Source organism: Gambusia affinis, linkage group LG11 (assembly GCF_019740435.1).
Source record: "Gambusia affinis linkage group LG11, SWU_Gaff_1.0, whole genome shotgun sequence".
Taxonomy (NCBI): Eukaryota; Metazoa; Chordata; class Actinopteri; order Cyprinodontiformes; family Poeciliidae; genus Gambusia; species Gambusia affinis.
In genome coordinates, this window is record NC_057878.1 from 14023309 (window position 1) to 14095397 (window position 72089).

General features: G+C 37.2%; 5 protein-coding genes and 1 long non-coding RNA gene across 9 annotated transcripts in view; 2 read left to right on the forward strand and 4 right to left on the reverse strand.

The window, feature by feature from the left end:
* Nucleotides 1–959: 959 nt before the first annotated feature.
* On the reverse strand, nucleotides 960–2205 carry LOC122839930 (thymosin beta-12-like). The gene is made up of 3 exons (XM_044131960.1): nucleotides 1793–2205; nucleotides 1387–1499; nucleotides 960–1310 (listed from the first exon to the last, which is right to left on the reverse strand). The coding sequence occupies exons 2-3, from the start codon at nucleotides 1484–1486 to the stop codon at nucleotides 1279–1281; spliced, it is 132 nt and encodes a 43-aa protein (XP_043987895.1). The 5' UTR covers nucleotides 1487–1499; nucleotides 1793–2205; the 3' UTR covers nucleotides 960–1278.
* Nucleotides 2206–2763: 558 nt separating this feature from the next.
* On the reverse strand, nucleotides 2764–9022 carry LOC122839959 (toll-like receptor 8). Its single transcript, XM_044132012.1, has 2 exons — nucleotides 8748–9022; nucleotides 2764–6538 (listed from the first exon to the last, which is right to left on the reverse strand). The coding sequence occupies exons 1-2, from the start codon at nucleotides 8748–8750 to the stop codon at nucleotides 3461–3463; spliced, it is 3081 nt and encodes a 1026-aa protein (XP_043987947.1). The 5' UTR covers nucleotides 8751–9022; the 3' UTR covers nucleotides 2764–3460.
* LOC122839961 lies at nucleotides 7026–32340 on the forward strand. 3 transcript variants are annotated; one of them, XR_006372148.1, is made up of 3 exons: nucleotides 7026–7134; nucleotides 29120–29229; nucleotides 31886–32340. It is a non-coding gene; the product is annotated as an uncharacterized LOC122839961 (long non-coding RNA). The 3 variants fall into 3 exon arrangements; XR_006372149.1 differs by lacking the exon at nucleotides 7026–7134 and adding an exon at nucleotides 19139–19208; XR_006372150.1 differs by lacking the exon at nucleotides 7026–7134 and adding an exon at nucleotides 19145–19208 and having other exon boundaries at nucleotides 29123–29229.
* Nucleotides 9184–15468, reverse strand: tlr7 (toll-like receptor 7). The gene is made up of 2 exons (XM_044132011.1): nucleotides 15288–15468; nucleotides 9184–14363 (listed from the first exon to the last, which is right to left on the reverse strand). The coding sequence occupies exons 1-2, from the start codon at nucleotides 15300–15302 to the stop codon at nucleotides 11220–11222; spliced, it is 3159 nt and encodes a 1052-aa protein (XP_043987946.1). The 5' UTR covers nucleotides 15303–15468; the 3' UTR covers nucleotides 9184–11219.
* On the reverse strand, nucleotides 16198–53965 carry frmpd4 (FERM and PDZ domain containing 4). Of its 2 annotated transcripts, XM_044132009.1 has the most exons (17): nucleotides 53594–53965; nucleotides 41760–41876; nucleotides 35270–35430; nucleotides 34902–35004; nucleotides 33321–33366; nucleotides 32351–32455; nucleotides 31057–31164; nucleotides 30549–30680; nucleotides 29078–29197; nucleotides 28737–28873; nucleotides 28387–28513; nucleotides 27349–27438; nucleotides 27072–27254; nucleotides 26833–26956; nucleotides 25769–26740; nucleotides 23051–24214; nucleotides 16198–20015 (listed from the first exon to the last, which is right to left on the reverse strand). In XM_044132009.1, exons 1-17 carry the CDS (start codon nucleotides 53632–53634, stop codon nucleotides 18796–18798), a joined length of 4950 nt encoding a protein of 1649 aa, XP_043987944.1. In that variant the 5' UTR covers nucleotides 53635–53965; the 3' UTR covers nucleotides 16198–18795. The 2 variants fall into 2 exon arrangements, with proteins under 2 accessions (XP_043987944.1, XP_043987945.1); XM_044132010.1 differs by lacking the exons at nucleotides 41760–41876; nucleotides 53594–53965 and adding an exon at nucleotides 41303–41458.
* Nucleotides 53966–69566: 15601 nt separating this feature from the next.
* Nucleotides 69567–72089, forward strand: part of LOC122840101 (rho GTPase-activating protein 6-like) — a 23780-nt gene continuing 21257 nt past the window's right edge. The window contains exon 1 of the mRNA XM_044132266.1: nucleotides 69567–69835. Coding sequence (XP_043988201.1) covers nucleotides 69689–69835 — 147 coding nt within the window. The 5' untranslated portion in view covers nucleotides 69567–69688. The remainder of the gene's footprint in view (nucleotides 69836–72089) is intronic.

Genomic DNA, 72089 nt, shown 5'->3' on the forward strand with positions numbered 1-72089 from the left:
GTTCTTTGTGTTGAGGTTCATTCTGTTACAGAAGCTGCACAGTGTGCTTGTTTGAATGACAGCAGATGGAATCTTGGCACACACTGCCAATTTCATCTCAATCAATGCATCGCGCTGTTTCAGAGTCATTTGCATTTTGTTGCATTGGTGTTAGCATACATGATCATTGGATGCAGCGTTGCACATGCAACATTGGCATAAACACGATGATTGACTTGTGTACCAATGAAGTCATTAATCAACAAATTAAATTGTTGGATAGAGGTATCATTGTCTGACCAAACTACACTTAAGCAGCATGATGTTCCTGTGTTAACTATACATTATTCCAGTTTTACAGATAAATGTTATTTTCCCAGATTAAAATTGACCTACGTTCCATTTTCTTAGAGCATATTCTTACACAGCTGTTAGTGAATACACAAAGAGCATGATGCAATTTCCTTATGTATTGATTCTTCAGTATGGAAAATGAGGCAAAGTAGTGTTTTCACAGCCTTCAGTGGTAGATCCGATGAATGCCAGTTAAGGACCCAAGAACATCTTTGGTTACATGTCTACAGTTTAATTTAACCCTAGAGCAATTTTCACTTAAATGCATAGTGAAAAATTCAGAGTAAATTTTAGGTTTCCAGTAATAGTCAAGCCAGTAGGTGGTTTGAATTTGAGAAGGTCACAAGGCTTGTTATAAAAGAAACCTCACCATAGAAATTAAGTACAGACTTTACCCTTCCACACAGTATTGCAGAAAATTTTCAATCCTACCCACTGAGCAGTCAGGTTTGGCTTTTGAAAACCCCAAAATGTTTAATGTGACCTTTAATAGCAGCAGATTTCTCATGCTTTAAGTTGATTTGTAAATCACTACAAAATTGGCAGCCTGTAGAAAGTTTACACATCTGGATTTTCATTGAAATCCAGTTTGGGAGATTGCCAAGCAAACAAACCTGTACACCACATTTATTTAAGTTTGTTTTATTTTACATATTGAAACTTGTGCATGCAAAGGTTTACAAGACACACTTTGCTTAGTGAGCATTCAAAATTGGCCAAAAAAAACGGCTAACAATGATCATGAAGTGCAAGTCCAGCATGCAATCATTCCACAACAGGGATTCAAGGGGCTGATCCCTTGCTAAGGTGAAGTCAATTTCTTTACATTTGGTGGAATTTGTAGACATTGCTATGGATTAGCAAGTGCAGGAAGACAAAATGCAGCTGTGAAGTGGTTCAAGTCAGCAACTCTTGTGGAATGTGCAACACATGGGAGACTGGTCTTCATGATGACTCCGACTTCTCCTGTTCAATGGCTGGAACAGAGTAAAGTGTTAGAGTTAACCTCAGAACCAAAATGCATGCATTAAAGTTACTTTGAGTAAAACTTACTCTCTTTAGTTGGCAGTGTGTTCTTCTCTTGCGTCTCAGTCTTCTTCAGCTTGGTTTTGTCAAAGGTTGTAACCTCAGTGATGTCAGGTTTGTCAGACATGATTGCAAAAGCACTAAACAGAACACAGTCATCATTTTAGTAATTAAATTAGAACACCTCCAAGTAAAGCTGCACCCTGGTTAACAACCAAAGTTTGACAATCTAAGAGCTCAACACACCGGACTTAAGAGGCTACTTATTTGACATAGCTTCCGTCACAATACCAGACAGAATTGTAAAAAAAAAGAAAAAAAAAAAAGCTAATTAAGGACCAAGTTCTTTTTCAAAACTTGAAAGACTATTTTAAAAGAAGAAAATTCTACACACAGAATCGCCACAAAATAAAATTGAAAAAAAGCCACTTACCAAGCGTGTAGGCACAGTAGATACACCGAGAACAAAAATCCTCAAAGTCACAGGAACAGAGTGAGGATGAACGGCTCATTCATTCAATAAATACTGCCCAGTATGTTAATAACCTGTGACGTCACACCTGCGCTGCGTTTTCATATTTTTTTGTTTTAAATTATTTATATTATTTAGGATGATTTGAAACAAATGACTAACATATTCATATCGTAACATAAGCTCAGATAAGTAAGCAGTGCCTTTTTTGACGGGAAAAAGAGAGTATTAATTTAGCACCACAAGCTGCGTCTCATTACGTGATTAAAAGCCCGGTAGGTTTCTCTAGACGTCACAAAGTTGTGCAAATTGTAGTCGTAGTTCTAGATGTTTCTTCACGCAGAAGACAAAAGACACCATGTAGAAATCGAATGAGAGAATTTATGGGTAGGATGGCAGGTTTTTATAAATTTGCCACTTGTGACCCCATGTGGACTAATGGGATAATGCAGCTAGGACATACATGCGCTGTGTAAAAACGCGAAGCACGTATTTAGTCAATAAACCTAAATATTTTAAGATCAGCCTGTGAATAAACATTTTAAACGGACACTGATGATGGACTTTTATTTATAATTTCTTTAAAACTTTTGTAATCAAAGATTTTGAAATCTTCTGGCAAAATTTAAATCAGCACAAACTTATAAGTCTCCCATCGTTTCATATTTTTTTTTTGTTTACTCGTAAGATTTAAACGCTGCATACAATTTAGAGATTATTATTATCATTGTACTGCAGACCCACAGTTTCACAGTCCCAAAAATATGAAAGGAATTAAATAAACATTGGTATTTTATTTCAAACATAATTTGAAATAGACATGTTGAATAGACAAAGATCAGTCTTTTTAGCATATTGATTACATATCAGAAAAATATCAAATTAAGTCCAAATTTACTCTTTCAGGTTTCTTATGTTGCAGACCCAAGAGCATGAGCAAAACTTACACAATGCAGACCTAAAATACAACTCATTAACCAGCTAGCACCTCCACCCTGAAACACTCATGATGATGACAAACCTATTAACCCCAGTCTGATATTTTGCATGTCAATGACTTAATGCAATTTTTGGTTTTCTAGAACAGAAAACAACCAATTTCAAAAGTGAAACGAATTTGACTACATGGTTTGATAATTAGGATTATTTGTATTTATAAAGTGCCTTACAATAACAGGTGTTGTGAATTGGACATATACAAATGAAAACATATTTAGCTTAAATTGAAATATGTGGGTCTGTTTGATGAGCTACAATAACATCTTAAATTGCTTTCATGTCATGACAGCCTGCAGAACAGGAACAATGGAAAAACAAAATATACAGAAACAATTTTAGGTCACTTATTTAAGGGTAGCTCTGTGTAAGGTTAAACATGAAGTAAACTCAGTCAGTGATTATGTATTTGTTTATTTCTTGATATAAATTACTAATTACCTTTGACAGCCACCCTCTTTAACCTACACATAAAAACATGGTCATGTACTGTACTATCTCAATTTAATTTCTTCCAAAGTGCAGGATCAAATTTGCTAAAAATCACAGTCGCAATGACACATACAAAATAATGACATGTTTAAAATGCTCAAACAATTAGTAGGTTATTCTCAGGAATTATTATCTTTATCCCTACTTGGTGCTGAAAAACTTTTTATAAGCTTTGTTGTACATAATTTGATTATCCACTTTTACAACACTTTTCAAGTTCTGCCAGAACCAGGGCTCAGCAGCTGGAGTTCTGGGCCACTCCACAACACTTTTCTCACAAAGCCTCCTCCTGAGGCTCAGGAAATGAGAATGTTGCAGGACAGGTTCGAGCATCAGCAGAACAATCACATCCACATTTTCATCCAGCAGTCTCTGGTGGGCCATATACATTGCCAGTCTGAATACCCCAGTCTTAACATAGCCCTCTGTCAAGACAAACAGGGTTTTGCGACTGTTTTGGATGCTCTGTGCAAGGTTATCCACCAGTGGGACTCCTGGAGGCCAGTCTCTCTCCTCCAAGCACAAAGGAAGAAGTTTATCGCCCTCCTCTTCCAATTTCACCCGTAGATTCATCATTACCCACTCAGAGACATGTGGATCTTTGGTGTCATAAGTCACAAAGATGTCGTAAATATTCTCCTGTGAGGACAAGGCTCTGTATCCCTTCAGTTTAGCCTTGATGTAGTGCAAGACATAAGAAGCGTCCCAGTAAAATAAGTGAGCAACTGTTGCCACAAACATAAAGAAAATAAGGAAGAATGTTGTGAGAACGTACATCTTGAATGCCATATCGTCATTTACACATTGATCAATGTTAAAGTATATAAGTGGCTTGTTCCTGTCCTTTAATGGCGTTTCACATCTCACCTCAGTTGTTAATCTAGGAATCCTTATTTGTCGGTTTCCAAGCCATACAAGGAAGTCCAAAGAATCGCATGTACATTGAAATGGATTTTTCTGTAAAAATAAAGTCTTAAGCTTCACTGGTTTGGGCTGGAAGGTGGTTTGATTTATGATAGCCAGCTTGTTGGAGCTGAGGCTCAGAGTCTCAAGGCTTTTCATGCCATTGAAAAAGAAACTTTCCAGGTGACATATCTGATTGTGAGTCAGATAAAGAAAAGTCAAAGAGAAACTAGTAACTGTTTTAATACCTGCTATGTCAGACAACAAATTGTAACTTAAGTCTAAAATTTTAAGCTGATGGAAATAAGTCAGACTGTCCCATGAAAAATCTGTCATTTTGTTATTACTTATTCGTAGTTCAGTTAGGTTGCGAGGGAGCTTTTCATAAACATCATCAGGAATTTTTTCAATGTCATTCCACGAAATATCTAAAACTGTCAAATTAGTGAGGTTGGTAAAAAGAGTCTTATATGAGTCATCACCTACTTTCCAAAGAGTTCCAAGCTTGTTATGTGTAAATTGTAGTTCTGCTAAAGATCTGCTGTGCATCTGTTTTGTTGTTAAAGTGGAAATTGAGTTATGACTCATATTCAACACTCTCAGGACAGGCAAATTTTTTAGGAAGTTTAAATTATGTGTTACTCCAAAAGATTTGAAATAGTGGGCGTTCCAACTGAGGTCTAGTACTTCGAGTTTCTTCAGTTCCTGGAAGGCATTGTCATAAGCCAGATCAATCTTATTGAAGGACAGGTCCAAGTAGGTCAAATTAGGCAGTAATGAGAACTCTGTGCCATTTGGTGCAGCAGAGAATCCATTGCTAGATAGATTCAGACAAGCAATATCTCCATAACCTTCAAATTGCTTTTGTGAAATGAAGAACAAGTTATTTGAACTGAGGACAAGAACCCGTCCAGAGTTAAAGCACTGTTCCTTTATAAGGCCATGGGATAATTCAAAGGTGAAGTCTTTCGGTGGAAGTTTAATATATGAAGAAACAGAGATGTCTGACCTTTGAACATATCTCTCTACTGAATTTGAAAGCTGTTTCTGAGGAGTGGGATACAGCCTGTTTTCTGCCAAATAAATCATTTTCAATGGATGAAATTTGTTGAAGACAGTGGAATCAGCCAGAATAATAAAGTTAGTCCCCAAATTCAAAGCAGATAGGTTTCTAATTTCATAGAGAGGCTTGAGCGTATCTGGTTTAATATTCTGGAAGACCAAACCCTCCATATGCAAGGTCCTTAATGACTGAAGATTTGAAAACTCAGTTGAAAGAGTAATGGTTTCAGGATAACATTTTAAAGCGTAGTTGAAAGAAAATTCAAGCACTTCAAGCCTTGGGAGGTATTGCAGAAATTCAGCCTTTCCAGTAACTTCTCTGAGTAAAAAGTTAAATGAAAGGAGAAGATGTTTAAGCTTCCTTAGGTTCTTAAACCACAATGGATTCAGATACTCTAAGGAGTTTCCCCCCATATTGATTTCCTCAAGTTCAGACAGATTTTCAAATGCATCGGGGTCAATTCCAAGGGAACCATTAGGGCAAGGCACACAGGGAAATGGCGCATTTTCACATCTGGGGCAGTTCCCTTGTATCTTCAGAAGTTTTAAATTATTCAAGCCAGAAAAATCATCCCTAAATATGTACTGTATTTTGTTGCAACTCACATTAAGCACTTCTAAAGACTGTGGTAGTCCTTTGGGAACATTACTTAGGTTGTTATAAGACAAATCCAGATTTTTCAATTTGGTCATATGGGTAAAACTGTTATTTAGGATTTTCACAGGTTTGCCACACGGATTCCAGTAGTAACAGTTCTTGGATAACCACAGTTGTGTCAGGTTTGGTAAGCTGGCAAAGCTCGTATGATTCATATTTGTAATGTTGTTGCTGCTCAGCTCAAGGATTTCCACACTGACAGGTAGATTGCTTGGAATTTCTTCGAGGCCATTGCCGCTCATTTTCAAATCTTGCAGTTTTGTTAGGTTTCTAAGGCTTGCCTTAAAGACCACTTTCTTGTACATGTTTGCCAAGTTGAGATTAAGCCAAGTCAGATTCAGCAGTTTGGAAAATGCATCAGCCTTGATGGTCTTCAGGTAATTGTTTGATAAATCAAGAGCAGTAACATTACTGGTTATCCCACTAGGTACCCATTCTAGGGCGCGGCTACTGCAGTCAAATTGGACCTCAGAGGAATTGGAGGTTGTCACATCACAGAGAAACTGCGCTGTCCAGCGAGGTTTACAGGCAGCAGGCTGGATCTCCGGATGGCAGCACAGACCAAGGAGAAGCAGATAAATCCAACACTTTGCAGTCTGAAATGAACAACAAAGTCAATCAGATGGTGGAATTAAAGCATGTTATGAGACCTTTATGCAATATGTTAAACTGAAGAGTTGGACTCTTCTTGTAATAAACTTCCCAGTTTTTATTTATTTCCACCCTTTTTTGAGAAATAAACTACACAAGTACATATAAATAAATTAGAACACAATTAAGAAATTGATCCACTTCAGCAATTAATAAAAATGTCAAACAAGTAGATTTGTGGGAAGAATGTCTGCAATTAAAATGATAAGACAATTTGTCTTTAAATGTTATTTTTTAGAAGATTCATATGAATCTAATGAAAACAAATTATTTGAATATAACTCAGAAAAATCTATTATCCTGTCCAGAAGTAGTCACAGTTATTATATCTGTTATTAACATGCTGCAACGTTTTTTTTCCGAGCCGTCCATAAACATACCATGAACGTCAACATAACGTCAGTTTAAACTTGTGTACGTTTGGCGCGGGAATTTTGCTCCTGAGAAGAGGAGCACGCCGTGGTTTGTTAATCATTGCAGCAAACCAGCCAGAACTTGCAAAAGGCAAACAACTTCTCACGTTTCTTCCCAAACAAACCGAGTAAGTTGAATAATGCTTTTGGATGCACATCATAATAGCTAAATGTTAACTATATATCATGTTAAGAATGTTTAAGGTGCAAAATTTTATGTTTTTTTTTTAAATTTTTTTATATATATATAAAGTGTTAAAACTATCACTATATATAGACAGCCTGTTTCCTGGGCCTCCCAAAATAAGCTAAACAACCTTCAGCAGTGTGGATCATTGTTCAAATAAAAGATATAAATTCTTTCAGGTTCTATCCTTTCAGAAAACCTTAAGAAAATATTATTATTATTATTATTATTATTATTATTATTATTATTATTATTACTACTGAAGGAATTGACACAAAACCTCTGAAGAAGACCAGCGCAACTTTCTTCTTTACAAAATGTTAACAAAAATGGAGCAGTGTCAGATTTTAGGGGTTGTAGGATTTGTCCATTGATATACTTTACTGGTTTGGATATCGTCCATTAGCCGCTAATGCTAGCGATGCTCCTGCAGGCGCCATTACTACGCTGTGGGTCAAGTCCAAAAACCAGACTGTTCTAATGCGGGATGAGCAAGAATCTGTCACAAAAGTGATCGTAGTAGGTACTCTTATTTCTAATCTGTCTCAAAGCAATCGTAATACTCTTATTTCTAATCTGTCTCAAAAGTGATCGTAGTACTCTTATTTCTTCATCGATTTCTATAAATATGGCTTAAATTAAAGCTTTTCATGTGTAAAATATGTATTCTCTCTTGATATAAATCTATAAACAGTTTGGTTTCTGTCAAAATGCAAGAGAGTATTAAGCAAATTGCTCTTTTATATTGGTCAATATTTAATATTACATAATTCCCGGCTTTAAAATTAGTTTGTCAAAATGTAACAAACCATGGCTCATATATCTATATATATACCAGACATATGAAATATATAATCCTATTTGATGATATACATTTAAACAAAAGAGGTCATTAGCCCAGTTTTTGTCATTTATTAAAGGTTTAACAATTATAATAGTGCAACACAGCAAACAAATAATAAGCTGATAAACAGGTGTAAAACAACTTTAAACCGTTTATATCAGGGGTGCCCAAAGTAAGTCTGTTTTAGAGTCTGATTAAAGCAGACTAAACAGGGCTAGTGTGAATACACCCTATGGGTTTTTAGTCATTGTTTATTGTTTAAATGACCTCAGGTTAGGTAAGTGGAATCACTGTAAAAACCGTAAGCATCCTTGGACACTAAAACATGAACTAACACTTTTAAGTCAAATAAAATCAAATATTTACCAAAACTAAAATTGATTAGAATTCATAACTTGTGGTTAATTTCTTTTACTTGCCAAACCTGTTTTGAACCAAGTACATTTACTACTTATTTGATATGACCCAGCCACTGAATGTTGATCCCTAAAAGCCCTAAAATTTCAACTGTGAAAAATTATTTGTACTACATTTGTTCTAGACCAAACACTCTTAAAAGGCAAAATACTTAGCAATAAAAGATAAGAACAGCTTAATTTTTTACTCTTTCAATCAATTAGGAATTAACACAAAAACACTATCAATAACATGTTTGACACATTTTTCTGTCACAAACATAAGTAGTGTAGAAAATTGTTAGTAAAACTCACCATTTTGCATGATCCTGTAAAACTTCTAAACTGCTTTTTGCATTTGTCTAAAAAGACAATAAATGGTACGTACAATGTGCGAAAAAGAGAGATTTTTATACTACTGATGATTTTTAAATCCGCATGTTATGAAAAAATGATCCTGCCTACTGAAGTCAGATATAAAAGCGGCAAACTGTTTCACCCATTAGAACAGGATGTGGGAGAAGAGAAGCCTGTCAATTGCAGAAGTAACTGTAAAACAGTTTCATTTCCTTGTTTGCAGTTTTACAGATACGCCAGCCAAAATCAACATCAGAAATACTTCTCAGGGGGCGTGCTCCGGTGGCGTAGAGGTTAGCGCGCCCCACGTTTGGAGGCCCTCAGTCCTCGACGCGGCCGTCGCAGGTTCGATTCCCGGACCCGACGACACTTGCCGCATGTCTTCCCACTTCTCTTTCCCCCTTTCCTGTCAGCCTACTATGAAAAAAGGGACACTAGAGCCCACAAAAAGGACCCCCTGGCAGGGGAGAAAAAAAAAAAAAGAAATACTTCTCAAAAACTATAAATCAGCTTTGTAGCAATGCAGACAATTAGACAACCATAGCTATTCAGGGAAGTGCATTCAGAGCTATAAATATTACAGAACGATTAATGTGTATGTATTGTGGATTCTTTATTATAACTTATTATGATTTGAATAATTATATGACCTGGTATAGACAACATTATAAATATATCAAAGCAATGTAAATGACAAAGATCCTTTATTTTTACTGTTGCTACTTTTAAACACAGTTAAAAACAAACACATACATTTGTCAGAATTAGATGTTTATTGTCATTGTCCTAATGGCATATTGATGGATACAATAAAATGTAATTTGAACATCTCAATACTTCTAAGAGTTGGATTTTCAAAGTACACACACTGAGCTGTGCTCACATAAGCAAAGCTTTATGTTTTGAGACTATCTATATTTGATATAGGTAACATATATACACACACGCACGCACACTTTTGTAACTTTTAAATACTAACCTCCTATTGCCAGGCTTTGGGTCATGAATTTGTAGGACAGTCATAGCATTAGCTTAACATCCTTTATAAAAATCATGTACTGTATAAATGTATACATGTCAAGGTACTTACAGAACATCAAACAGCTGTGACACGTTTGTGAAGTTAACTGTACTAGTTATCCAGACCATGTTGGCATTTATTACTAGCCTTTAAAAGCAACTGGCTGTTTGTTTAAACCAAGTAAAGAATTACATAAATGTGTGCTTGCATAGCTTGTAATAAAGTATTTCACAGTGGTGTGTATGTTGTTGTATGATTTAAGCAGTTTTAACTCAGCTCAACTTTAACACAGGGACATATAATGAAACAACTGTTCAAAACACATCAAATTATTAAATGTAAGGATTACTGTAAAATAAAAATAAAAAACCAAACGGTTAGCATAATTAAAGAAATAAAAAATTAGTTTCTTCCACATATGAAGATGCAAAGAAAATTGTAGTAGCAAAACTCAACATGGTACATGATATGTTGAACCCAGCTGTTCAAAGAATATTCAAAGCTACTGATTCAAGGACATTAAAGCCTTCCAGATCTAAAATGGATCTGACAAATCAGCAATCCCTTTACACCAGCCAAAACTACTGACTGCCTTTTCTTGCCCTGTATTTCAGTATTGCTCTATTAAAATAAAAAGCAATAAAACTGTAAGCTGAATAGTATGCACAGAAAGACTGCATGTGTTAGAAAAGCCACATGGAAATTACAGAAGTAGCTGTACTTAGTCAGTTCCTCGTTTGCAACCATAATAAATAAAGACAATCTTAAAATAATTTGTGGTATTAGCATAAAGCTGTTGTTCCTTTTTCCAGTAATAAAACCAAGTAGCACAAACTTTAAGGTTATGCTTAAATAAAGTATAACTGTATACATTTAAAATAAACACAAAAAACTAGAAAAGTTGTTTTGGAGCAACATTGCTTCTTGGTATCTTACTATAATAAAGCTTTTTTGTTTTCTCATGCATGGTGTCACGAAAAAATGCATGGTTGCTTGGATGTGCTTCTCAAACCAGAGAGTCCAGTGCAACTACCTTTGCTGACTTGTGACAAGTGCTGGTTGAAGAAAGGAATACCAAAATAGAACGTGACCAAGCTGGCGATCTGCATGAGGGCAACATACCAGGCTGTTTTAGCTCTGAATAGCTTTCCAACGCATTCCTGAAACCTTGATTTGTTAAAGAAAAATGACTATATTACAGATATCTCTTGTTTCTTCAAGCTTCTATTGTTCAATCCAATAAATGACACCAAACAAGCGTCAACAGCAGAAAGGCATTGTGAATTGCCAGATTATAATTGTAATTGTATAACTTTAAAAATTATTGCCAAGAAGCATTGTTGCAGAAAAGAAATAACTGATAAAACACAAATTGTCTTATTTTTTACAAACTCTATATTGTCATCCCTTCATAGTGTCTCTTTAAAGAGATTGCTGTACTGTTTGTGGCTCTCAGTAGCCAATACACTCCTGAGGCTAAACCAGAAGTATGGTTGTGCTTGTGGGTTTGTCGGCCACTCAAGGACAGACCGCTTGTACAATCGCTTTCTTAAGCGCAGATATTTTGAGTTGCAAGACACTTTTTCCAAAAAAATCAGTACTATGACGTCATTTTTTTCATCCATCAATCTTTGATGGGCCATATAGAAGGCTGTACTGAAATTACCCCCTTGGATATAATTTTTGGTGAGAATGAACACAGTCCTCTTGCTCTTGTGGATGCTCTGGGAGAGGTTGTCAATCAGGGGACAACCGGGGACCCAGTCTCGCTCCTCCAGACACAGTGTCAGTCGGCGATCTCCCCGCTCCTCCAGATGAGGACACATTTCCTTCATCACCCACTCTGTCACAGCAGGATCATTTTTGTCAAACATCACAAAGGCATCATAGACCTCACTTTGAGAAGTCAGGCGGCTGTAGCCCTTGAGTTTAGCCCTGCAGAAGTGATAAATGTACCAGACGTCCCACAGGTACAGGTGACTAGCGATGGACAGAGTAATGAAACTTAGGAGGAGTGAAGTCATGAGAGTGTAGAGGATGATTGATAGGAAGGAGTGCTGGCAGGTTTGTAAGTCCACTGAGACCACAAGATTACCTTTTTGCACTCCTGGAGAAGCACAGGTAACATCAATTCCTAGTCGAGGGATGGTCACCGTGGTCTTGTTTAGCCAAGTGATGAACCAAGAAGCATTACACGTGCAAAGGAAATTGTTTTTGTGCAGAAGCAACTTGTCCATCTGCTTAACAACATTATCTGGAAAGCTAGATTGCTCAATATACTTTATAAGATTGGAGCTAAGATCTAGATATTTTAAACCAAAAGCTCCCTGGAGGAAATTTGGTGTGAGTTTTAGGATTTTGTTGTCATGTAAAACAAGTTTTTCAAGTGATGTGGTACAGTTTGACAGCATTCTTGGAACAGAGGTTAGGTAATTTCCACTGAGGTCCAAGACTTTCAGAGATCTCAGAAGTTGTAATTCCCCCCATGCAAAAAAGTACAGTTTGTTCTTTTTAATGTGGAGTTCAGACAGGTTGTCTGGCAGACCACTGAAGACCTCTCTTCGAACTGAACGAAGGTTATTGGAAGAAATGTCTAGTAGTCTCAGATTACGTAATTTTTTGAAATAGTGGATATATCTTGTGTCCCCATCTCTCCACAGCATATCCAACCTGTTGCCTCTGAACTCCAACTTCTCTAAAGATTCACTTTCCATTTCTGTGTTGGTGGAAGTAGAAATCTTGTTGTGATTCATTAGCAGTATCTTGAGTTTTTTTAAATTCTTAGTGAAATTAAGCATATGAGTCAAGCCCTCTGATTCAAAATAATGGTTGTTTTTACTTATATCCAAGATGACCAGATTGCTTAGCTCTTTAAAAGCAGTTGAGTACAACAAGTCCAGGCGATTTGATGAGAAGTCCAGGTACTTCAAATTAGTCAGATTGCTAAACTCAGATCCGTTCAGGGTTTGGCTCATTGCGTTTCCTGAAAGATTGAGGCACCTCAACTCCTTCAGGTTTAAAAACCTTGAATGCAAGAAAAATATGTTGTTTCTGCTCACATCCAAGGTTTTGCCAAAGTCACTGCATTCCTTCTTGACAAATAATGTAACGATTCCAAGTTCCTTATCTTTGTATTTGCAGCTGCGAGCATATTCGTCATATCTGAAGTAATGAATCTCTCTCACTTCCTTGTTCTGTAACTGATCAGCTGCTGACATGGGGGACCACAGCATAGCCTCTCCCCCGTTGAAACTAAATGCATTTTGAGCATCAGAGGGAGATGATATTTTATTATCAGACAAACTGATTATACGAAAGGTTTTTAACTCCATTAAAATGCTGAGGTTTGCCATTTTGATAAAATTTGTGCCAAGGTCTAGAACTGTAAGATTTGGAAGACTTTTTAAGGGAGCAATGCTTTCTGGCTTTAGTTGCTGAAACACATAGCCCTTTAGTCTGAGAATTTCAAGAGACACAAGGGAGGAGAAATTGGAGCTCAGTCTAAGAGTTTGAGGATACCTCTGGAGCTCATAGTTAAAAGATAAGTCCAGCTCTTGTAGCTTGCCAAGAAATTTAGGAAAGTTTGTGGACCCAATATCTCTGGCTAAAAAGTTTGATGAGAGATCAAGCACTCTCAGATCCTTTGTGCTAGTGAACCATTCAGGTAATATACATGTCAGGGAGTTACTGTGTAAACGTAACGTTTTTAGTTTTGTCAATGTTTTAAAAGCTCCCGTACTTATTTTTAGGGGTGCGTTATTTGGGCATGGGGTGCATGGGAAAGGGGCATTGTAGCATCGAGGACAATTTCCACTAATATCTAAAATCTCGAGGTTTGTCAAGTTTTTAAAATCCTCATCAGAGACCTCTTGGATGTTGTTATTGTATAGATACAGCTCTCTTAAACTTACAGGTAACCTATAGGGAATAAAGGATAAGTTGTTTGACTTAAGGGACAGCAATGTTAGATTTTTCAATTTTAAAAATGCACCATCTTCTATGCCATAGGAAACATTACAGGGGTTGCGATAATAGCAGTTTTGTCCCAGGTAGAGCACCTGAACATTTTGGATTTCAGAAAGATTTTTCTTAGAAATATAAAAAATATGATTCACTTCTAAACTCAGAAGGACAAGGTTTGAAGGTATGCCTTTAGGAATGCTATCAAGCTGATTCCCATCTAGATACAGTGCCCGTAGATTCCTTAGTGCAGTAAATGTATCCTCCTCAATTGTCACACTTTTTGTGCACATGTTGTCCTTCGGGCCAATTTTGATGGGTACGCAGTTGCACCTCATGTCAATCTCTGTGAGGTTATCCAGACCGTGAAAGGATGTTGAGTTCAAATTTGGAATATGGTTGATGGTGAGCGTCAGATTGGTAGTCTCTCCTGGGATGGCGATGGGGACGTTCTTGAGACTTCTTTCAGTGCAGTCCACTTTCACCCCAGTGCCGTTATTGACCTCGCTGACATCACATGGCAGAGTTTTTGGGTAGGAGATGGCACTTGTTTTTTGAATGCAATAACCCAGGCCCAGCAGGGCTCCACACATCTGCACAAAAACAGGTGACTTTATGAAAAGCATGCACAGTGCTAAATATACATGACTATTTCAAATAAGCCCAATTTAACATATTCTACTTAATGCAATAAAACACAAACAGTACATTTTCAATATTTTGCATTTTAGTGATTTACATTTTCACTAAAAACTAAATAGTTAAGCTCATAGAGTTTGTTATGTAGATTCTCATATATTTCAGTCATTTGTTTCTGTTATTTTAGGTTATGGATTACAGCTGATGCAAAAACATAGTCACTCAAAAGATTTGAAACAACCAACAAAATAATAGTCTGCTGAGAAGTTCATCCATGTTCTGCACAGTATGTGTACAGTATGTGTACTGTGCAGTACATGGGGCTCCTGCATGACATAAATACTGCACGAGATGGAGGATTTCAGCTTGTGGCTTTGCTGAGGTGTTCTCAAAGCCCAGGCTGCTTTATTAGCCACCTTTATTTTGTTTGCTTTGTTGGTTCTAAAGTCTCTAGTCTTCTACTATAACACTTGATCCAGCCGCAGTTCATGACTTGCCAATCTCCAGACTCTAGTTTTTTCTTCACAATCCCTTCAAGGCTGCAGTTACAACTATTGCTTTTGAATCTTTTTCTAACACAATGTTTTAACCACTCACCTTTCTGTAAATAATCTTGGATACTTTGCTCTTTGACAAGCCAGCTTCTTTAGAAAATACATTTTTTACCTAGCATTTATGTCAACTGGGTTTTACATGATTGTATGTAAAAGATCTATTTTGTACAATTTTGATGTCACCAGCTGTAAGCCATAGTAATCAACATTAACAGAAAGAAATGCTTAAATTATATCACTTTGTGTTAAATTACACAAATACTATTTTTTTATGAAATTCTAATGTATCATGAATATGTAAGAAGTGACGTTTGTCTCACTTACCAGGTGGAGAAACATATTTTTGTAGGAGAATACAAATGTGGCTTGCTGCTGCTGTCAACACAAGAAGAATGCTGAAAGAGCTGGACTGCAATCAGTACTATAGTAATAACATGAAAGTAACAGGTGGCTATGTAAACCTATTGTGTGTATAATTGGACAGCATCACTTCCCTATTGTTTTAAATCTCGCACATCAAAATTGTTATTCTTGTACATTTTTTATTGTGGCGACTGTGTTTGCCTTTGTTTTGTAGGCATATGCTGAGTGAGAGAATTTCATTTAGTTGTAATATAGAGATAAAGTTTTTTTTACATTTTCTCCAACTACAAAATATAGTGTGGAGAAAATGTCCAACTACACAGCTAAATAACTAAATGGTTTCATTTCTCTGAAAGTTGATGGGCGGAAAGTGAAATTCATAGTTAAGATTTGGGTTTGAAAATTTACATTGTAAATAGCGCAGAATGTTTTCTGGGCCATCTGTGGCTCATTTGTGGCTTCATGCCTGAACGACCAACACCCTCACATGCTCACATAGCGTACATGTTAGTTCCTTCAGTCACTGGACAAAACTGAAAAATCTCACTGTTTACCATCATAGAATTCACAACCGGTGAATTCTATGATGTACACATACTGTGCAGTACATGGAAAACAAATATGGACAGACATTTTCACTTATTTATTTAATAAATTTTGGGCTAAATCCAATGTTTTTTCTGCATCTGATAAGATGGCCAAATCCAATGTTAGAGAGATACATTGCTTTCAAATGTATTTTGATTATTGCAGATAGGAATACATGTAGCATTATATTTTTAAAAATAAATATAGCAGTTAAAATGTTCTACTATTTTTCAGGAAACAAAATCATAACATAAATTTCTTTCCCGTTATGTTTCAATTTGTGTACATCAAACATTCTCCTGATTTAGGCCCATTATAGAAAACTTATTGGGACTTCTTCTAAGCCTGGAATCATAAACTCCAACGTCACCACTAACTCAAAAGCTTTCAAAATAAAGTTTTTATTTTGAAAGTTTTGGTACCTTCTTTTGTAAAGTTGTTCAAATTTGCTCATTCCCATCTCAGAGTAGAATTTTCCAGTTTCTTGAGCCATGCTAAACTCACAACTTTAGATTTGCCAATGCAGTCAGATTTAAACTTTCAGTGTAAAAAGTTATCCTAGCTGCTCTACACAACAACTGGTGTCTTCATCTTGTATAAATCCATATTGGTGCCAGAGTCTTAAACTAGGGGCAACTATGTACTTCTATACATCAATATAGAGTTCAAGAGTCATTTATGAACGAAGACAAAAATTACTTAACTGAAGTGTAGAAAAAAATGCTCTTGAGACTGCAAAGATTGTTAACTTCAGTGTGGATCTTTTGATTGATATTATAGATGGTTTTTTATTGTTTTTACATTGGTTAATGTTTTTGTCATTTTGTAGCGCTTTGATATTTACATGCATTATAAATACATTATTGTTAAAATCTAGAACTAGAAAATATCACAGAAAATTTATGCAAGATTGAAAGTCTAAAAGTTCCTTCAAAGACAAAGTTGTTTTTCTCCCTAAAAGTGCTTCATAATACATTCAGTCATTCACCCATTCAAGCTTCTCCATTGTAGCTGTCTATAACTGAAATGGCAGTGACATAATAATCATCCCAAAAATTATTCAAGTGTAAAATACTATTTGGTAAAAAAAAAAAAGGTTATTTAAATAGCTGAGTGATTATTTGATCATATCATAATAATTAGTTTATGAAAATAAATACAATATACAGTGATGTGTAAATTCTGGTTTTCTGAAGAAAACATTAAACTGAGTAAAAAAACAAACATCAAATTAACAAAATAAATTCAGCCAGATGAAAACACATTTTCAAATCTTGTTTTAGACATAAAACTTTTGAAACCAATATAACCAAATGTAATGTGTACAGTGTCCGAGTGGTGCAAAGTACATATTGGTAAGATTGCCTCTAAAAGTAATGCTAAAATTGATAATAAAAGTAGCATTCACTTGAACCGCTTTATTTTTATATCAGACCTTTCCAAAGACAAGAAATGTTTTACTTGTTCCTTTTTTCAGTATGCTTTTCATATCTTACATTAATTTTCAGTGTAAAACACACTGAGGTCTCTGTAAATAGCAGTCCATTGCAAACCTGAACATAGTTTTTAGCTTAATTAGTAGCAAATTAATATCTTTTGCATTAACTGCTATGAGAGTTTTGAAATTAAAAAGATGGTATGTGTAGGTTGCATACCATCAGCTAGTCACTTTCAGACTAGCTGTTATCATAAGAATCCGAGAATAATTAATCTGATTTAATGCTACAGAAGAGAGTTATTTACTGCATTTAAGGTATCCGCTAATAAACCATCCATCCATTATCTAACACATTTATCTTTACAGGTTTGGGAGGGAGCCTTATGACTATCTAAATCAGTCAACCGGCGAGGGGCAGTGTACAACATTCCATCGCAAAGCAACAATAATCAACCATTCAGCCTCAATTCAAAATGTGAGCCACAACTGACAGACAAAAAAAAAAGATTGTTACAACTGACATGTATTTATGTTATTGTTTAACTCAAACAATAACACAGTTCAGAATCTTCCTAAACTATGGCCATTGCTGTCGACTTGTTTACCTATTTCTCCATTCTCATGCATTTCTCTCTGCAACAGACTCATGCAAATTCAAACAGAACATGATCATTATTAATGCAAATGCTTTACCACCACTCAGGCTTGAACAAATTCAAAAAATGTGAATTATTGAACTGAGTTTCTAAACTTAGGGTTTAAAAAAACCTTTCCTCATTGAGAATGCAGTTTGAAATACAAGGTTTCATCATTCAGGTTTCACTGAATAATGAAAGGCGAATAACTGCAAGAGATGTCAGAAATGACTGCCTTAAGGAAAAATATAGCCAGACAAAAAAGGACAGCATGTGGTGTACAACATAAATAAACTATAATTATTTGAGAGAAAGCTTTTAAAAGTTTTAATTTTTTTAATGATGTTGAGAAAAATACAGGAAAGTACTCAGTATTCATGTGTAAAATAGTCAATAAATCAAGTGAGTCAGCAAATAAATTTTTATGTATTTCTTTAACTTTGTAATATCTTGTCCTGTGCAATGAATTCTCTAAATATAGTGTATGCATTTCTCCAACACAATAGATATTTATACAATTAAAAAGAAGGTGCTTTTCAGGTTGTAATAATTTACATCTTAATCTCCTAATGAAATCAATAAATCATTAAAATAATCCTTACGTAATATTTTAGAATATACTCGAGGGAAGGGTCATTATTTCTCTTCATTAGGGACCGGATATAATCTCTTTTAAAACTTTATTTGATATAATTCAATTTTTTCTTTAGATATTAAAATATTGTATACACAAGGCAAGATTTTCTTCACAGCAGTTCACATTGGTTGGTTAACCCACGTCTCTTATGTATGGCTTAAAAATCAACAATCAGAACACAGCAACAGCTTTTTTGTTGAGCAGTGAATTTAGTGAGATAGTGAGCGTGTTTATAACAACAGACATGGTGGCAGAGTAATGTATCAATGCGTTCACACTTTGGTCACCGGGAGAGCCTCCTGCAGCTCCCTCAGCAGCTTTTAGCAGACGCACGTAGTTCATGATGACCTCGTCCACCTTGACCACCACCTCCATGCGTTCGCTTTCGGTGTTCAGGACCTCCGCCAGAGACATGCAGGCTTGCGCTAAGCAGCACAACGTGTGGAAGCTGTGCGTCAGAGTGAGCAGTAGCTCCTCCGGACTGCTGTACTCTGTGGACATCTGACTGCAGGCGCTGTTCAGCACTTTGGCCTGCAGCAGCAGAAGCTGGGACAGCGTCTCCATGTCGGTCTCACCCATCTCAGGTATGTCACCACTGGACCTGTGTCTGACACTGCAGCGCAACACACTAATCATCTCTAAGGCATCTTTCCGTGCAAGTGCAAACCCTGTATGAAGGCTGTACGTTTTTCCCTTCATTGAGTGTACATGAGCGAGTCTGTCTTTGAGACTCATCTCGTTCATAGATGGATCAGCCCATTCAGCCTTGTGGCCTGCTTTCTGGACTGTTTTCCCCTTGCGGCCAAATGAAGTTGGGCTACTTGAGAGCAGAACTTGTGAAGACATCTCTGTTTCTTCATAACTACCTTGAGTAATTGGCTTTCTCCTGAGGAAGCAGTGACTAAATGGCCCGTGACACCTCCATGTTCCATCTGGCCTTGGAGCTATTGACTCTGACGGCAGCAGTAAGACTCCAGTCAGCAGCCTTCTCTCTGCTGAATTGGAGCTGACTGAACCCTGGGACAAGCTTTTGGGTAGGGTTTTGGCAGAGAATGCCCTCTTCACTTTTGGGGAATCTTGGGACTGCAAATTCTGATCTACAGTCTTTCCAGTGAGCGTGGCTTTTGTCCTTTCCTTAAGTGCTTCTAAGCTCCTGGAACCTGGCATTAAGGTGCTCCAGCTCCTTCTGAGCATTTGAACCCTGTGCGGCTTCCTGAGGCTTCTTGTTGGGTCACATGATGACGGGTCAGGCTCAGGGCTGGCCAGTGTTACCTCACTAGACTTCGTGCTACTTTGTAATGATGACGGTGATATGATGGTGGAGGTGGTACTGGTCTCGTTACAGAGAGATAATGATGAGTCTTTCCCAGCCTTCTTCAGCTGTGTGCAAGCTACACTAGGGGTATTAGGAAAACAGAAAGAACTGTTAAGTATCTCCCCGCAGCAGTCAAGTATTTCGTTTATTATTTTTTAATGTACCTGACTAGATTATGGTAGACAGAATATAAAGTAAGGATGTACTACCATTCTTATACAAGAGACAAGGCCATCGGCTTGCTTATCAAAACAACATACACTCACCAGCCACTTTTAGTAGATACACATGCTCAATGGTTTGCCAACAACAACAGAAAATTGGTCAAAAATATGGCAAGAACCAGTGGTTGTTCTCCTTCTTTTATTTATTAATGTGTTAAAAATAAGAAGTTTACCTAACGAATGGGTGCTATCTCTTTAAACAATGAGGGAGTGAGCTCAGGTTATGATGTCATGGCTCTGGTTTCTTAATTAATCTAATGACAAATTCAAAACAAATCAGCCACAATATAAAGAAGAAAATTGTAAGTCTGCACAAGTCTGGTTCATCATTGGGAACATTTTCCAGATGCTTGAAAATGTGCCGCTTTTATTTGTTAAACATGTACAGATACTATATCATGGGAATGTCCAAACATCATACTTCTCAGGAAGGAGAAATATGATGCAGTACTGTGTTCCAGAAATGAACTTGTTTTGTTCTGAAATGCGCAAATTAATCACAAAGCAAAATCCAAAGACCTTGTGAAGATGCTAACTGAAGTGGATACAAAGTGGCTTGAGGACAACAAAGTTTATGTTTTGTCATGGCCATACCAAAGCTCTGATCTCAGTCCTTTTGGAAATTTGTGGGTAAATATGAAAAAAAAATGTGAGAGCAGCACAGCCTACAAACCTGCCTCAATTATGCCAGTTCTATCAGGAGTAAAGGGCCGCAACTCCAGAAAACTATTGTGAAATTGTGTGGAAGGAAACCCACAACACTTGATCCAAGTCATACAATTCAAAGACAATGCAATCAAATATTGAGGATATATATCTACTGAAATCATCTGAGTTTGAAGAAACTAATAAATAAATCACAGATATGTTCTTCCTGTCATTATTGTGGAATTTAAGAAATATAAATAATTTTGGTAATTCTAATTAACCTAAACCAATACAAGTTAGTCCAATTTAATTTCAGACAATGAGAAAAAAGGTGTGTGTGTGTTCGCCCATTAATTAAACTTTCACATTGCAGTCTACCTTAGTACTTTTGCCGGCCATTCTGACCAGAGCAATCCCATTCTCTAGTGGCTACTTCTCAAACTGGTTTCTTGTCACATCAGTCAATTTACTATTGTCCATTAGCCTTCAAAGTTAGCATATCCCAGTCCAATCAGCACTCTGTGACTGCAGAGTCACAGATCTGTGAGACGCATATCAGTATAAAGCAAAAATTATTGTAGTATGTTCCCCAAACCTTGTTCAGTCTATGCATTGCAAAACTAAGTCAGTTCTAAAGGCAGTAATTTTTTAAACCTGACACCAATAAAGTTAGTCTAAAGTGGCTGGTAAGAGTACATTTTTCTCATCTTCACCAATGATAATCAAAATAAGACATTTTTCATTCACGAAACAAAAAAAAAAAAAACATAAGGTACTCTTATCTGAGACATGATTTAAACATGCAAGTAAGAGCTATTTCAAACTAGCAATAAACATTTAGGTGGGGTTCTCAAGTTTTATGCACTCAGGCAGTCTGCACTTCTCACATAATTTCATATCACACATTTGTTGTCACATGAACTGAGGCACAAGTTTTACACCTAAAGATGTTGTAGAAGAGCTTGACACTAATAGAAAGAGTATCTCCTTTGGGGAACAAATTGCCAATAACTAAACCACTGCCTAAACAGATGTCTGCTATTGAGAAAAGTGACTGTAGAATATTTAAGATATACAGGACATTACGATAAGAATCTACATCCTGGAGGCCAAATGACACCGACATTCTATCTTTTGCCATTGTATTCTTAGCTTTCAACACCGCAGTGTGTCACTATGCCATATAGCTGTCATGTAACTTTTGTACATTTTTCATATTGAGATAAGCCTCTCCAGCCTTTACTAATGCTGCTGTCACACTGTTTCTTATCTTGCAAAATATGTTGGCATACTCAGTACATTTAATAGTCTGTCATGTTGTAGAGAACAAGTAAGTTGCTCTGTGGCTGGATGTTATCAATCCATTTTTTCCATTTTTAAATGGATGTAATTCATATGCAGCCTACAGCTCTAAGCAGTAAAAGTCTTATTAGCTTATTAAATCAGAAAATAAGTCCAAGTCAATTTCCATTTAATTTACTTCAAGCATGTATTGTGCCAAGGTCAAACTTCATCATGGCAGACAGATCATCTGCATAGTGTGTCATGAGATTACGTAAAAGTGTTAATTAATTATTGCAACATTTTCATGACATTTATGCAAATATTGTAAATGTGGAGAATGTATGCAGTAAATATTGTATTTCTAGATTGTTCTTATACCACATAACTCTTTCCTGTCTAGAAAGTTCATGATCATATGGTGCAGATGGATACTATATTTGGTGTAGTACAGTTTCACATGTGGATACATACAGATCTGAAATGTAATGTTATTTATTTGTTTGTTTATAAGCCATTGAAATGTAACAATGTGTAGGCATAATGCTGTCACATAGCTTCCAATTGTTGAGGCTGCAAAAAAAAACATAGATTCCTTTTGGACACTGTGTTGAGTAGATATAATTTGTTTCAAAGAATCTTAGCCCAGTAAGGCCAAAATATATGGTTTCTGTTCTCTCTTGGCCTTTGGAATGTTCCTCAAGTAAAAGAAAATGTTGTAGATCATCAGAAGGCCTTCCACAGCAGATTTGGATAATATCTCCTGAATAGTTTCTGATAAAACAAGCTGCTGGTAACGTTTTTCAAAGACAATATTTCATCTAAATGCCAAGGCCAGTATTTAATGGAAAACCCCCCAAAAAACATTTGATACCAGTGTGAGAATGTGTTTTATTTCCTTTAACAATGTTTTTCTATAGAAACAAAGTAGAGGTGTCCCCTTGTGTTTTTGTCTTACCTGTGGTTTCTTTTATCTTGGGCATTTTGTGACTGCTCCCAAACCCTGGCTCAGCACTGGTAGCTGCATGGATTTTTCTCATCAGGGTGGGGTCCATTGTATGTCCCACTTTCCCCTGCACTGTGGATCCACAGGCCTTCTCCTCAGCCCCAGCTGCATAGCTCATCCCCTTTAGCGAAGACTCTGATAGTACATGCATACTGTCTGTGGCACAAAGGGGAGAGTCCATTGGAGTGACACAACTGCTGCTGCCAGTGCTACAACCCGCATCTATTGACGAGCACTGTGAGCTCTGCAGAGAATGAATTCCTTCACTTTGTATTGATGACATGCGCTTGCTAACGTGGTAGTCATACATCCGTGTGACATCCTGCTCTGACTGCAAAAGCTTGATCTGTTTCTGCTTATTGTCCTGTGAGGTAGCATCACCCTCAGCAGGGAAGGGCCCTTTGAATGGGGAGATGAGATGGGCATTTAACTGTTGGTTTCTTTCTTCTGAGTCCTGGTTCTCTCCCTTTGCTGTCAGCCTGTCTGCGTGGGAAGTCTGTGAGTCATTTGCACATTCTGGTGCAAGATTCTCTGCCATTTTGCTTCCCGGTGCCTTCTGCTGCCATTTTTGATGCCTGTCTTTGCAGTGAGTTCTACCTAGATCCAGTTGATTCATATAATAGGAATCTCTTACAGTGAAAGCGTTGTACTTTCCTACAAGATGAGGGGGCTCCTCCTTTGCGGAATCTAGAGAAGTCGAGTTAGATTTTTCAGAGGAACTGCATCTATCTCCTTGGATACTGCTCTCCGCCTCCCTCTGCTTCCCTCTCTGTCTGCTCATTAGGGAGCCCATGTGCATCTTGGTGAAGAATTCACTGACTGATTTGATTTCCATAGTATCTGGTTCCATCTCACCGCCATCTGAGTGGAAAATCTGAGAGGAGGTAACGGCCGAGGATTTAGCTTCCTCTGGATTCTCATCACTAGTTGTGCAAACCTCTGCCTTTTCTTCATTCATGGCACGGTATCCTTCTGTCATGGCTACATGCATCCTCAGGTGGTTTTCTGAATGTCTCTGAGCAGCGGCTAACTCTGAACTCTCTGTCATCTCAGAGGAGTTCGTCTCATTGCCAGAATCGGAAGACTCTGGGCTAAACGCTCGTGATATTTGTACACCTGCGTACCACACATACAAAAAAACAATACGTTATTAAATATGAAAATGGATCATATCAAGGAATAAATCAGCTATATTTTGTAGAAACAATAACATAAACTAACATAAAAAGGGGATCCAAAACTGTAATAGATGTAAATCAATCTGGAAATAATAATAAAAAAATGACTTACTGACAACATTATATCTAACTGATACAATGTATGATTATATTTAAAAATGATAAAATAGTCCTGTATGCTGGGATATTGAAAAACACTTTATGGAATATCACGTCTGTGTAATGAGATAATGTCTTGACATTATTTCCCTATGACATCATGTCTCCTTAGATCATTGAAACTGAAGGCAACTGTAGATTTAAATCAGGTAAAAACAAGGTAAAAAGCATAGAAACTGTTTTTCAAAACTGCATGCTTTGTCTGTGTATTGTGCTCTTTACTGGGTTAGGACTCGTAGTTTCACAAAACCTGAATATGAATGGATGGATGGATGGATGGATGGATGGAAAACATTTCAAGATAAATTTCTAAGAGACAAAATTATTGATGTAACTCAATTTTCCATCACCATGGAACAAAATGTCATGATGGATTCAATAATTTGATGTCACTGTTTTTACTGATGATATACCTAATAATATTCTATTCTATTCTAATCCGTTTCCAAACCCTCTAAAATCAATAAAATTAATAGTGCAAGGTGTATCTTCAAGTAATCAGCATGTCTCTTTTTCTTTGTGGAAATAGCTCAAATTTCACCTAATTTTGAGCTGCAAATATAAAACCGTGGTATTCTAGGTGGAGACGATAAGTCAAGCAAAACTGGACATACCAGATGGAAGAGGCTCAGTTTTGTCATGGAGCTGCAGCTTCTCAAATAAATTAGCATTCACACTAATCCAAGCTGTGATATAAAAAGATAATCGAAACATTCTGGACCAATAACTCTTATTTACTACTTTCAAAGAACTCAGCCTCAAGTTCATTGCTTATCCGTAATGTATCAACATCAAATCATACACCTAAATGTATCAATTTGAAGTAGAAAAATCACCTTCTTAAAGGAGCCTATAATAAAAAGATTTCTGATCTTAATAAAACCAAACATTATGGAAAAATATGAAACTCATTTTGCTCATATTGTTTTGCGTAAATAGTCCAACCAGTCTAACCAATAGCAACAGCTGCAAAAGTTATTAGCACCCCTGAGGTTTGTTCTTAAAAAAATAAAAGGGAACCCAGGCTTTGGTGACATCTGTTCAAAGCTATTTAGGAATATCATTTTCTGTAATTCTGTAGACTGCTAGAAGTATACCATAATGCATTTTGTGAAAAAAAAAAAAAAAAAAAAAAAACAAGCTCAAAAATAACATGAATAACACAATGCGTACAAATGTCTCAAACGAATGAAAAAAATACTCATAAATGGAAACATTGAACACAATGGGGTTTATTAAAAAAACGAGACAAAAAAATAAGAGCAAATCATAAATGAATGGATCAAGTGAGTATAATGTTAGTGGATGAATGTTACAATAGTATAAGGAGAACCTGTGCTGCTCTCAGACTGTGCGGGACTCTGTTCTTCGGAAGCAGCCAGTGCCTCAAGTGCCTGCAGGGTGGAAACCACTGCATCGTCCAGAGGCTCCTCAGAACCCTCCGCTCGGTGCGTGGGAACGGAGTCTATTAGAGAGATGGGGATATCATTGCAGGCCTCCTGGGCCCGACTCCCAGCACCCTGCTGTTCATCTTCATCAGAACTGTCCCTGAAACCAGGAGGAGGAGCAGCAATGGCCATGTTGAGGGAGTGCAGAAGGACATCGTTGTCCTCCTCATCATTAACCTCTGGAGGCGGAGGGAGGGAGGTCAAGTCAATGATGTCATCACTGGACCCTGAGAGTGTTAGCAATGTGGGCTTATCAATGTCACTCATCACCAAATCTTCCTCACAGCTGATGTCATCCTCATCTTCTGCGTCATCTGTTGTCTCTGCGTAGCAGATGTCGTGCAGCAGGGGTTCCTCGATGCACTCTGTTGGACCAAAGATTTTGGTAGAGTATGGATAACCCTCCTCTATGGCATCCATCATCTTATAATCCTCCTCAAGGCGCTTGTACATGTGGCTGTAATTATCTGCAATCTCTGGGCCTTCGTCCATCAGTCTCTGGTAACCCAGATTTTGGGGGTTCACGCTGTCCAGAGGGGGTTCCCCAAATATGAAGGAAACCTTTGCATTTCTGGATGAATCCGGTGGTTTAGGCCTTGGTATGTTGAGATAAGTCTGGGAGTAAGGAACTCTGCAGCACTCCGCTCTCTCTGCCATATGAACAGAGTGCTGAGGCTGGTGAATCTCTGTCACGTACACAGGCTGGACTTCACATCTATTGTGGTCAAGGTATTCACACTCCTGGTCTAAGTAATCTTGGCTGCACCTCTGGTTATTTCTGTCCTCACACCCTTTGTGAGGTATACTGTAAGCACACTCGATTGCCTGGTAGTTTTGTTTCGGTTTAGCTGCATGGCCTGTGAAAAAGGAACCGAGAGTCTGGATTAATATTTTTGAACACATTCTGCTGAGTCAAGGATAGCTATTTCAAATCATATTGTTTCCCTACTTGTTCCCGTGTTTTTGGCCACATTGAAGATGGAGCGCCGAGAGTCTACGAGTAATCTGTAGTAGCCAGCAGTCAAACAGGCCAGATTCATTGCATCAACAGATTCCATTAATAGAGTGATGGGCTGTAAGAGAAGAAAACAATCCAATGAGATAGTCCGATCACAAAATAACAGAGTCAAAGTTATACAAAAAGACTTTAATAATACATAAACATTTTTTTAGAAATTTTGTATTAACCTTCACATCCAGAACATGCAGTTCCACTCTAACCCTGTTGTCATCTTCAGCGTACATCTCAATGCGGTTAACATGGCTGAAGTCAGCCAGAAGCGCCACCAGATTTGTTTTTGTGTTTATCACATGACTGATGCCGTATTTAGGCCCCACCAGCAAAGTCACTTCTGTGTGCTTCTCGCCTTGCTGTGAATGGGACAGAGACGCCATATAAATATAACTAAACAGGATGTGATACTAGCTGCATGCATGCGGGGGATACCAAGACAAGCTTACTCACCACCAGAGTGGATTTGAAAACACGACCTCCATAAAGTCTCAAATCACTGAGATACTTCAGATAATGCACCTTTGCCTGTAGTGCAGTCAGCTGAAGAGGTGATGAACAGAGGGACATAGTGTCAGATGTAAACTAAACTAAGTAAACAAAAGTTGTAAAGCAGAATTTTGAAAAAAACATTGTCTTGTATTTAAACACTGCCTTGCAGAAGTAATTATACCTCTTGATCTTTTTCACATTTTGCTACTTTGTAACCACACACTGCAACGTGATCAAAATAGATTTTGAACAAAGATAAATGTAAATAGAATTATGTATACAGGCTTTTTTACATTGACACCTCTAAAAATTCACCTAAAAAGCCACCTCTTTAGCAAACGTACTGCTGGGTGTAATCAACCTTGATATAAATGCAACTGTTCTGGGAAGGGAGACAGAACATTATGATTTAATATCATCACAAAGATGAAGGAACCCAGCAGACAGTTCAGGGATGGAATTGATAAGGTTTTGTCGGAGGAAAGTGAAATGGTACTTTTTGGTTGAGATACAGAAGGTTGGGTGTATGAAAAATTGACATTTTCTTGAACACAGCACCATCCCTATTATGAAACATGGTGGTGGCAGAATCATGCTGCTGAGATATTTTTCTTCAGGTGGGAAAGTTGGATGGAGATTATGGGAGGTCAGTCCTGGAAGAAAATCTGTTACAGGCTGCAAAAGATTTTAGACTTCACCCTCCTGCAGAATATGACCCTAGCTTTTGCTTTAAAACAAAAAATTGTGAAAACCATGTGTTAATGTGTGTCATTATACTTCTACTTCACAATTATTCATCAGTTTGTAGTGATCTATCACCTAAAACCCCAGTAAGATACACATAAATTTGTGTTTGCAATAAATGTAGCAAAACGTAAGTGGTTATCAATACCTCCACAGTACTACAGATCTTCACTGTCCACTAGGTGGGATCCTTGAGTAAGATGTGCAAATAAAACAGAGATAACAAAAGAATACAGTGGATAAGCAACTGTTTACCTTTTTGCCAGGAGGCACCAGGTTTTGGTTAGTTTTCAAGATGTGGGTGAGAGCTTTTTTGATATTCTTCTCTTTCATGCTAGACAACACTGCAGGTGGCAGGAATAATGCCAGACCCCACTCCTTCCTGTGGACACACAGTTAACACAGATGAGCCACTATTAAGAATTATTTTCATCACTCAAAGTGGGTCCTTTGCTTAAAGTTACAATTATCAGGCTATTAAAGCAGAAGGCAGAGATGTGAGGCCATAATATGTTTAACATCACCACATTGTTGTACCTTCTGGACCAAGTTGCTAAAAACAAAGGTTCGCTGTCGCAGTGCATCATGAAACCTGATCTACTTACTCAATATACTTCAGGGAAACTTTCTGAGACTGCTTAGTATTGATGGTCAGAATGTACATTTGCAGGGCAGCCAGGCGAAGAGCTGTGTCATATTTCAGTTCTGACCCGAATCTCTCCAACACCACATCATTACAGCTCTGAAAGGAGGCACAGAAAGACGCAACAGGAAGCTGGTAGTTTAATTCACTTCCATCCATGGAATCCAAAACAACACCATGCACATAGTGAGTGTTTGCAGAATGAGAAGTCTGACTCATGGCTGCTGTCATTCTGCAAATACAAAATAAGCAACAGCTACTGCTCTAAAAGCTATTTCCGTGTGTATATCCTTGCATTTTCACCTGAACGTAGAGGTACTCAAAGGCTATTGCATCTCTTCTTAGCAGGTCCACTGGATCCTTTGGGACAAAAGTGATCCGAAAGAAGCACTTCATCTTGTGTGAGCCGGGCCTCTGTGTCACCTGGAGCATGACCCCAAAATGAGAAGCGTCAGGTTAGTTATTATATGTTTGTGTTTGAAACTTTCTGTGGTTAAAAAACATGCCAATGTTTTATTTTTTTTATCTGAAGTAATAACTTTGAATAACTGAAGTGAATATTGGAAATGCATAACTCAATTAAAAGACCCTGGATTTAAGGAACTATTTGACAATTATTGTTTAGCTTTTCAGCATTATGGATTAAAATATCAGTGTTCTCGCAGTAAAGTAATGATGGTTGGTTAAGACGGTCATACAATATGGGAAGATGGACAAATATTGATTTCTTCTACTGGAATTAAATTAATGTGTGTTTTTTCTCACATATTAGCTAACTACAACATTTTATGTAACCTGCACAGACCTCTAAAGAAATTTTTTTTAAAAACAAGGTTTCTTGTTTTAGAACTAGTAGCATTTGGTGACAAAGAAGTGGAATACATGCAGCAAATGACCCAGGAGTGGGAACCAAACCCGGGTTGAGAACTGTAGCATATGTACATGGCGCACCCACTTTACCAACTGAGCCTCCCAGCACCATCAACATGGAGGTTTCTGTGAACCTGAATATCAAATCTTTCAACTAGAAAAGTACCAAAAATAAGCAAATCACAACTGGCATTTTTATTGCGTTTCAAATAAGTTTTTTTGGAGAAAACAACTTTTCTAATATGTGTAGCAACTCAGAATTGGATTGACTGGGAATTTCATGAAAATTAAAAGGTGTACTTCTCCTCCCTCACCTAAACACACTCTCTGCTTAAGACATATTTTTTTTCCCAAAGTTAAAACAACTGTTACAATCTTGATTTCAAGGCAGAGAACAACCCAAGGCTGTGGGACAAGGATGGAACAAAGTTCACGCCATGACAATGCCAAATAGCTCGGTGGCATTAGCAGCCAAACTATCAGTGCAACAGTGGTTCTTGTTAGTTAGCATGAAGATTCTCAGGGTCTTTTGACATATTTTTTTTTTTAAATTTTCAGTCAAATAAGCTTTATTTTTTTTCTTGTATGGCCATTGGTGTCTGCTTCATGTTTTGTCGATTTCACATAACATCCTTATGTTTCCTTAACATTCTGTCTGAAAGGCTTGACAGCTTAATTTCTTTCTGTTACTTTTGATTTTACACAGTTTATGCCCTTTAATATATTCTGTCTTCTTTTGAAATAATGTACAGAAAAGTGTCATACATTGATCATTGGTTATGGCAGATTAAATCACAATTATTTTTAGTGGTCAAACTAATAACTTTTTTTTTTTTTTTTTGTGAATTTGACCAAAGGGAACTGAACAACTGCTCTATCTTTCTATCCATGGTTGTGTTCTCACCTGAGTTAGCATCTCCTGCTCATGCAGGAGCATGAGTTTGCTGGCAGATCCTTCAGCTCTTTGCTCCAGCATTAAAGAGAAGTGCTCAATGCACTTAATGGATAGCTTTTCTTGCAGGGTCAAGATGACGTCCTTGCACATAGACAATGTCATAGTTAATACAACATGCAGTGTGCAGATTGAGCAGCTTCCTTGTGCTCAGCTGACCTCAGTCATGCTCAGAAATCATTCTCACAGCCTAGAATGTTTAAAAGCATCACCATTATAACATACATTTAGAATTCCACCAGCAAAAAAAGCAAGGGGGAAATGTAAATCGCTACATTCGCCTCTCCTTCACAATTAATTACGGCAACTGCTTTTTGATTGTATCATAAGTTCACTTGAGGTACGGGTTTGAATGCCACAGTGAAGAGGAAAGGTTACGCTTCATAAAGTAAAACCTCAACATGCTTTTAGATTACATAACAGCATTTCAGTGTGAAAGGAGGCTCTTACCAGCACCTACCTTAATGGATGTGTTGCTGTCAAATCTAAATGATTTAGTCTGGCCATTTTCCAGGTATACCTTCAAAACATTTGGCATAAAAAGGAGGGAGTTGTCCTTTACTGTTTCCTGAGAAGAAAAGGAAAATTGTATGATCAACAACTCTCTTTATAAAGAGAAAAGTCCTTAACCTATACTTGTAAGAGACCAGTGAATCCCTCCAGTAAAGGAACATGTTATGCAGTGCTTCTTCTTTTAAACCATTTCATATTCTGTCACTTTGTCATCACAAAGTGATAGGACATCACAAAGTAACCTTGAAGTACAAAGGAGTAAAAAAAAAAAGACTGATTGTTAAAAAACTAAAAAGTCCAAACTACCTTTTTATTCAGCTTTATTCCGATACCTCTATATAATATGCAGTGCAAACATTGTCATTCAAAAAATAATCTCTTTACTATGCTGCAAACCCGGCTGTTCAGTAAACGCCTCAGAAGTTTGTTAGAAAACATTAAGGAACAAACAGCAAGAAAAAAGCAGGTGTAGAGGAGTTTAAAGCAGGTTGGCAGTAAAATAACAACCAACCCATCACTACTTTTGATGGGTCATTCATCATTTGGTTTCTGTACGGAATGACTGGTTTCCGTACAGTCTTGCTGATTTTTCAAACAAACATTAGTACAAAAAGGACCACCTGATTAGTTAACAAGAAGAAAAATGATGCTGAAAACAGGGCAAAGCTGAAAGGAAATTTAGAGGATGCGAAAGGCTTGAGTTTGATGTGAATGCCAGTGAATGAAGCTTTTAATGCATATTATTTCATGTATTTTATTATGGGTTTAATGGCCAGGAAGGGGATCCATTCCCTGAGGAGAGGAGGACTACCATCAGAAGACAAGTGAAGGCCAAGCAACAGAGGAGAGCCTGAAGGATGCAGCAGAGAAGGGCAGCAGGAGTTGAAGCAGAGGAAGCAGTCAATGGACATCAGAGATTGAATTCTAAGGCTCTGCCCTTTGAGTGAGTATGATAATTATTGTTTGTCCCCTCAATTTTACTAAGGGAGAATGATTTGGGAAAAGCACTCTACCTAAAATTGGGGATATATGAACACTGTTTGGCTCTCTTTCTTTTCATTGAATCTTCTTTTCTGTGACGCACCTATTAATTATAGGAAGCCGTTGCACAAGATCTTCCTTTTTATCTGTCTGTGGCAGAATGATGCTTATATTGTATATAGATAAAGCTAAATCACAGTCTGTCTTTTTCACCTCTAAATATAAAGCTGTACAAGAAGAGTTCTTTTGGTTTGACTTACTGGGACCTGTCCGTTGACAATGACCTCTTCAGCAAAGCGGACTTTAACAGGATTTGTCTTTAACTTGGCCTTTTTTGCTGCGCTGATGAATGCAGATTTGGGTGACTTTTAGAGAGAAAGAACAAACACAAAAAAGAAACAGGAATTTAAAGGACAATCAGCTTCCACTTCAAAATGAATCACAAGTATGATCAGAGGATATAATTCCCCATTAAAACATATAAACTCTTTTTTGCTGTGACACAATTAGGATAATACTAATCAATAACATGAAAATGAGGATAACCCTTTTGTTATCATATCACAGAATGCAAAAACATTCTGTAAATGTGAGTAATCACAGGATGAATTACTGCAACTTAATCTGTTTTTTAAATATTTAACAGTCTCTAAGTGGTTCTTATTAAGTACTTGACACCACAGACGCCGCATGAAAGAATCATTCTGCATTCACAATGACTGGAAGATTGCAGTTTTATACCAAATGTATTTGATATTACGATGAGGTATGCATTTGAGTTTCCTGCCACATAAGAAAACTCAAACAATATGTCTTCTTTTCTTTCATGATGTTCTGACATTTTTTGCCTGCTTTTGGAAGGAAATTGTGCATTACACCATTTTTAGTAACTTATTATGTGAACTGTAAACAAAGGCTGCAGAGAGGCTATGCTCCTGGCACTGAGTGTTCACCACCATCTGGTGCGTTGTATCTCTAGGAAATGTTGTTGTTGCAGGTTTAAACAAGGTCCTGTGTGGTTCTGACTCCTACATATAAGGGCACTCAAAAGGCTTGTCTTTGTTTGAGCAGCTCAAGTTCTAACTTTACTTGCATGACGGAAAGAGTGCCAGCACAAACATATGGCGTGATTAATTACTTGCTTTCATAGAGTCAACAAAATAATCACTTCCAAATGTTCAAATGGCCTATAGGGATGAATTCAATTTCACTCAAAGGGGAGATACTCACTGGGTATGGTTGAACAACAGTCAGCACTATGGACTCTTTACAGCTCCTGTGAGACAAAAAGAAAAGTAAATCAGGCAATTTTTTTTCTTCTTTTTATTTCTGCTTGACATGATGTAAAAGGGATGCGCCATGTCTCAAAAGCAAGATCATGACACAGTGCATCAATATACCCAAGACCCCACAATCACCTACCCCCTAAAGACTTTTCTATCCAAAGCTTGTAGGCCTACGTGGAGAAATTTACTATTTCATTTTTTGGTTGAACCACCTAAGCCGCAGAAAACAAAGGCTTAGCCACTGGGCAAGACTCCACGCTGAAGCCTAACGCCAGGAGGATTCACTTGTCTTTCTAATCTCAATGAGTTATGACAATAGTTTTGGTCCTTCTTCATCTAGGTCTGACCCCTTTGCCTGAGGCTACTTTACCACGGGAGATTTGATTTGGAAATCTTGAACTGTCATCTTCGCTTTTTGTAGGTAATGGGGCTATGTTGGTCTCTTTGAGTCATGACCTTCAGAATGTACTGAATCAGAAACCAAGGTTGAGAATGCAATAATGAGAGTCAGATCTTCTATGTCTGTGGAAATGATTGTCAATTGGAAAGTTTAGAACCCTAAACCCGATGAATTACAGGGTTGAGGATCTGTCTTTGCTTCAAGTATCTTGGTGTCTTAATTGTGAGTAATGGTAGGTTGGAGAAAGTGATGGATAAATGCCCGGGGGCCAAGTCATCAGTAATGTGTTTGAAGTTTCCATTGTCAAGATGAAAAAGACCTGTACAAAAAAGCTGCACTCAGCTTTAGAAATAGGGTACAGAACTCCTTCATCCAGAGGGAGCTCAAAGTACAGTTGCTCCTCCTCTGCATCAAAAAGAGAAAATCGATGTAGTCTGATCATGATGCCAACTGGAGGCTCCATGTTAGAGATTTACAGTGGAAATTAGACTGTGTAGAAAAGCCCAGTGCATATCCAGATCTCACAGGACAGACTGTATCTCCATACCATGATGCCTGGGTTTCCCACCATGGAGCAACTACTCCCAAGACATCCATGATCTCAAATAAGCAGAAGGCAATGAATGGATGAATGATTTGAAAAAGTAAAGTGTGGTTAACAGAGAAATATTGAGGACAGCAGAAAAGTGCATGCGCCTGACATTCTTTTCCAAAGAAGTATATTGAATTAACTGAGAAAACCCATTCAAATCCATTAGATCTGTGAAGCATAGGCCACATACCTTATTACACCACTCATATAGCAGTAACTCACAGTCAATGACTCAGGTGTATCAGTGATCAATCTAATGAAGTGCTCCAAAACATCCACATCACAACTAAATGACATTGGATGGCATAGGTGGTTAGAGTAATGTGCAAACATCAATTCAGTTGAACATACCCCTTCAGAATTATATCAACAAAACACAAAGCATCATAGTGTCAATAAACAGATATGAAGGATATATCGTCTTTAAAAGCCCAACAGTGAATAATATTAAAATCAGAATCCTCATTAAAGTAAAATATTTTTCTTGGTATTCAATTATCCATGACAGTTGTGACACAAGGCAGGTGTCTTACCTGACAAGGTCGATAACCCTTTCCCTGGGTGCTGAGCTGACTGGCTCATCATTAATCATGATGATCTCGTCCCCAGGGATCAGTTTGCCTTCGGATGGACCCCCTGCCACAATATACCAAACAACACTTCAGGCACACACACGTGTTATTCAGAACGCTCTACATTTTCTAAGTGTCCTGTCTTGTGGCCAAAGCTGTAATGAACGCTTACTCATCGGGGGCTGTTAAAAATCACTGAATCATCGGCGTAAGTGGAATTTCCTCCAAGCTATTACATTTTAGGTGGATTTCATCTCGTGATGTGACTGTGGACTGAATGAGTCAGGTTGTATGGAGGACTCAGTGTGCAGGTGGGTCATTCTCATTACCTGGAGTAACTGAGCGGACAACCACAGGTTTCTCGCTTCCTGCCACAAATCCGAAGCCAAGCACAGGGTCCCGTCTCATCTCCACCTTCCGGGGCGCGGGGGGCACAAACTTGTCTCCGTCCAGACAAACTTCCTCCAGGGAGCTACTCTGGGAGACGTGACTGGAGAAAGAATTAAAAAAATATTCCCTTGTCAATTCTGCTATTTAATTGGCTTACTATAAGACTTTGTAGTACATTGTTTTAAGGTAATGTAGTGTATTTACACTTATTATAAACAATTAATTGTTGCTTCATGTATTCTTTAGGTATTAGCTATCCATGATGGTCAATCATTTCATAAGTTCATCAGTATTACTTTGTAGCACTATAATGTAGCAATTATCTTGTGTATGTATATACACGTACACACACAAACACCAAAACATAGCAAAGCTACAAACAAAAACTCAGTTGTTTCACATCCTTAATCTTTTTTATCAGTACATTTTATAGATACCTCCAACTCGTATCCACTGTAAAAGATTACTATTTCTAGCATTTTAAGTTAAAGAGATGTGCATAACTGGTCACAAAGTTCACATATTGTGTGGTATAATTTTTACACCATTTGTTCACTCTCCCTGGCTGCAGGAGCGCCAGCAGCAACTCTGCATGGTGCCAACAGTGCTGGTTAATTAAAGCTCTGGGCAGACAGTGTGTAATTCACAGTTATTCTTAACACGCGTCCTAGTCACAGCTAAATACCAACAATTAATCTTTCATGGCACAAAGACACAGTCAGATCTGTCATTTGGATTTGCAATGTCACAAAAAAGCTGCAATGGGAATAACAAGTTTAAAGATGTTAATTGATTGTCAGAGACAAAGTTTGGGGGAGGATTTCTCTGCTTCGTCCAAGAACGAAGGTCATGTCATATGCCATTACAACGTCAAATGTAGATGGTGCACAGAAAAAACCCAGAGTTCTGGCATACAATAACGAATGTAAAAGAACAAAATAACCAACAAAACCTGTCAATAACTTGGTGTTTCTAGAACTGAGTGGCCATAATCTTTAAGGCGAGGTAAACCTCAGAAGCAGCTTGATAAATCTTGATCTGCATACATTTCTAACAGTGCAACATAGCATATGATACTGCTTTTTGTTTCATAACTATATTTTTTAAAATCCAATCCTTAAAGAGGGACAACAACAAATCTTTTGTGGTTATTACTGCAGTGTTTGATATGATTATGCTCTTTCCCTCAGTCCAAAATGTTGTTCTTTATTACAAATTAGATTGTTTCTGTCCAATCCACTACTCCTATTTTATTAGGACTCAAATGAACAACGTTTCCAGTTTGTATGGTTGTAAATGTATGATTTATCTTAAAAATACTCAGCAGATACTGATGAAAATTAAACTTCACTGACTCACTGATTCTGAGAGTAAGTTGTTTTTTTTTTCTGTTTGCATTAATTAACCAAATAGCTAAAAATATCTGGAAACTCAATATTGCTAGTAAAGTAGAAGCATACGTATCCACCCTTCACTGCAAATATGGGAGCAAGTCTCAACCTGCTTTGTACGTCAGAAACTTAAATTTGACCACATTCTTCTTTGAAAAATAGTTCAAGCTCAGTTGAACTGGACGAAGAACATCCCTGAAGATCAATTTTCAATGCACTGAACTTCCGATAAGTTTTGACCAGCTTCCCTGTCTCTGCTGAAGAACAGACTCTCACATCATGATGCTGCCACAACAACCACTGTATAGTCATGGAGATGGTGTAGTCATTACCTGCCATGCATAGTGTTTTCTATTCAAAAAAGTTCATCCTGGTCTTCATCCGAAAAGTCACCTTATGTCACATAATTGTTAAGTCGAATATCTCACCTGTGGTAAACTGTAAATGGAACTACCAACAATGTCATTCTTCTTTGCAGTGAAAAGGCTTACAGTTTACACAGAATAATTTCATGAGTTATCAGAAACTATATTTCTCTATATTTGCACTCCACCGTAACATGAAAGAAAAAATTAATATTTTACATTTTTCAAAGTGATTATGGTTTAGATTAAACTGTTGAGAGTTTGAGAAGGTTTTTTTTTTTCTTTTCAAGACGTCTGATGTTTGTGCATTTTGAGATGACTTTCAAGGTTGATAATAAAAACATTTTAATATTTCAAAATTAACAGACAACAATACGGATTACACAGTAGAATTAAAATCAATTTGTTTTTATTTAGAGCTATGATTTTGTAATATTTGTATTGTTTTACTTAAAAAGGCAAAAAATTGAATGTAAAGTATAAGTTTAATTAAAACTAACTAGTAAAAAAAAATGTCTTCACAATAATGCAGTTCAATTTTAGATTATCTGGACTTAGAACAGTTTCCTACTTCATGAGTTCATCTTTTTTAAGCATGTTGTATTTCTTTGTTTTATCCCTCAAAGCCTGCACTGCGATTTTCCCAACAGAGGCATGTCTGTTTTTATTTCAGTGCTGCCTGAAGGTTTAAAGATTACATCTATTCGGTGCAGAATTTTAGCTTCTCTCCTATGACATTTCTCTGTTTTTCAGTACTATTGTTTATTCAGTTATCTGTCTAAACAATGAAATAACCAAAGCCTTTGTAATTACAGAGAACTAGAAATTTTATTCTTTAGTTATTCAGGTTTTGGCTTTTTATAATGAACAAATTTCATGGGAAAATGAATTAGCTTATTGCCAAAATGAAAACTCTGTTTAAGGAGAATCCTTGAGGCATAACAGCGTCACTTGCAGGCAGACAAGGTCTGTCTGACTGCAACAGTTTTTGGTTGAACAAATTTGTTTGTTGTTGAACAAATTGAGGCTTGTAAAAAAGACAAAACCCTTGTATCAATGCTACAGCAAGGATTTATCAACAATACAAAAATTTGCATTACTTTTACTGACATAAATATAATTTAAAAATGTCTTGGAGGAATATGCTATGTTATATTTTTCAGCATCAAGAATCCTTAAAAGAACCATGATAGCTCATAGGTTTCATAAATAAAAATTGAACAGCATGTTTAACTTGCAATGTGCTGCCATGGAGACAAACGTTTCAAACAGAAATCAAACAATGTGATTGTTAAGCAGCCTTATTTGCAATTTAAAAATGGTGTGATTGGAATGGTCATATGTTGACAAATTTTCATGACTTAAAAGTATTATACTTTGAAAGTATATCCTCTAACACTGCTAAATAATACAAAGAACTGTGTACCCCATTAAATAAACACCATGCTGTGATTCTCTCTTTATACAGGAATAACAGTGGCTGCAGGATATGGCTTGAAATTATAGAAAGAAATAAAATGCATGGAGAAAGAGAGTTTGTTAGTTTTTGCTATAGAGAAACAAACTCAGCAGCTTGTGCACAGACCAAAAACATATGGACTTGTGCATTCAGGAAGAGCACTGTTCTCTCCCCTCCGAGGCCACCTGCTGAACATGGCTAGGTTCCCATTGTGCAGACAGCCATGCATCTAATGCCCTCTAATCACACCCATTATCTACTAGCGTAGCTCCACAACGCTTTGTACAGAACTCACAAGCCATGCTTAAGGTTTTTATCATGTATAAGACGGACAAACATAGGAAGCAGGAAATACACTGGTCTGATGCACTGTGTACAGAGTGTATTTCCATGTGCTCTCTTGGTGAATTCTTGCTGTTTTGGGGGTAGCAGAAGAGGAAAGTAAGCCTATAACCAAAGCAATATCCTGTTTTTCCTGCCTCAAAATCCTGCTTTTATGAGGTTCTTAATGTCATGTTTCTTTCTCATGAAATGAAATGAAATTAATATTTTTTTCAGCTTTGTCTATAGGCCTAAGTGAATTATATATGTTGAATTACTGTAGGTAAAAATTATGCACTCTATATTGTACAGAAAATAAATAAATATAAATAAATAAAACTTCTCTCTAGGTAAGTAGTGTTAATTCTCTGCAAAGTGTACCATGTATGACCATTACATGTCATCACAAGTTTCATAACATTTTTTACCTAACAGAAAGGAAGCTGCACATTTCATTCCTCTGCACTGTAAAAATGAGCTATGTTGAGTTATATATTGGTCATTAAATAAAATTTTAATCGAGCATAGTTTGTAAATATAATGTTCAACTTTAGCCACTTTATTTTGTAACAAATTCTATTTCTTTTTATTAGAATTTAACTGGATAGGTTGGTTGGGTCGGCTGTTATTCTCAATCATTATGTTCACGTCCAGCAGAAAACGTGGATTTTATTAATTCATTAAAACCCCCTGACAGTGATAGTAACACAATTACTTACATATAAGTGTTTTGAGGGTGACAGTTATGGAGTTAAAGCAAGAACTTAGGTAGTTTAGTGATAGTACCAATGCTAAAGTCAAACTTGCTGGCTTAACATCTTATCAATGAGGCAGTTGTAGGAAGTGAATAGTGCATCTAGATAGTGGAAAAGCTAACACTTCATCTTTTTATGTATGTATATTTATATTGTGTGTTGTGTATGTGTATATAACCTGCACTTTAACTCGAGTCAAGTACGGTCTCAATCTCGTTGTAATCTGTTGATGACAATGACAAATAAATCTTATCTTATGGTACGTTAATGGAACAGATTTAATCTGTTTATATCTTCAAAGTGGGGCTGCCTAGTGGCGCAGCTGGTAGCACTGTTGCCTTGCAGCCTGGGTTCGATTCCCGGCCCTGGGTCTTTCTGCATGGAGTTTGCATGTTCTCCCTGTTCTTGTTTGGATTCTCTCCGGGTACTCCGGCTTCCTCCCTCTCTAAATTTTCCTTAGGTGTGAGTGGGTGTGCATGGTTGTTTGTCCTGTCTGTCTCTGTGTTGCCCTGTGACAGACTGGCGACCTGTCCAGGGTGAACCCCTCCTCTCGCCCGGAACGTTACCTGGAGATAGACACCAGGACCCCTCCTGTCCCCATTAGGGACAAGGGTGAACAGAAAGTTTTGAATGAGGGAAAAAATATCCATGCCACAGTATCTGAACTAAATTTTAAAATTTGTTTACAGCTTTAAGTAGTTTAGAGATAATTCTTCTGGTAAGATCAAATTTGCTTTCAGGCTAACACTGAAACAGTAACACATTTGTTAGGAAAAGGTTTTCATGCCTCCTGTTAAAATAGATTTGAAAGATTTAATATTTAATTACCATATTATGCCTAATCATTTTTTTTTCTTTTCAAGGACAAACCAGATGAGCAAAATATTTTTTATTCTAAAATTTAGTAAACCTGACTGAGAGCAAAATTGCTATTAAAAGTAGAAATATCTACCCTAATTTATTGGTCAAAATTGAACAGTTGGTTTTATTAATGTCATACTGATGAATAATGAACGTATTGTGCTCATCAACTTTCAGTGTATTTTTGTATTGGTCTCTAAAGTACACCCCAATTAGCAAAAAAAAAAAAAGAATGTCAAACTAAATATTAAACCCATAGTTCTTTATTCATGTGCTCGTGTCATGCAGACTTGGCATGTGTTCCGTTGAGAAAAACACAAGACTTTAACATCAGCACCCAGGAGCCAATAAAGCCCAAACTCAACCTCAGACAGTTTCAGGAAGAGATGTTTGATTATTCATGAGTCTTCCTCAAATTTAGAAAGCAGAAGCTGGAGCCAAACAAGCCTCCATGATCTGTCTCATGCAGACACACTCCGCATCCAGCGCTTTCACTGCTCCGTACTTCTTATATAACTCCTCTGACATCACGCTTCTCATGCTACGACCCATGTGTGACCAGTGCTCTACTCCTCTTTTGAGAATCATTTCTAATATTAGCTTGTTCGGATGCATTTGAAACAATAATCCACACTTCTGTTGTATTTTACTTTTTAGCAATGAATTAAAAAATAATTAACATTGTGTGTAAATAATTTACAAAAGAGGTTTGCATGCACAGCAGTCATACTCTAGTACAATACACCCAACTAAAGAGAAAACACTCACTTGTTAAACTATATTGCACATAGACAATTAAAAAAATCAATGTTGTTTTTACCTGCCTGGACAGATTGCCTGAAGTGCCACTTATGAAGGATCAACTATGTTGATAGCATAATAACCCAATTCTTTCTTGTAAAAAAAGTAAAAAAAAAAACAAAAAACAATACATCATGCTGGTTAATTTGATCAACCGCAGCAGCGGAATACACACTCACACCCTCTAAACTCCTCTTCTGCATTTGGGAGACTGCATAAGAAAGTATAGTGGGTGTATCGGTGCGCGCGAGAGAGAGAAAGAGAGAGAGAAGGAGAGAGAAAGGCAGTCAGCAGGGGCAGAGAGTGTGTGCAGCAGTGGAGGGAAGAGAAAAAAGAATCAGTATTCTGGATGCACTGATGGAGACAGTGTGGAGGCAGTGACGTGGCCAGAATAATCACAGGTTGGCAAAGCGCTCACGAAACATCTGGGACGGAGAGAGCTCCCCCTCTGTTTCTATAAAAAAAAGGGCACTTACTTGATGTAGCAGTCACGCCCCTCTCTGATGGTGCCCATGTCCCATCCATTTGGGGGTCCTTGGGAAGCACTCCAGGTCCCTGACGGGGGCGGCCAACCGGAGGATTTGGTCCTGTGGCTGCAAAGGTGCAGAATATGAAAGAAACTACTGAAACTGCCTCTAAACAGGGGAGAAAATTCAATGAGCTGGAAATAACATCCAATTATTTCAAAAAATATAACATTATCCACATCCCAAAAACAGATCGCACTGACACGAAAGAGTCCTAGTCAAATACAAGGGGGTTTCTGAGTCCAATGTGACAAACAATGCTCCATGGGCGCAGTTCAGTGACTGAATACAAATCAAATTAATTACATAAGCTCGATCCAGGCAGAGTTGTCATGCCTCAGTCCTATGCATCAGAGGCATGGAATCGGCTTTATCTGTGGATCTCAGCGCAGTCTTTAAAACATAAAGCACATATGAATCTTCTTCTTAATCAGTTTTTTTTTTTGTGACTCAGTCTTAAACTGATCTGATAACCTTTCTCGGAAAACAAGGAAACTATTATTGTAGCAACTCAAATACTATCACATCACTGTCTGATTTTGTTGACGAACCCAAGATATGCAGAGTCATTTCTTTGAATTAAGTAGAGGCTCTCCAGAAAAGTGGGATGGGTTGGAACACAGTCGTGTCTCTCTTTTTTTTTTTGCATGCACCCCTTCCCTTTTTCCTTTTATCACTCCCTTTGTGTCTGCACACTGGTGATGCTGGAAAGTGGTGGCAGAAAGTTATGTCACTTCAAAGGCTTGTCTGCCATGTAACAGGGCTCTTCACATTTATTATTCAAAGCCCCTTTTTTCTTTCCCTCCAAAATGTTTCCCCCAGTTACAGTACCAGTGCTAATGAATTGTGCACAGCTGTCTTGTATATTTACATGAGAGTGTGTCTCACTGTAGTTTATGTTTGTATTGCAACTTTATGTGACATCAATAAGAATTCCTGGTGTATTATGCGAGATTATGATCGTTTTCCATAATATTCAAAGATATATTCAGTAAAACGGCATGGCTATAAAATTATACAACTCTTAAATACCCTTGACTATTGCAAAAAAAAGAAAAGAAACACTTAAGATATGTTGTGTAGATTAGAATCATGGTTTATTCATTAAAAGGAAAAAATGTCCATATAGTGAATATGCTCTGTTTTCCTAGCATATCCATTGTTGTACTTTACTATCAGGAAGTCCACTAAATGCAGTTAAAACAGATGCTTTAACTCATCCAAAACACTCCAGAAGGAGTTTTGTTGAAAATTAAAAGGCTAGATCAATTTCTTTTTTTCTTTTTTTTTCTTTTTTTTTGCTGCAAGTTTACTGGTTTGTTCATACAGTTTCTAAAGGTAAAATCGGAGGCAGATATTTTAGTTATCAGGCGCCTCTCTTGTGAGACTCACTGACAGTTTTTGCCTGTGAGGCAGACACCCTGTCTACTTAAAATACTAGGATAAAAACGTTCATTTTGATAAAGCCTATAGTTAGAGTAGCTTAGGTTATCATTAGCAATCTCTGTAGTTAAACTACTACGTAGGCTTAGGCTACTGGAGAACACACTGCCCACTTCTCCTTGCTTTGCTGTTTTTCTTCTCTCCAATTTTGCATTATTTGCTGATATTCCAACTTTTAGCTTTATATTATCTCTGTTGTTTTTTACTTGATGTAGAAACTATCTCTGATCTGGCACTTTGTTTAGCTGTGACAGCTTCCTGAAGGGGGACATTGGCTGAGCTACTACTGCCAACAACTTTACATTCTCCCTCTATGATGCCCTTGGCCCTGTCTTTCAGTGTTTAACCCTGTGTCTATCCTATACAAAGATATTGGCTGAGTTTTTGCAGCAACTGTATGTCCTTTCGTTTATCCTATGTACTATAAAACCTGCTCAGAGCTAATCTGCTAAGTTGTGCTTCCCTCCCAGATGAAGCCACTAAAGGAGCTACTATGGCCATTAACTTCTTTTTTTCCTCTAACACGCGAAGTACAACTTGATCAATGCTTATGTTTCTTTCTTGTGTGTATGCTCTGTATTCTCAAGCCTCCAATCAGTCATGACAGATGGCCGATCACACTGAGCCAGGTTTTGGTTATGCTGAAGGTTACGTCTTGATAAACAGTAGTTTTTCCTCTCCACTATTGCTGCATGCCTGTTCAGTAGTGATTACACAATGGAAGTGATTGTCCACTGTTGCTGCATGCTTGACCACAAGGAGTAAATGCTGCAAGTCAAAAATTTGATTAAATCTGCTGTATTTCCTTAGAAAGAACCTAATATATATATATATATATATATATATATATATATATATATATATATATATATATATATATATATATATATATATATATATATATATAATAACGTAATAAAATTAACTTGACTACACTCTTTGATAAGTAGGATCAGTTGGAATGTATTTATGATTGAATTTACTTTGTTATTACATTGTCTTGAGATTACATATTTGTGATTAATTATATAGGTAAACTAAATTGAACTGAACTCTGAACTCTTTGTGCAACGTAAATGCAACTCAAGTCCAAGTTTCAGAGTCAATTCCCAATTTCGTTGTGAGGGATGTTAATGCCCATCTGTGTTCTACTGTCAGAGTCCTCTACAGTCCAAGCAATCTGATTTCTTTCCCAAATCAGTGGTGTTGGTATGTTGATATGGATTTATTTGACCCACAGTACATTAATTGGATACAGGTTCCAATGCTGTATATTTAGAACTGCTCAAATCAGGATGTCAGACACTATTAGCTCTATGACCATTTCTGTCATAAGTCTCAGAACTGCAAAAACAACCATGCAAACTCCTCCAGATTAAAATAAAAAGTTCCAGCATGTCCTCATAATGATTAAAATGTCCAAGTTGCAGAATGTAAGACAACATCCTCGCAGGGTTATGTTTGACATTTATCCCAAGGTCTACAACACAATAAAGTATACTTACAATTTCAAATGACGCCTCTTCAGGATATGTTTCTAATCCGAAAAAAATGTGTCCCAGAAAATCAGTTTTCTGTCTCTCTGGGCCCCAATGACTGTAATGACACTGCAGTCAAAGACACAATGATCTTTGATTTATTTTGTCTGCATATGGGAGGCCCATCATGCCACTCAGTCGCAGCAGTCCATACTAACCAAGGGGCTCAGAGGGTTCACCCACTGGCGGACAGTGAAACTGATCTTCATCAGGCATTAATAAATAATACCTGCACAGTCACATCGGACTAAGTAATCAAGCTCTAAGTAGGCAAGCCATGCTACACAATTCATGAACAGGTTACCCAAGAGTCATTGCACGACAATTAGAAGTAAAAGGGGAGCTAAATGTAGGTCAGTGGGGAACTTAAAAATGCTTGATGGCTTTATGACTTAAAATATTTTCAGATCCTACTTGGTAATTAGCTGTAATAGCCAAACAACCATATTTAAAAATATTAAGGCCAATAGGAAAAAAAAATCAACCTCCTTGTTTGAAAAAAAAGATTAAATACAGCAATATAATTTCTTTGCAAACAGAGCAGAAAGCAGATTTTTAATATTCAAAACTAAATATGATTTTTTTTTACATGTATTCATTCATTTTAATATCTTAAGAAAAAATAACTTATGTCAAAGTGTTTGAAAAAAAAGGGAAATTACTTCTCAGACTTTCACACAGAAAGACTGCATCCCCAATACCATTATGCTTCCTTAATCAAAGAAGTTCAGTTTAAACCTCCTTGTTTTTCAACACATGCTTGTCACATAACAACCATAAAGGTTGCATATCCTAATCATGAAGGGAGTGATAATACATTATGGAAAAGGCGACTGCTTGGAGGAGCAACATTCCAACACAGACACTCAAGTTAGTTTGAATAATTCACACCGACAATCTCCACAAGGGCTGGCAATATGAAACCCTGTTCCGGCAACAAATGTCTACCGTAAACCCACGGAGAATGCAATAAAGCTGTTCTTTCATGAGGTATTCAGAGCATTATTTCCTTTGACAAGTGCTTCGCGTCAGTGACTCCCATCTGCACGTGGCTGCAAGTGATGTTTATGTGCTGATCGCCAGGGGGACCAAACCATGAATTCCCTCTTAAGTTTCCCGGCATGCACTTGGGAAGGACAAGGGAATAGCCTGAGGTCAAGAAAGCCACAATAAACGCAACATTAGTTTGCATGACCATCATATCTGAAAGATAAAAATACTCATCCCATGCAGCTAATTACATTTTATTGAACTCATGTTTCAGGAAGTCTCTCAGTCTCAGTCTTTCAGTCTCTCAAAATAAAGAAGTTAACATTCAGTCATCATGTGTGTGAAGGTCTTGCTATGTTTGGGAATTTAAAAACATTTAAATCCATTGATTTTTCTTTTCTTTACTTTTTCTGGGACGAAATAGTCATAAAACATCCAACTTCAATAAGTTTAGAAACAGAAATTGAGATCATAATGTTAATTGGATACACATTTTTTACAATCCACAGAGGTTTGAAATTATGCATATAATTCAAATACATATTTTTATCCCCACTATTTGGATCAATGTCTTTAGGAAGTTGCACCTTGACCACTCGTATTTTGTAGCGTCAATACGCTTTTGCTATAATATTTGAGCAATTTTAGATATTCAAGACAATTTCCTCACAGAAAATCTTGCAATAAATGTTTTAAGATATTTTTTATTGATTTTCCATCGGAATGAGGTAAGGGTCATTCTGAAAGCTTAATTTCAGTCGCTTTTCCCTATTCTATAAGCAGTTTTCTTGTGAATTTGGATCATTGTTCTGTTGGCAGCTTAAGCATCTTCATACATCTGATGCAAGCTCTTGCTTTAAAGAAAAAAGAAAAATTGTAATTGGAAAACCTGGGATATGCTGGAACTCCAATGTCACTGTTCTCACTGAGTTTCAAAATAACATTGACTGAGGCTCAAGAAAATGTTATTTTATAAAACAATCTCCTTCATCTATGGTTTATGCTGGATCCCATCCACATGGACTAGCCTAATCCTTTTTGAAAAAAGGTTTTGATGTCAGATGAGAAAAGGTTTGAGCTACTGAAAGTAAAGACTGCCTCAACATTGTTCAACTTCACCACCAATTAATAAGTACAGTAAAATGTAATCATAATGAATGATCCCAACCTCAGCTCCATTAAAAACACATAATTTATAGTGTTGTAGTACTCAAGACCGGTCTCGTCTCGGATTCGACTGTATTTGATCTCGGTCTTGTCTCGGTTTGGACATTGAGAACTCGGGATTTTATTTCAAGACCAAAACTGTGGAAATATCAATAAATTGTGAGCAAATTGTCCAGCTTATTTGTCAACGACCTTGTTTCCACTGGATGCAAAACATATCGATTTAAATCCAAGCAATAAAGCAACTTAGGAGGTGATGACTGACGTGTTGCACATGTGTGCGACAACGCTGTGACCAAAGTCTTCAATTTATTGATGTGACATTCACAAACGAGCCGATTCTTCTGAACTGCTCTTTACTATGAACATAGGACTGGAGTCTCACTGAGGCCCGTTCTTTGTTTTTGTAATGAGCCGCGTACACTGCAGTAGTTATTATTATTCTAATGTATTAAATGTATATGTTTATTTAATTATCATATAAATAAAGTGCAAGAATGTAAGATAATACACAGTGCATGCTCATTGCTCTTTGATTATTTTCGTCACCTGTCATCTGTTGCTACCTGACTTCATGCAACAGAAGAGTCATGGTGTGCTCTAATATTCATATTTGACTATTTACCATTAGTGGTTAATAATAAAAATCAAAAATGAAAATGCCGTTCATCCAAGTAAACCTCTGACAGTAGAACTCGCACAGTTTCACTGGTAGTTTTTTTTGTAAATAGTAGTAGACACAATGAGTCATTAAATATGAATGTCTTCAATCACCTAATGGTGTGAGTAAGATGTGTCACTCTATTGCAAGCCCAGGAAATATCTTTTAAGCAGACTGAAGAATAAAGATATGTTTTGCTCTCTTGTGTAATAGGAAATGTTGCAAATATGACTTACAATGCCTTGTGAAACACATTGAAGAGAGCGTGAGTTTTTTTTTTTTTTTTTTTGCCAGTGGTGTTGCAATAGGCAGACATGTATGCAGAGACAGGCTGCTAATGGGATTCTGTCTGAATATAAAATCTGTAGTGAGACAGAAATGAGCATCTCATGGGAAGAAATTGAGACGATGTGCAGAGCAGGGATGTAGACGTAGAGGAACATTTTTGATTAAAAGATTTCTCCTTCTGCTTCTCATCTTGAAGGCACATAAGACACAGTCTTTTGTTTCAGAGCGCATCTGCCCTCTGCTTGACTTCACCAACCACCAACATGGCTTTAAGCCTTTGGCCAATATAGCAGCATGGAAGAAAAACAGTCAAATCTGTTATTTACATCCTGCTATTGAAATGTTACTGCGAATGCTATGACTGCTAGAGAAGTCAAGCATGATGCTGTAGCTACAGTAGACAACTCAGTTTTTTCCTGCTGTTTATATGCCTTGTCTGAGTAAGCGTGCCATTTTGTCTGTTTGGTTTTTTTTTTATTATTCACTGGAGCCAAGTGGAAGACAAGGCTGTTCCCTGCTGACATGCAACACAATCCTTATGATAGGAATTATGTAACAAGAACACATCAATACAATCATAAGAAATGGAGCTAGCATTGTTTTGCCTTATAGATTATTACTATGCATGTCTTCTGCACACAAACATTCACTTTAAAATTAGGATGTCTATCTTCCCTAATATTCCAACAGAATCTTACATTGCTGAGTTAGTCTTTGATAAAGCTCAGACATTGTTGCTATGGGCAACCACACTACCCTGAACACATCTCTCTTTCTCTATTTCCTTCTCTCTCGCTGTCATTCACTGACTCTCACTCACTCATATATATATATATATATATATATATATATATATATATATATATATATATATATATATATATATATATATATATATATATATATATATATATATATATATATATATATATATATATATATATATAACATATATAACAAGTTAATCTGCTCTATGGTGGAAATCTGGGAATCTGGGAAGCAGCCCACCTGCTACGATTCACTACACTGAGCGAGGGAATCAGTCTCCTGCTGGTTCCAGCTTACCTGACAAACATCCAAAACCTATCATTGTATAAAGGAGTTACTGTTCAAATGTGGGATGCAACCGTGGCTTTCTTTGCCCTGTATGATAGCACCAACTCACAAGTCTATTCAGCCGAGTAATGAAACATCCATTTCTTAATAAGTGCTGTTGTTAATAAAACGATGAACATATGGGTCACATTTTCTGACTTTATGTCATTTTAATTGAATTTTTTGTGACTGTCACAACAATATGGGCATTTTTGGGAAGTAGAATGGAAATGGAACATGGTTTCCAATGAAAAATACACAAATAGAAATCTCACAAGTATATCTCACATGTTCTTAGTTTATTTTGTTTGTTCTTACGTACTGTTGTTTTTCGCTGTAAATTGCAAATAGAACTGTTTCTCTTAGTAATTACTTTTTTCTTGCCACTCTTCATCAAAGGTGACATATATATTTATGTGCATGAATAAGACTATTTACTAATAAGGTGGCTTCCTAAAGCCGGTTGGTTGGTAGATTTTATTTAGAAGTAGTAAATGCTTTCATAGTTAGTTGTAAAATATTTGAAAACCATGCAACCTTTTTTCACTTCACAATTACACAATAGTTATACAATTATACATTATTTTGTGGTTGACTATCTTCTGAAAGCTTACTAATAACCTGCCATCAATTGCCTATACCTGCTTGTGTTTGCAGGGTCGCGGGGTGGCTGATGCCTATCACCAGCAATCATTTTGGCGAGCGGCATGGTACGCTATGGACAGGTTGGCAGTCCATCACAGCTCACCACAAAGACACACAGAACAAACATACGCAGAAGCACTAAGTCGTAAGGGCAACTAACAGAATCCAATTACCCTAACAGTTGTTGGGTTTTTGACTCTAGGAATAAACCGGAGTACCTGGAGAGAACCCATGCATGCATGACAAGAAAATGCAAGCTGCATGCAGAAGGACCCCATCGCTGTTAGGCAACAGAGCTACCAATTATCCCACAGTGGAGCCCCAAAATCTTGGTATAATGTCTTAGTTTAGTGCTTTGCAAAAGTAGATGCTTTCATCTACCTTCGCAAAGCACAAAATTTTAAGTTGTAAAATTTCCCTAATTTCCTTGCTTAAAGTGTGGGTCTTTTCTGCTCTCCAAGTAAAACATTAACCAAACACAGCAGTAAATGTTTCCTGTAACAGCTGATATGGATTCGCCTGCACCTTTTTGTGTTGTACTCTAGCTTTTATGTTAAAAGCTCCAAAGGACAGAGCAAAATTAATACTTGCGACCTCATTCCCCTGCCAGTTGGCTCCTGTTTCTGACCCACAGCCATTTTTGAGCCTTTCGTCCCTAAAAGCTTGTGATTTTATCGGCTATATATATATGAAAGATCTTTTTGTTTTTTGTTGTGCTCTGATGAGCATGGACGCTAATCAATTTCCGTCCACACCAATGATTTTCTATGTTGAAAGTATGCTGTCAAAACATGTTGGACAATGGATCAAATAATAGATGTTACTTAAGAAACAGAGCTTGGAGGGAAGCAAATAAGTAGCTCCAACAGAAAGTGACACAGTATAAATTATTTTCTTCCAATTAAGATTTCTGTGTTTAAAAAAGGTGATATTATTTACTTTAAGGGGACATTGTGTCATTTTATAGCACACACAAGTAACTATGTTAACTTCAGCTGTTATAAAATGCTGTATATATATATATATATATATATATATATATATATATATATATATATATATATGACACCTTTGTCTCTTTAAGAAGCTCCTGCTCTTTCCAACACATCGCCTTTAGCATGTCGTCACAGCATTGCTTCTCATTATGCCGTTTACAATCGTTCTTTGGAGCTTTGGACTGAGAAGTAGTTTGTATGGCAGATGTTTGCTAATTGCTGCTGCTAGTCTAGAGGAGTTGAGTGGGTGAGGAGCTAGCCAGCGATGCTTTGTGAGACAGAGATTTGGTTGGGGCCTTCAGATCAGAGGAGGAGCTATATAGAAATAGAAAACATTTAATTTTGTGTGGATATTGTTAATATCTAAATTACTCCATTATTATCCAGACAAACTTATAAATAATGGACACAGTTAATAAATAAAATATTTTTATAATTTTCTGGGAAATATGCTGAGGCAGGAGTTTATTTGTATCCCTTTCGGACTCATCACGTCTGACATTTTGAACAGACAGAATAAACAGGGCATCATTTTCTTTATTTTCATCATTGTGGAAGTGCTACTTTAAGGTGAATATCTTCATCTATGTTGTTTGGGGCATGCCAATCCATGAAAATGTTATTCCAAAGGACATGCAATAACAGTTTTTCTGACAAAAATGGTGATGCAATAACTGATCAATCAAAAACTTGGGAACTAAAGAAGATTTATCAACAGCAGCCTCGTCTCTGACTTGGGACTGCACAATCTATTCCTGTTGCTATCCATGCTGTTAAGCTGTGCTCAGTTAAAGGTGCTACTGCACAGCCTCCGTTTCACAGTACAACGTATTTCATGCTTACTCACTCCCAGCTGGTTGCCTGAGCAGCAGCTGGCAAAAGCGGGTCCAGGAGTAGCTAATAAAAATAAAAGTCTACTGGTGATAAGTTTCTGCAGGAAAGATAAAGAAATTCAGACAATTTTTTTTTTCTTTTATCTGCTTTATGAATGAGGAAGAAGCTATTATTGACTAATTCTCCATGAATTTCTCCCTGTGGAACAATAAAGATTATTTTTTTTCATTTGATTAGTCCATCAGAGTTCAGCAATCCTTGTAATTGAAAGATAATTGACAATATCTGCATAGATTTGTGAGGCTGATGCTCATTACCGCGTCCGTGCTGCTGTTGCTGCCGAACCATTCCAAACACCCACAGAACATATCAAAAGAGTGAAGCTTCTTAGTGGTAGACCCAAGTTATAAAGCACCTTGAACTGCCTTGTCTCTGAAATGTGCTACACAAATAAACTTGCCTTGAATTTTGATGCAAGAATCGGCACCACGGAAATGCTGTCAGGATTTCACCACAATGTGAGAAATGCTGAAAATTGTATGCTTGTTTTTGAAAAGCTGGATGTCTGGGGGGAGTTAAACGTAGGGGGAAGGCTTCATGGCTAATAGCTCTTTATACATGAAGTGGCTTTCCACACTTAACATAGCGAGCTATCGTGTGTTAAAATCTTGCTGGCAGCTCAGAATGTGAAAAACAAAACATAAAATGTGTAAATGTAGCAGAGCTAACTCTTGATCAGAGACAATAGTGCATGGCATTATTAACTGTGACAGGAAGTAGTGACGTTGGTGCTCCACTGGGAGCCACATAATGCACGCCGTCATGGAGGGACACCAACAACAATGCTATCTTCTCATAGTATATTTCCATTTCTGTAGTGATTGGCACAAATTGTACAAAAAGAGCAATGATATTGTTCTTATTTACTTATTATTGCCCTCAAAAAAGCAAGAGCATTGTGTTGATGACTCATATGTGAGATTGTGTTCCAAATGGCCATTTCTGTGTCATAAAATTCCTGTGTCACATTCAGCATCTTGTATTAATGATCAGCTGTTCTCTCCATCAGTGGTCTGTGATGTTTTTGAAGGAGGCTAATCCCCAGGCAGTATTAATATCCAATGGCAGACCCATGGGCTCACAAAGTGAGTTGTCACTCCTCACAATGAAAACACCTATTCCTCCAAACCCTATTCATTTGTCTTTTCCACTTTTCTCACACACCAGATATACTAAATGAAATATATTTAAGAAGAAATTAGTGTAAAATGTGTTTTCCTTCTTTATTTATGATCCTCTGTAGCTATTTGCAAAAAATAAGTGTTATTTTTTAAGCCACTTGTTATGTATTAAATACATCTGATGAACTAAATCTGATCATGCTGAGTTATTAAATGTAAGGGCAAGCATAATGAATTGCATCTCCATTTACTTAATGATCATTTCCCATGGGACATTGACTTAAGCATTTAACTATTTGAAACAACCTCAGTTCATTTTTCCTCTAATACTTCAATGTTTTTATGGCCCTGGAAGCATCAGGGTTCCCACACAATCTGAAAAAGTCAGCAAAAGTATGGAATTAGGTTTGAGTCTTTCCCAGATCTGAATCTGAATGGAAAAATAATATAGAATATGGGAAGCTAATTATATTTCCAGATTTTATTTCCTATTCCATTATCTAAAATTTCAATCCATCCATCCATCTTTGTTCATAATTTAAAACTGAGCTGAGAGGGGACTAAAAACTTTGGAAATTTGATTTTTTTAAAGTAAATTAAGTAGCATGGAAAATAGGAATCCTGAGCACTTATGCAGAAAAACAGTAATTATTTGCTGCATGAGAAATTTATGAACTTGGATGCATACAGTTTAGAACAAATGAATCATCCTAGCTTTTAGCATCCGCCCCCACTGCCATCCACCTCGCTTTCTCATTCATTCTCCATCATACATGACTGCACAACTTGCGACCTCAAAAGATTATTAACTCAGCATTTCCAAGGCAGCGGCTCAACATGTGAATCCTGTGTGCCTCTTTGCAGCAGCACCTCTGAAACGCATGAACACAATTTCCAGTAAACGCACATTTACAGTCCGCTTAGTATACATGACAGCCGAACTCACCCTGAAAGCTTTGGCATCTTGACAAAGCTGAACACATCCATGTGTGCTGCAGACTGCAATCAACCTACACATGCAAAATTAACTTCACTCCGGCACCATTGTAATGCGTTGTTTTTCGCCAGTAAATAACGCAAATGGGAAGAAAAATAAAAGTAAGGCTTCCAGAAGTCAGGTGTAGAGATTAGTCGTTTTCTCTGAGCCTCTGCATGGCTGAGTGATTGCTGTGTCCTCGCCTCAGCAGCACAAATCCACATCCCAGGGAAAAGGATCTGGCAGCGCAGCTTCCCCCGGTTACATCCTTCAAAGCATGTCTCTGTTAGCTGTGCTAAGCCACCTTCATTTAATTTCCATCGCAGTGGAATGATGTGCGGGAGCCGCACCGTAACAACAGCTTTGGAGGGAGGCACAGAGAGAGCCTGAGCTAAAGGAAAGGGAGGGGGGTCGGCGATGTTGGTGGGAGATGAAAGTGGAGGGGAGAGAAACAGGAATGTGAGAGCTTGTGTGTGTCTACAGGAGGCACAATATTTGCAAATAAGGGGTGCTGCCTGTGTCCAGGAATTCTCCCTCCCCAAAGCATGCTTGGATTATATCTCAAGACATTTAGTGTTTTGCCCAGAAGGGCGAAAATTTTGAAAAGAAAGAAGCCAGATGGATGAGATGGCACATACACACAGTTCCCGTAAAACAACACAGGAGCAACAAGAGCAGCTGTTGCGTTATGAAGACCTAATGTGTCCCCCTCCCCAGCTGAGGTCTCCGCCTCACAGCTGCACGTCACACTGCCTGTACTGCACAGCGCATTTGTTTTGACCTTTCAATGTAGTTCAGCTGCTAAATGCTCACCCTCAGTGCTCACGAGGAGCATCCAAACCTTTCGGCATCGCATCTGACGCAAACTCAGAGCAAGTAAAATGCTACCAAAACAAAAGGAGACGGTTTAAGTATTGGAGTATTGTTTTTCTCTAAAACTTTCATTGTCTCAGTTAAAACAAAAAATATCATAGTGAAACGAAAATATAGCTTGGTTTTAAAAATCCAGTATCTAAGCCCCCTGAATCAGTGTGTACATCTTTCCATGCAATTGCAGCTACATGTCTTTTTGACTATATTCAAACTAGCTAGCTTTGTCCATCAAGAGACTGACCATTTTGTTCAATATAATTTGCAACATAATTCAAGTCGAGTGAAAATTTATGGATTTTGAACATACATTTTTTTAAGTTTTACCAGAAATTATGAGTTGTATTTAGGTCTGGACTGAAGCATGCTGCTTTAATTTAAAGTAGCCCAGTTTAGCTGTAGCTATTTAGGGTCACTGTCCTTCAGTCTCCATTATTTTCCCCATAAGATGGCCTTCCATCCATCTTCCTACCAATTCTGAGCACCGTCCCTGTCACTGCTGAGGGAATGGATCCCCACTGAACGATGCTGCCACCACCAAATATTACACTCAAGTAATATGTAGTGTTAATTTTGCATGTTTACAGCTCTTTTAGAAAGCTGTTGGAAATAGAAAAAAATTCCTCTGAAGAAAGTCACACTATAAGCCTCTTACTCTTTAGAGATGCCTTCTAGAGCCATACTTTTAATGCGGTGGGAGTCTTGGCATCAGTGAAGAACTTAATCTTTCATGTTTCTTTAATGTTTCCTTGCCAAGTGTCTGTCTGCAAAAGGCCTTTTCAGTACTTGATTGGCAGAGGCAGTTTTTATTAACATAGAGGGTTTTTTGTACCTTTTGCATATGTTGTTTTGTCAGTGATTTAAACAGGTTGCTTCTTTCTATATAAACTGTTTAGTGTTTGGTAAATTTATTTTACTGGAGAAATGGGTGTGGATGGTGAACACACTAATGAGATGCACATTATTCATTATTAAGGCTTAATAATTAGTTTCATAATTATTTGCATTAATGCTATGCTCACTTCAGGCTGATGAAAACATAGAAGATGCCAAAGAAGATACTGAAAAAAAAAAACATCTAATAGAGCATTTGAAAGCAATCCAGATGCTTTCCTCTTTATTTTATTTTTTTAAATAAATGAAGGCATGTCCAATATTAAATGCTTATTACTTGGAAATTGAAGCAATAACTGAGAAAACAGCACAGATCAGTCCCACTATCAAATGAAGAAGGAGTGGGAACCACACTTCATAAATTAAACAGCACAGATCGGTCCTCTTTCAAACAAATCAAAACAAAAAAAAACCCCAAACAAAAACAAACACAGAGAGCCATTTAACCTCATGCTTGAAGTTAAATGTTTTGTACTTTTTCATGTGTCTACGACAGTTTGGATAAAATGAGTGCTTCATAGTAGTCAAATAACTTCTTTTGTGATCCAGAGAGGAGCGAAACACACAGTCAGACAACATGACTTCAAACACATTCTATAAAGCGATTTCCTCCAGCTGTCAAATGGCTTGTTAGAACTGAGCTAATTGCCAAACAGAGACTTTGATTTAAAATCAAGATGGTTGAGAAATGTTCAAAATCAGTTTGAAACTCAGTTCAAATCACTACACAAAAAGGAACAGCTTAATCAGTTAAAACGTTACCTGATGGCAGAAAGAATTAAAAAAAATATTTGTCTTCTAGGGGGAAATTCCAAACAGAAACAGTGAAAGCTCACTGAGGTGCTTAGCACCGAATTTATGCTAAAATGCCACAACATGTAAGAATCTGGAGAGTGACTCAATGTGCCTTTGCTGAGAGTGATACACAGCATAAAGAAGGTTGTCACTTCCACTCAGAGTCAAGCTTGGATTTGTTTGCAGTCACAGAAAAAGATGCAGATTGGTGGTGGAACATTGTGATGTGAGTTGATGCAATTATTTTTAAAAATTAGTTCGAGACATTATGCGAATAACATTCGGAAACCACGCACATTGCAAATTCTTCATGCCTAGAAGGAATATTGGAACATGTATTTTAGGAATGAACAGAAGACATGAAGGATTCTCTAAAAAGTGGAAAAAAAAAAACATGTTCAATACCTGCTTCCAATGCAAACCGCAGTGTCCAATGGCAGCAGGATTGAGAGATTCAGCATTTTCTGGACGGTTAGGTTTGTTTGTTTGGGACTGGGGCCCAGAGGCCTGCATGAGTGGCAGAGGATATTAGGGTCAGACAGAAGCGTGATCTAAGGCGACTATGGTTGAAGCTTTGACCGATAAAACCCTGCTGTCCTGGTGATACCATTTTTTTTCCCTGAGTTCCTTTTAAAACAGCTGATTTCAGACATTCTGCGACGCTTGATTATTTAAACTCAGCAGTGCTTAAATTTTGCAAACGCTGCTTTTGGATCACATTGCTTACGTTAAAACATAATAAGGACATGCTAACCATTGGCGTAGTGGCGACTGGGAAAGTGCTGCTAAAGAACAGCAGAAAAAAACATTAAAATGATTACAAAAATACACTGAGATTGTACTTTCAAATACATTTTCTTGAATACAATAACTGGGAGAAGTATCGACATCCTTTTTAATATATTTTCCCATTGTTTTGTTAGGAATTTATGTAAAGGATTAATAAAAATTAGGTCTTGGAAGTGAAATGAAAGGAATATTGTACAGTGAATATTTATAGTGCAAAGTGAATCGATACTTTATAGAACCAGATTTATACATCTGGAGACACATCCGTGAACATCAGTTTTAAAGTCTTGTCTCAGACTCCCAAATATCTTTAGGCCTAGACTTTGATAAATAGGTAGATAGATAGATAGATAGATAGATAGATAGATAGATAGATAGATAGATAGATAGATAGATAGATAGATAGATAGATAGATAGATAGATAGATAGATAGATAGATAGATAGATAGATAGATAGATAGATAGATAGATAGATAGATAGATAGATAGATAGATAGATAGATAGATAGATAGATAGATAGATAGATAGATAGATAGATAGATAGATAGATAGATAGATCTTTATTGTCACTGTCACAAGAACGACAAAATTTAAAAAGTGCCATCAGTCAGTGCATAAGCTTAAAAATAACTGTCTCACAATTTACAAACAATGTAAGAAATACATAAATAACTGATAAAAAAACTAATAAATAAGAATAGCCACACTCACACACACACATCATTCATGATGATTAATGGTTGTTTTTGATTTCATTTAGTTTTGTTATTGCTGTAAGGTAAAAACTGTCTCTGACTGGGCCATTTAAACACCTGAACATGTTTAGAAACCATTCCTTTGTAGTTCTGGATGTATTTTTATCTGTTCTTCAACTAGCTGAAAGTTTACCTCCTGTAGGTTTTCCTGCCTTATATGTAGCTTCGTCTTCACATCAACTCTGACTACCTCCCCTTTTTTTTAATCACAGGAAACAGATATAGGTAGCAGCATGGTGCTGCTACCTCCTTGTTTTACAAAGGTGGTTCAGGTTTATGTCCAGTTTTCTGCCATACATACATTTTATCTATGGCAGAATGTATGTAGGTAAGGCAAAAACTTGTCCTACTTGACATGGCATGTGGAAAACTACAAAATTGGTTTGTAAGGGCACCACTAATAGAGTTGTGAATTTCTAGAAGTCCTGTAGACTTACCATAGACCTCTTGGTTGATTCTCTAACTCCAGTGTGGCTTGTCACTACAGCTGAACAGCCATGTTTTGATGGGCTGCAGATGGGGCTTTAGTCTTTGTAACCTAACCCTGCTTTAAGTTCCTCCACAGCTTAATCCCTGACCTTTCCACTGTCTTCCTTTGTCTTTTTGAGAATTTTTGGTCATTAATGTTCTTCTGAGGTGACTCCTGATAACAATTGGTAGCACTATATTTTATTTAGGGTATCAGATTAAAGGGGACTAAATACAAATACAAACCTCTTTTCAGATTTTTAGTGTGAAAAAGTATTTTTTGTAGAGTACCGCAAAAAAAAAAATGCATACCTGATTCCCCAAGGGGTTTTATGTTTTTGTGTGTTTGTGAACCCCTCACTTATCCTGTCTCAGTGTGACACTAATTATGCTGAAGCTGTGGCTGATTTACTCAGTGAATTAAACTGCTTTCAGGGCAGAATTTTTATATAAACAGAGGTATGATTAATTGGGATAAGAAGTCAAGTGTTACCTTCTATGCTTTGAGCAGATTATGGATTTTTAATTTAAGTGTTACCAGACCTGCTGATAACATTTGCTCCATTAGTGGCAGGCAGCAGCTCATTATGGGAGAAGCAAATAACACCTTGTAATGAGGATACAATGGTTGACACTGTAGCAACTGTGTGTTTGAACGACCCAAGAGTTATAAAATATGCCAATGGTTATTGGGGCTCATGTTTGCTACATCTGTCCATCTAAACTACCAAACACTTCCAGTAGGTATTAAAGTAAGAAATGTGTCGCTGGCTGTAAACGATGCTTCATGACTTTTTCCCCATTTTCTCAGATTGCAACAAATTTGTTTTTGTCTTAGGCAGTCTATGTGATGTCCCAACACAAAGCAGTGCATAACTGAAAGCACAAAAAATGCTCCATAACTTCAGTTTTCTTTTTAAAATTTCAAAATACTCCTAAGCAAAACCCAGTACAACTAATTCCCTTCAGTTATCCCCAAATAACTGAACAGTGTTAATCTCATTATAAAGTCAGTCATTCTGTGAAACCCTCAAAGATTTGCTAGAGAACAGTAATGAACAAAAAGAATTATGATTACCAAGAAACACAGTAGGCAGGTTGTGTATTGTTCAACTCATTTTCTGATAATAGAACAAATATACCACAACCAAAAAGTTTTCAACCAATTAAGAAGCCATCATAGGTCACATTTTCAGTTAGTTTTAAGGACAGTATACATGTGGAAGCATGTGTTCTGCAAAGCACAAAGTGTGGTGGAAATCTAACACTGTGCATCACCCTTTACACTTAATACCCAAAGAGAAGCATTGTGGTGGCAGCATCATACTGTGGGTGGGAATGATTGCTTCAACATTAGAGCTCTCGGGAAGAAGGTGGGAGCTAAATGCCGGGTAATCCTGGAACACATTTTTTTAAGGAAAGCAAATGACTTGAGATTGAGGCAGATGTTTGCCTTTGTCTGTTAAAGAAAATTAGGGTACACAGATAGGAACCTTTATTGCTCTCCAGTCGTAGCCACTGAACCTACATCGGAATTATATGACACCAATCAAGTATATGAAAGTTGTCCAGCTAATTTGTCCCGTTACACCTACAGCAATCCTTCGCCTGTTTACCCAAAAAACATTGGCAATGACTTGCAAAAGGAATGTCAAATATTAAGCATTAAGCCAGCCAAAATGTTTGAAATATTCTGGACCATTTATATCTCTTTATTTTTGGAAAACTATATTCATTGATAATAGCTTCCATAAGTGATTTTAAGTCAATGACATGATTTCTACCACAGAACTATAACTGTCCTTACTGTGGTACTGCCTGAGGCCTGTCACAAACATGGCCATCACTACAGGTTTTTGTTCCATTCTTTGTGAATAGAGATATCGTGGGTTCTCTTTGTCTTTTAAATGCTCATCCTATCAGTCATTAAATGCGTATTGTCCTTCCGGTCTTGGCAATTAGGTCTTGTTTCAGGTTAACTCTATATTTCCAAAACACAGTGTTGCCACAGTCTAATATTAGAAATATTGAGTGGCCAGTGTATTTGCAACTCAATATGGATAAGAGTCCTGCGTCACAGTTGGACGATGAGTGAGAAAAACAATGTCACTGTTCAATTTCTGAACGCTTATTGATGGATTGGTAGCTTTTTGCTATTAAAAAAGCTAGCAATCTGGTTGGGGGTGTCTAACATCAAAGTCATAAAACGTTGTGCTGCATGACCGGGCACTGCATAATCATATAACCCTGGGTAGAAAGTTTTCAAGATTTCTGAATGCTTAAATAGTTTTCAATCTCACTAACCATACAAAACAACTTTGTTGCTAAATTGAAATAAAACATGGCTGGAATGGAGTTGTGCATAAGAATTATAACAAAAATTTGTGATGCACAATAGATTGGCATTAATTTGTATCTGCCGAAGATGTAAACAATATTGCTAAATATGGGATATCGGACTTAACAGCAATATTAATATTAGATCTCATTTATAAAATTAGTTAAAGAAGTTACAATAAATAGCAAGGTACATCCAAAAGAGCTTCCTGAGGCAAGCAGAAGAAAAAATGCATTGGAACAAGGATTAAAAGTAGCCATTCTGCTGTACAACAAATAGTCTATCAGTACAGGACATTCAAAACATTACCCAATTAGAGGTGCATGCCCTTACAATCAGAAAGATACTGCACAAGTTTAACTTTCATGGTAGGTGTGAAAGGAGTTAGCTTTTGTTCCAACAAAAGTATAAAGACCCAACTGAAATTTGCCAAAGAGAAAGATAAGTCTAAAATTTTATTATTATGTAATAATAAAGACAGTAATTGTTTTCACATCATTTTATATATATATATATATATATATATATATATATATATATATATATATATATATGTCAAAGCACTGTCATATTCAAGAGCTTTCTGTGGACAAAAAAACAGATAACTATTACAAAATCCCAAATCTTTTTTAAACCCATATCTTAAGACTTCAATTCCATACACTTTCATATTAGAAGATATAATACTCATAAATAATCATTTTTGATTCAGCCCGGAATTCAATAGAGAACTCTCTACTTACAGAATGACTGTAATAATGCCAAGATCGTTGTCAACTGGGTCCATAGCTGGTGACAAGTTTAATCAAGTTTGATGGAGAACTTGTTTCAGTTTTTCCTGTCCGGGCCTTCTGAGCCTTCTTTACTGATGAATGCTCATGTTCTTTCTTCCGTCTACAAAGTTTCTCATGGCTTGATTTTGACTCAATAGTCAACTGTGCCGCGTCTGACTAAGCTAGTTATTATTACATGCAGCGGGGCCCGTCCAAGTGAGTGGCCAGTGCCCTGAGGGAGGAGACCGAGCTTGTCGCTCCTGCCTTGGTAATGAAATAACATCACATTCCGGGCCAGTGCATCAGAAAACACACAGAGAGATCAATGTGGAACAGCTGGACTTCAATGGCTGGCTGTGCTGGGTTAAGGCTATAAGCAAAGCTCTCATGGACATTCAGCCGTGGCGTTTTTCTACATCAACGCTTCTCTGGAGAGGCTTGGAAATGCACTTCGGTGGTGCCAGGACTAAGTAATACAAACATCATAAAATAATATCTGAAGTATTTCCTTATCCAAACTACAAAGTGTTTTTGAATATGCCATGTGTTTTATCATCCATAAGAGCTTAGAAATTAAGCTTCAGCCATAATCCAGGCTCTATCACTGTCTGCCTGCCAACTGTCACCCCTAACTGAGCCAGAACTAAATCCTATATAAACCACAGAATTAGGTCTATGTTACACAGTAGCCATCAGTTAGCTTATTTCTACTGTATTCTCTGATAGATTTATTGTTTTACTGCATAACATCGCCGCTGAGAAATCTCATATTTGAAAGTGTACCTATACACCTCAAAAAATCAGGTGATTTTTTTTTTTTTTTCTCATTTTCACATCTCTTTTCACTTTAACCCACAGCTATTCTATTTTAACATCATGCTTGCTGACACTGGATAATACCATGCTGACTCTCATGCATGAATGGCATTCACAGCCCTCCATTAGTTATGAAGTGAGGCACGTGTCTGCTACTGCAAGCAAATGGAGCTGCTTGCATAACACGTCCCATGCCAAGAACACAAAGCAACGTTTGACAACTGAAAGTTTAGTTTGCAAATTTAAGAGCAGTACAGCATGCAACATTCAGACATTTGGCTTCGCCACCCTGGTTTGAGCACCATGCCAAAAGCATGCACCGTTTCTGTTTGCATGTCCAGTAGCTAACCACAGCCATATGGCCACAACAGAGTGCAGTGTGAGGTTAAAGCAGACCTTTCTGTGAGAGAAATACTGCTCATGAATCCATCCAATCATTTGGCCAAGCGCTCGCCCCTGGGCCAGAGAGCACACTGCATCGGTGGCCTGTTTTTCTGTGTCAGACAGGTCGCAACACGAGCGAGAACAGAGGCTGTACAGAAAGCAATAATCATGCACTGTGTTTGCAGTTAAGAATCACATTAGGCATGCTGCCTCTGGGTTACAGCAGACATGATTTAAGAAGCGTTTCTATACTGGGTTGATCTAATGTGTTGTGCGCTGCTTGTGGGTGGATAGCTCATTTTAAGCTATTTAAGGTACTGTGCATCTCGAAAAATCCTCTCATTTACTGTTCCTTGGAAAAGCAAAATACATATTTTAATTGATTTTTAAATCAGAAGTTAACGTACATAGAGTAAAGACATGCATGTATTTTCTATTATAACTTTAAAAGCCCAGACTGCCGTTTTCAAATGCAGACAGGAACAAAAACCTTTCTTTTTGGAGAGATGTGATTAGATTCATCCAGAAGAGACAGTTCTGATCTCAACTTTCTGTTTTGGAAATTAATAATTATAAAATTATGGCCGCTATTTGTAAGTAGCCCCCTTAGTTAATATTTTTGTAACAATGTTTTTTCTGTAAATGTGTCTGACTCTACCAGCTTTGTACCTCTAGAGTACAGATCTCCAAAAGGTTCAGCAGGTTACTTTTGTATGGACTTATATATAGCTGAAAGACAGAGCTTTGCATTTATAATTAATTAGAAAAATATAACATAGAACAGATAAAACAAAATGTCTAAGCATTTTAAAGCTATGGTTAAAACAGTCAACATAAAGTCATTTTTAGTACATTACTGTGCTGGAAGTGACTTTTTCCTTACTTTATGAAGCAGAACAAACACTAGATTCAGTCATTTGCATAAAATGATGAGAGTCAGTTCATGCAGAACAGAAAAATGCATATTAATCTAATAAGAGCAGCAGCTTGGCATATTTTGAGGCTTGCAGATGTATGTATTAAAAACTGCCAACCTAATTTCTTCCAGTACTACAGTTTGCTGTATTTGTCTAAAATATCAATCAGGACAATTATCACTCTTGCCATCAGAAGACTGCCTGGTAGATAATTATTCATGATTAATTAAACAAGTAAAACGCTAAATAAGGAATCTAGTAGTGCATTTTTATGTGCTCAATTTAATATCAGCCATCTAACAGGACAGCCAACAAGCCAGGCATAAAAGCAAGCTGTTAAGCGTACATATAGAAAAGTAGGAAGCAAAAAGAAGTCAATGAGATCTCAGGATATCACATTCTGCAAATCAGATAGCCACTCCTGTGTCAACATACTAAAGAAGCTCCTCCCTGCTGCCCTGGGAGGATAGGATTCACAGCATCCAGCAATTTATCTGTAATGTGGGAGAAAAATCGATGCGCCCGTGGAAAGCTGCTATAGGTCACCAAGTCGACGCTGTCACTTGCATCAGAAGCACTCTTCTGCTGCAGGCACAGCTCTGAGCCTCAGTGAGAACCTCTGCGAGAGCACGCCTCATTTCTAATGCCCTGGATTACGGCAATTATTAGCCTGACAATACGGAAGATAATTGCTTTTTCATATGGGATCATGCAAAATGGTAAAATATCACACATTTCCCTCATCCGTTACTACAGATGGAAGTACCACTTTAATTAAAGCTGCGCACACTTATTTGAATTTATCTAAATTTTTTTAGTACCAGGTGTTTAGTGTGTTATCTTAATCTCTCAAATAGTATATATTAGACTTTGAAAAGGGTTAGGGGGTTAGGGTATTTTTTGTTTACAACATTTGGGGTGGACATTACATTGCTAAAATGACAAAACCCAAATTTTGTTTAAATATGAATTTACAGAAAAAAAAAAGAAACAATCTGAAAGTTGAATCCATCCATGCATTGAAGAACAGAGTGAAGACAGATGATTTCATTTAGTTTTGGGTGTGAGCATCAAATTTACCAAATCCTCAAATTTCTTGTATAGAAATATTAGGTATACATTTGTGTAACATTGACTTTATTGATTTTAGTTTCAAAATTAGGTCACTACAAAGATTTCCAAAGGCTGATAATGTATTGGGGTGAACACTATACAACCTACTGTTTCTGTAACAGGTGAATTAGTCTCCTATAGATTTGAGAAGAAATATTATGTAAAAGGTCAAATATATAACGATATTTTAATATCGATACTAATTTTAGTTAATCTGGATTTCTCAGATGTGTTCATTTCATGTTACTTTTTGTCTATATTCATTTTACAATGCAAAAAAATACATTGGAAATCACTTCTGGTCTAGAATTTTTTGCTTCTAAAATACACTTTGGGAAAGTTACAAAAGATCCAAAATCATTCTAACCGCTTCTCTTTAAGTAGGTTTTACTCTTCTCGTGTCTTTCTAAAAAAAAAAAAACAGAAGTGAAACAGCTGTTGGCTCACCTCTGCTCCTCATGGTTCTGGTCCAAACACCTGGCAACACAACTTTCATTTTTATCTTTGTTTTCAGGCTCCATATCTTCTCTCTCAGGTAGCTAGGAGCTGATGAAAGGATGAGCTTTCGATGTGCCCCTCTTTGTGGTTTAGAAGATACTGGCATCGCCACAAAGAGAGGGAAGGGGGGCCTTCTTGAAAAGCTGATAGTCTGGTGTAAATTCTATTAAAGGCAAGAGGATATTGAGAAGGATGAAAAATCAATACCTCGTGACCAGTAATGTTTGAAAGATCAGGCTAAGAGGGAAGAGTGAGCCGGCAATAGCCAAAGCCCTGACTCAGAGGCCGCGTCTGCAAGTGGTTAATCAAGTGCTTCTCTGACATCCAGATTGCATTTTCTGCTCACCATTACTCCCATTTTCATCCTTCACTGTAGAGAAGATGAGCTATCAAATGTAAGAGGCGGTAATCTGAGTAATAAAAACCAGCCCACCAATCTGATATAAATGCACTCTTCTCAGAGGATGCTTTGTTTTTATTTCTCAGTTTTCAAAACTCTAAACGACTCTCTGTTTGACACAAACGCATGAACCCCGAGGGTGCATGCATGTGAGCGTTACACATGAATGCGTTTCCCAGACGTTATGAGTCACTGTGGTAAAATTTTAGTTTATAAATGCATATTAATGTAAAGTTTGAACATATTCAATTTATCTTTCCAAACTGCTGCAATTTTAGACAATGACATTGGTGTTTAATCACATTCACACATTAAAGTCATGCAACCGTTCAAGAGGTGCTGTTTAGCTCCCTTTTCATGGCCCTACGGGACAAATTCTCTGTCTCTTTAATGTACATTATTGATGGCTCATAAGTGCCATAAGCAGTTAGCGTTGCTGTAAGATACACTAGCGCACACAAGTGACAGAAAAGGGGCACTGCAGAAACCTATTTTTAACTGGATGATCATCCATTTTTATGGTTTAAATGACGCTGTCTTTAATATGTTGTTCTTTTCACTTTAAAGTAAACAAGACATGAAAAGATTCAATCTAAAGTATTCTGTTGTGGCTCTTTAAAATTGCAAACAGTTGTTGTCCTTTTAATGGATTTCTGCACCAACAGAGACGGAAATCTCTGCAACTTGTATAAATAAAACTACACAACCACCTAAAATAAAACAGGTTTCTCAACATTTGATTTGTACTTCTTAAGATTTAATCACACTTAAAATCTTTTCAAATTGATGCAATTTGACCTCATGCAAATAAAAACTGACTGAAGAAAGATTTAAGCACACAAATGTTACTTTGAAATTCTATTTCTGTGGTCCTCTAAACCTCAGAGGACCTTGTGTTTGACATAATGTGCTCTGAGGCCTTCACAGAGCAGCTGTATTTAAACCAATAAGATATACCTGGACTCTACTTGCACATTGACTTATTTATAAAAGCAAATGGCAGCAATGCATTTTATTACTGGGTATTAGAATAAAAGGGACTGGACTCACACTTTTCAGTCTATATTTATCATAGAATGTATGATTTTCCTTCCGCTGCATATCACTTTTAGTCTGTCATACAATCCTAAAAAAAAATGCATTCAATGTTTGGAGATTCTACCTGTAAAAAACTTACTTCTGCAAGACAAAGACTCTCCAAGGCTTTTCTCTTTTCTTTGAAGCAACTGCAGTTCAGCGTACACAAATTCAGCCCATCTGTAAAGCAAGACACGTTAACACAAGCCCTGCACAGAAGGAATGTTGAAGATGATGGACATCATTTGCCTGTGGTGGACATGCAATCTGTAACTCTCCCCTCACCTGGTACAAAGTGTCTGCTGTACAGGCAGCCAGCAAATCCTCTCTCTGCCCCCCAACAAACAAACCACACATCACGTCGGCAGCAATATAAGCATTTGTTCTACTGCCATCTAGTGGTCTTTTTCTCTGCCTTCACGGCAAATGGTTTGTTTCTTCCCTTGACTCCAGCTATGATGACTCATGCAATCTCAAGACAAAAATATTTCACATCCGTCTTTCTGAATTATCTAATAAATGCTGAAACTATTTGCTGATCCCCTTGGTGAGTTTACTCATCAAAGAGAAACCTTAATTGTTTTGAAAACATCTATTAACACCAAAGCCCTGTGCTTAAAAAAAAAGAGGGACATTTTTCTCTCGCATGAAAGGCCTTGCAAAACTGAAGCCTTTAAAATTTTGTTAAACTATAACCAAAACATATATTTTATTGAGTTTATCTGACAGACAAAAAGTATTTAATTTGATTAACTGTAAAGCACTGTACTCCCTCTGAAACATGTTTGGCTGAGACAGAGGAGTGAGCAGCGGATCATTCTGTTCGGATTTAATGCTCTGCACATTCCAGGTTTACTTCTCAGTTTACTCCCCAAAATAGTTGGCATTTTTGCTTACATTTATTAAAACTTCAGTGCAGCAATTTTCTGTTTTTACGCCTATACTTGAAACAAACCAAAATGTATACTGAAAGGTATTTTATAAATCAACATGCCTGGGGTTTTCTATTTAGGCTAGCGTTTGTCTTGCTGCAACTATCCCTTTGAGAAATTATGTAACGGGATGTCTGATGAGAATCTTCTGGGAGCCTCTACCCAAACTCCACCAGCACCAAATAAGCAGATCAAACGTAGAGCCGCCCACTTATCACCACTTCCCCTGTCTGTTTAGTGGACTCTCTGTATCTGATAAATCCTTATCGAGGCCATACAGTGCTGGTTCACATGTCGCGTTATCACACTGGTCTCTTCCCCAGGGCTCCCACAGGAAGGGTCCGTTCAGAGGGCATGGCATGCCATGTATCTCAGCTACCTTGCAGTGAAGGAATAATACAGTGTGACTGAGTGAATGCAGCTGAAGGGTGTTACTATATGAATCTGTGAAGTGGATAAAACCAGTTTTTTTCAGCTTGATCATCTCTGAAGGAAACCTTTAATGTATGCTGAACTGTTCTCCCTTCACAAATTTCTTATTATTTTTTGTTGAACTGAATTTGTTCCGTTTATTAAAGGCAACATGGGAAAATGTAAACTATAGTTTTTAAATGCCTCCATTGAAAAAGGTAAAAAAAAATAATAAAAAAATAAAAAAGCTGTCTGGACCAACCTTGTTCGATGTGAATAAGCAATTTCCCCCAATTGCTTATTATTGCTTATTATTAAGACCTCATACCCAGCTGTGTCACCCTTGGCAACAATCACTGCCATCAAGCACTTGTGATAACAGGTGTCCCACTCTTTTTTGGAGAATTATATCACTTCAACCACATTGGAGAGTTTTCATGAATGGACTGCCTGTCTAGGGCATCTTTTAAAAATTTCAGTCTTCAATTTACAGCATATTTTATTGAAAGTTTTAAGAACCATCAAGAAGTTTAATTACAAAAAAATATATGACACATACTTTTGAGTTATTGTTGATAAGTAGCAGGTCTTACCTGGACAATCTCCCATATGATGCCGTTTTGCCCAGTTTTGTTCTTATTGTTGAATCATGAACTCTGGCCTTTAACTGAGGCAAGTGAATCACGCAGTGCTTACATTTTTGTACTGGACTCCTTTATTACTTCCTAGATGAGTCGTTGATGCACTGCTGAAATAATTTTGGTAAGCAAGCCTTGTGAACATTCACTACAGTTTCATGCTTCCTCCATTATCGGACTGCTGTTACTGCAGTCCCAAAGTCTTAGAAATGGCTTTAAGCCTCTGTGTTCCTCATCTGTTGTTTAATTTCTTCAGGTTGGGGCCTGAAGAAATTAAATTTGCTTTTTGAGATCTCTCAGCCAACTTAATATTGTCAAGCAGGTTCATTTTAAGTGATTTCTTGATTCTACGTGTCAAGCAGTAAGCCTGCTGTGGGTAGTTAAATTGAACTCAGCTGTCCTACAAATTTGGTTTATTATTATCAGTTAAGTAAATCATGATTCATTAAAATTAATTAGAGTTGATTAGGTAAGATTTCTAATGTGCCCAGATTGCCTCGATAGCTTTTCCCCGAAATAAATGAAAACATTATTTGCAAACCACGTCATCTTTGATGGATAGTGTTTTTTTTACATGTATATATATAATCTTACATATTCAAGTGTGATCATTTTTCTTTTCTTTCAGAAGACTGTACCAGATCATATAGATTATGCGTAGGCTACTTGTAATAAATAAGACGCGTGTTGCGCGCACAGTATTTGTCCGTCAACAAACAATAAACAGATGTTCTGAAAAAATATAGAAATCAGTTTTGAAAAGTCTTGAAATATTTGCAGACTTCACGTTTTATAAGCTACTCATAAGTCCGTTTTGAACATCAAAATCTGCGCTACAAAACTATCATCTACTTTATTTTTATTTATTTTTACCGCGGGATCAATTCAAATTGAGTTACTCAGAGCCAATATAAACAAAGTCATGCCCCCCCTCTAATCCCACTGAGTATCGTTTGTCATGCTGTTTTGGCGAAATTAACATACTTCTTAGAAGCATCATTCAGATGTTGGACGCAGGAAGCACTGAGTCACAGCGATGGGAGGCGGAGGAGGTGATCTGAGAATAGGGGCGCGCATTTCATAATACTCGCAGAGACGCTGCGAGCGCTGGACGGGAAACGGTTCATCTCGCAGCGTTCCGATTATGAGTTTGCGGATCTATATCCAATATTAAATGAACGGCTGAGTATGAGATATGGCCGCACAAGGACTTTTGAGCAGCGTGTTCTCATGCTCGCTTAGCCCCAAAAGTTTTTCCAAGAAGAAACTGAGGCAGACCAGAAGCTTGGATTCGACTTTGATGCGGCACTGTGGTACCGAGGTTGAGGAAACTTCGTATCAGGTTAGTGACCTTTAATTGATTGCTTTCAAGGCAGATGTATCGTTGCAACGTTTTGTTCTCGATCATACTCCAAACAGTGGTGGGCGTTAATTATTCCTGCTGGAAATCTTCGAGTAGAAACTTATAAAGTAGGAACTTTGACGAGACCAAACTTTCAGAGAAAATTTAAGTTACACAGGGTGTAGGAGTTGGTTACATTGTTGTCTCTGTATTTCTCACAACATTGCGAAAGTGAATGAGATCTCATTTAAAAAACATAACATAAGGATTAACTCTACTTCCATTTATTCGTTTTATTGTATATAATCCTGGTATTATTTTTAAAAAATGCTGGATGGGGCTTGAATAGAAAAACCTCCTTAACTAATCAATCACAGTCTTCTGCTGTTGCAACATCATCAGGTCTCTTGCTAACTGGACAGGTTTGCTTACGTGTGGACCAACATGTTTTACAGCTTGTTGCGTCATTGCAAGTGATGAATGTCATCCCTTTTCATCCAATTTATACAAAATTATGTCCACTGCTGAGATGAATAAACTATTGCTCATTTAAGAAGACTGAATTGAGAAATTCCAGTGGTCCTCTGGAGGAATGTGCAAAGTTGAGACAAGTGTTGATGTTAGAACTTGCAAAGCAAATAGAATTGCTTTTTAGGATTCATAGTGCAAAAATTTTACATTACAAGCTATATATATATATATATATATATATATATATATATATATATATATATATATATATATATATATATATATATATATATATATATATATATATCTGAAAGCAAACACTTCAGCATACCTATTCCTACATCTACATGAAACATGGTGGTGGCAGTATCATGCTGTAGGAGTCAGCAGGGGCAAGGAATGGGATCTGAGTTGATGGTAGAAATTTTAAAAGACATGAAATCGGGTGGGAGGGAAATTTTGGATCAAATCTATTTTTCATGTGTTGAAATGCTCTGGTCAAACTCCAGACATGAAGCGAACTGAGAATGTGGCAAAACATGAAAATTGATGTTCAGAGAGACAATCCATCCAGTCTGACCTACCCTGAGTTACTATGGCAAAGAACGGGAATCATCTTCAGCTTACAGACATGCAGAAGTCTCGTAGCTGTATTTGAAAAGAAGAGAAAGCTGTTTGGTAAGTTGCCGGAACACTAAATCAAAGTTTTCAGATTTTTTATTTGTTTGGGGGGGAAAAAATCCCAAAAAAACTGAAACTGTGTTTTCTTTTCTTTCCGCTCAATAATTTTGCTATAAATGGTGTTGTTCAAGTGCATGAAGTCTGAATAAAATCTTCGAAGTTTGTGGTTGTAAACATAAACAGGTCAAACATATAATGGAAATATAAGAAACTAGGTGCATTTGTGCATACCCCTGCTTGACTTCTTGCATAGCCACTTACAGATCTCACATCAAACAACACAGGGCAACTCTAAACTTGTGTGGAGAACAGCAAACATTGTAACTCAATGTGCAGCAGCTGCTTTGCAGAAAGTGCACTGGAAGCTATCACATTACTAAATAAAACAAAGTACGAAATATTGGAGGCAATCTGCACTGTTGTGCTTAAATTTTCCCCATGGCAACACTGTTTGTTTATCATATCGGAAATATATCATTGACCTGACACCGTAATAGCCTTGTAATGAATGCCAAGTATCTGTCCTCTGGAATAATCAACACTAACTCCACAGCCAGAACTTTTTCCTTTTTCACAGAACCTGAATGAAGCTGGGAAAAAAAAGTGAAACAGATATTTGGGAGTTATATGAGGTCAAAGTCTTTTGGACAAGTTTTTGTTGTCGAGATGTTCATGCTACCTTACATTGTTGTTAAATACGCTAAATTATTAATCACCAATATTTGTTGTTTAAGGTGGTGCAGCTGCACTGTGTTTTACAGTCTCAACTGAAAACAGAGGGACTGAGCTCCTGCCTGAAGACTCACATGACCATGCTGTCGGCTTACAATCAGCTTAGAAGCCAGTGCCTTTGTATGCAAAATCATTCTTCAATTCAGTAATCAAAGTCACATTTTTGTGGGTGTGCATATAGTCAAGTTCTCCTCTTAGGGACAATAGTATCCAAGAGACCACTGCAACAACACATCAGGGTTTCTGTTTTTTTGGGTGTTTTGTTCCCCTTTTTCACATGAAACTTCTGCACCTCCACCCAGTAACGGCCCCAATGCTGTAAGACTTCCATTTCAAGAGTGACTTCATTTGGCTTGTTCGGTACCATCTG

Bases quoted from the DNA above. Each gene is read 5' to 3' on its own strand.
- frmpd4 (XM_044132009.1), bottom strand. From the start codon at position 53,634: ATGGATGTGTTCAGCTTTGTCAAGATGCCAAAGCTTTCAGG. The intron at 35,431-41,759 runs GTAAGTGCCCTT...TTCTTTCTCCAG, and splicing joins GGGCGTGACTGCTACATCAA to TCACGTCTCCCAGAGTAGCT. The intron at 20,016-23,050 runs GTAAGACAAAAA...CCCCTAGTGTAG, and splicing joins CAAGATAAAAGAAACCACAG to CTTGCACACAGCTGAAGAAG.
- LOC122839930 (XM_044131960.1), bottom strand. From the start codon at position 1,486: ATGTCTGACAAACCTGACATCACTGAGGTTACAACCTTTGACAAAACC. The intron at 1,311-1,386 runs GTAAGTTTTACT...ACTCTGTTCCAG, and splicing joins CACACTGCCAACTAAAGAGA to CCATTGAACAGGAGAAGTCG.